Genomic DNA, 72,089 nt, shown 5'->3' with positions numbered 1-72,089 from the left:
GCCCCTGCTATAGATATGCATATTTTCGTAGAATTTTGGCAAAAAAACTCTCGAGACAAAAGAAACTCAGATCAGACCAATGAGAGAAGTTGATCAATATGTCATGACTCAAGAAGTGAGATATCCAATAAAAAAAATTAAAATCATACGAAAGGAACGGCACCTAATACCTTATTACTTATTACTTACGATCGATCGATTGTTGGAATACTTTTAACTTTATAGCTTGGGACTTCGGTTGTTAATTACATGTCGGCATGTAGTTGTTTTCATCACCCTAGGCCCAATGTGATCTTATTGTTGTATTATTTTTTAATTCAATGTATAAATTATATTTTACACATACTTATTGTCTTGGTACGGTTTGTTATGTTTTTGATTTATTTTTATAAAACTAAAAATATAAATTATTATTCGACAGAATTATAAATTTATGTAAAATTTATGATTTTATTTTTAAAAATCTAATAATTATTTCGGTTGGTTAAATTGATATTTTCTAAACCAATTGACACCCCTTCAAATTGCTCCAAGATTATCACTGGTTTTGCTAGCTAGGTCCCTCCTAAGGGCTCAAATTGTTGAAATTTTAGGCTCTTTGTTCTTAAGTAAAGGTCCCCCTCAATTAGAATAATGCATTAATCACTCATATCTCAATTATTAAGTTCATTTAATTTCTAAATATTAATTTTAGTTATTCAGATATTAATTATAATTAGAAACGATGATTTTCCTTGCTTTCGTCAATGGTCAACTAAAAATATTAGGGAATAATGTTGTTTAATTGCCTATCAAAAATAATAGTTAGGAATGTATAATTCTTTTTGTATATTATTGTATGATATACATAACATATACATTTTATATGATCTAGTGTATATTTTACTAGCAAATATTACTAGTTTGACCATCTTGCCAAATATATAACTTGCCCAAAAAATAAAGTAAAAAGTACAGAAATTTCAACAATTTCGACGCTAATTACATCATATCCTGAAAGCTTTCCAAATTACAATAATCCCGAGTTTTTCAGAACTCGTAGATACATTGCTCATTCGTTTTATACATAACTTATATATCAAATACATAGTTGTATATCAAATACATAACTAAACCAGATTCATATTGATTTAAGCTTGAAATAATTGGGGTTATGTATCAACAATAACATTTGTACCAGATACATTGTACAAAAATAAAGTTGTAATGTATTCGATAGAGGTAGAATGATGTATCCAGATGTTAAGAAAGAGAGAGAAGGAAAAGAGGGGTTTTTGTAATTAATTCAGATGGTAGAGATTTTTACAGATTATGTTATCTTAAGTCGTGTAATTACGTAATTTTCCCAATAATAAATAGTGTTGGGCCTTCACATCTTTGGTCTATCAAGGCCCAAATGATCATTTTCTCAACTCCAAAATGGATTGGGCTGAGAGTGCACTATAGATTGCAGTAAGAGCATGGGCTAGTCATTTTTGGTCATGTAATTGAAATATATGGATCAAGTGGTTATTTGAGTATTTGACCTTTTCTAGAGGTCTTTTTGTTTTAAGGGGCTTTGCAAATATTTTAAATTTTATGATCCTTGTGGGATCTATATATTCAAAGCCAACATTTGTTTTGCCTTGCAAAAAAAAAAACTTTCATGGTGTGAAAAATAAATGATTTGCAAAAGATTCTTGTTTTGAGTTGATAGATTTTTGGGTAAGTAGTATTATCTTTCAAGTTTTGCTTTGTGATTATTTTGTGGGTGAGATTGAGCAAAAGAGGAAATAGTTGTTGATACATAAATTGATTGGGCCAAATGACTAATGATGTCTACTCCAAAAATTGAAGTGATACAGAGAATGGATTCTGAAATTTAGAAGAAACCCCAATTAATGCATTAAAATGGGGCAATCAAAGTCCCCTTAAATAAAAATAATAATAAAATCAACTTATTAGTTTCTTTATTTTTTTTGGGAAAATAAATAAATCAACTTATTAAATTTTGTTTTAATAAGTTGGGAAAAATCTTGAATGTGCTATTAGTAATGAATGGAAGAATGTGAAGATATTCTGTGACGCTAAAAATGTTGTTGATATGATCCAGAAACGAGTTGGTTGTGTCATGGGAGATAAAAGTGATGTGTGAAGATATTTGAATGCTCTCAAGTCTCAACCATGTTTGATCATGTCGATTTATATATATATTCCTAGATGTTTGAACAAAATAACTCACAAGTTAGCTAGATCTTTTCTTTGCTAGCTACCCGCTAAAGGTGATACTATCTACAACTCCTGAAAGAAGGCCAAATAATGCTCATCCGACATTCCCTCTCTCAGGAATGCTTATTCAAACCATTTGTGGGAATTCGAGAAGTTTCTTCTTTATCTTTTTCTCCTTTTTTTGCTGAATAAGATCTCTCGAATGAAGTTTTTCCCAAGCTAAATTATACATGAGGCCAAGGATACATTTGAATTATATAGTTTCTTAATACAATAACATTGAGGGGTCGTTTGGTACAAAGATCAATCATGCAAGGATTAATAATGCAGGGATTGGTAATGCATGGATTAGTAATGCAGGGATTATTTTTATCAAGTGTTTGGTTCATTGTTTCTTACCTAGTTTTATGTATGATTTAAAACTCTACAAAAAAAAATTATTTCCAATTATACCCTTGAGTTATTATGGGATTTTCAATTTCATGTAATTGGGTCAAGGTAGATAATTGACGGACAATATTATTTTTTTATAGCATTTTAACTAGCTAGGAGAATAAAATTTTTATTGTCATGTTCACTATTTTCTCATTTAAATTATTTGAGAGTAAATAATTGTCATCTTAATAAATTGGAGTTGATATCTCAAAAGGTCACACAACTATAATAATTTATAGAGAAAATTTATTGACCTTAGTTTTGTATCAATAAATAAATAAAAAATATAGCAAAATAAATTAAACTATTTTTATACTCGAGATGTTTTATATATATATGCTCTTGTATTAGACTACTTGTGTAATGTTTAATGGACTTTCGTTAAGAGGCAATATTTGACTTATGAATTGTTCTTAAATTCATACATCAACATTAGCATATTAGTCGGATTATAATATTTTATATTAATAATAAATAGATTAAATAACTCATATTTTAGAAACAAAAAATTATATCTAAATAATAAAATTTGTAAGCTAATTTATTTAAATAAATTTATTAATATAAATATAAAACATAAAAACAAGAAAATAAACAAAATGATTAAAAGGATTTGAGGGGGTATTTTTGTCTTTACCTAGATTAGTCCCATGGTATTAGAACTAATATCACCAAGTGGAAGGTATTAGTTATACACCCTATAATACCATATAGGGTGTATAACTAATCCATAGATTGATTATACATAGACCCAAAATTCCTACCAAACATAGTACTAAATAATACCACATATAATACTTAGACTATTTCTCCTAATACTCCCTACCAAACGGCCCCTAAATGGTTAGTTCTGATTGAAAGATAAGAAACAAGAAGTGTGAAAGAGACAAGAATTTCAAAGAAGAAAAACACAAGTTTGTTGACTTTCCTAATATATACTCCCCGTGTCCCTAATTACTTGTCCACTTTTTAATTGACGCACCTATTAAGAAAATAATTATTGACATAGTGAGTTTACTATTTTACCCCTATTAATTATGAAGTAGATGCATTAAAAACTTACGATTTTTAACAAGTTCTACCTTTTTCAAAGTAATTAATTGAGAATATAATAGGTAAAAAAAAGTTATTTTTTCTTGATTTGTCAAAATGGACAAGTAATTAAGGACAACTAAATAAAAACTGAACAAATAATTAGGGACATAGGGAGTAGGTAGGATGGAAGAAAACATTTTGGCTTCAACTTTGACCTCTCACTATAATACACCCAACCCCAATATTTTAGAATATTTTTATAAATGATAGTTTATGTATAAATTAAAGAACATAAGTGAGCACTTGATTTCTTATAGATTCTAGATGAGAAGATTGGTGAGAGATCGAGGAATATAATGTTTGAAAAATTATGTTGTTTAAAATAAGCTTTTTAAGGGGAAAAAAAGTCCACAAATGATGTGTTTGATTCAATTTTTCAATATTGAGGCACAAATGACATATATACTTAATTTATGGTATGCATCTTTTTGTTAGCAAAGTATTCATTTGACATGAGGGATAAATGATAACTAATTCTGAAATTAATTATATAATGAATTTATTTTATATTTGATTAGAATAAATTATAAATCTTATTTAGAAATTAATTATTCAAGAATTATAATATTATTTTTATCCCATAATGAAAGTGAAATAACTTATTCCTCGACCAAACAAGCCAAACTGAATCACATGATTTGAATCCCTATTAGTCACATCAAGGCTAAAACAAGAAAAAGAAGACAAGTTATCCACATTAACCAATCATGCTTTTATATCTCTAACCAAACACATTCACCACCATAAAATATTGTTATACTAGGACAGTTTTGGAATATAGTATTACTTGGATTATTCCACAATAGTTATAAAATAGAAACTATATTTCAAAAAGAATAATGGGCCAAATTACAAGGGACATGAAGTATATTCGATATTTTTATGTGTATTTCATTGTCCACATTGTTAGATTTTGATTTCTTCCTTCATGCATTTTTTTTGATCCATTGATCGATTTCCTATAGCTAGAGCATTGTGAGGGAAAATTTGTGCCCCTTAAGTATATTTTTTCAATTAATTATTTCTTTGTTTATCTTTAATACTTTCGATGTGTCAAAAAATGTTTATGTTGCTATCTTTTATAAGATTTTAAGCAATCTTCATCCATGAATTAGTTTTAGAGTTCATATTATGTCTAAATTTCAATTTCTTCTCATGATATATATGTTAATATAGTCGAACCATCATTTTTGTTCTTAATATCCAACATAATCCTGAGCGTAGAGATTGCCATATTGTCTCATATGAATTGAATTATATATTTCTTTATATAATCCTAGACTATACACGATACTAATTATATCATACAAATTTACTTTTAATAAGATTGAGTATGCTCAACATACACTAGAATTGACTAATGTTGGTTTAGAGGCAAGTGAAAACATTAGTCGTGATCTTGATACGGAATTAGAACGGGTAGCTAGGATAAATGAACTAGAATAAGAATTGGTATGAAACACTTCTTAAGTTATTTTAAACTTAATTTAAGTCATTTTTTATTTTGCCAAAGACTTCTTAACTTATTTGAAGTTATTGTTTATATTTGTCAAACATTTCCAGAAGTAAAAATCTGATTAAAAGTAGATTTGACCTACTTTTATGCCGATCAAAACAACCCCTGAATCACATGATTTGAATACCTAGTAGTCACATCAAGGGGACTAAAACAATAAAAAGAATACAAGAAAACAAGAAAAAGAAGACAAGTTATCCTCATTAACCAATCATGCATTTACCTCTTTAACCAAACACATTCACCACCATAAAAATATTATACTGGTACAATTTTGGACTATAGTATTACTTGTATTATGTCACAATAGTTATAAAATAGAAACTACATTTCAAAAAGAATAATGCACCAAAATACAAGGAACATGTAGTATTATACTTTTATATGTATTACATTGTTCACAACGATGGAGCTACTATAATTTTTATTAAGAAATGTCAAAATATAAGGAAGTACTAAATTCACTAAGAAGTTAAGGGGTATCAGTATACATGTAATATATAAAATAAAAAAGATATCTTTACCTAACTACACAATATAATTTTTCAACAAAAGAATAATCGATTGACACCCCTCAAGTACACGTGGCTCCGCCACTAATTGTCCACATTGTTAGATATTGATTTCTTCATGCATTTTTTTTAATCCATAGATAAGTTTTCCAGTAGATAGACTACTAGAGAGGAAATTGGTGTCGCTTAAAGTATACCCTTCCGATGAATTGTTCCTTTATTTGTTTTTACTGTCCAATACCTTCAATGTGTTATTGTCTTCTAATAAGATTTTAAACAATCTTCATCTTATGAATTAGTTAGTTCGAGAGTTTAATTAGGTTCGAATTTCAATTTCTTCACATGATATATATATTAATACTTAATAGAGTTGGACCATCCGTTTTATTCTAAATACCAAACCTTGAACATAGCAATTGTCATAACGTCTCACTTGAATTGAATTATTGATTCATAGAGTATGCTCAATATATATTTCTTAATATTGTCAAATCGAACTTCAGCTTCAATTATAAAATAAAGCTTACATAATTATTCATAAACTACTTGAAGTTAATACAAAATAATTTTTTAAATAGCTATTGGCCCACAAAAGCTGGACCATGACTTGTCCAATGTGAATATAATGTACTAATGTAGTAAGGACCACCTAACACTTGCCACATAATCATTAGAAGTTGAGAGAGAAAATGACAAAAATGGTCCTTATCTTTGGTAATAAATTTAAAATGGTCCCTTTAAATATCATCTGAGTTATTTTAGTCCTTTTAAGTTTTTATAAATGAGCACTTTTGATTTGACTATGTAATTACCTTGTGCAATCAAACATTACATTTGTAATTATATTTAATATCGATATATCAATCATTTATCATACCGACATTTCATTATAACAGAACGATTTTCTCCAGAGCCAATTTTTTATATGTCATTTGATGAACGGATGTCAATGGTTGTTGTAAGAAAAATAAAAATAATACTCTAATTATGAGGCCAATAAGGCTAAGCACACAACCTTAAGTAACTTTAACATCTTCTTAATTACTAGATTAAACATTTCACTTGTGTCAAGAAGTGTCAATACTTTTATATATATTTATTAAATCAAAATTTAACTTCTATATACAATGTAATTTTTCGGCAAAGAGGTGTAGGGTGGGTCTACCTATATAACAATGACATTCTTTGCAGTCGTACATTATTTATAAGATGGTCCCTCTACATAACTGTACTCAAATATTGTGTAATAATACTTAATATTTTGTAAGAAATATACCATGTATAAAATAAAATATTTGAATATGTATGATAATCATCATTAATGTCATGCACATAATAAATTTTAAATACAAATATCTAAAAAAATGTATTTGAATGATTTCCATCAGTTATGGTCATAATTTCACGAAGAAACACTATGACATAATACATAATCATGACCATTAACTTGGCTTCAGCGGACAATTGTGTCCTCTAACTTTGAGTATGCACAAGTAGACACTTAAACTTGTATAAAATTGAATAAGTAGACACACGTATCCTACATGGCATAATACATGTAGGACGCCATGTAGGACACAAAATTTCCATGTAGGGTGCCAATGTGACATATAGGACGGATGTGTCTATTTGTTCAATTTTATACAAGTTTAAGTGTCTACTTGTGCACATTCAAAGTTAAAGGTCATAGTTGCCAGCTGACGTCAAGTTAAGAGTCATGTTTATGTATTATGTCAAACACTATTGAAGTTTATCTTTTTTATATTCATACTCTTCTTAATTTTGCATATTTTTGTTTATAACAACTTAATATGATATCTAATCGTCAAATGTCAATATATATATATAGAAAGATTTGCCTATATATATATATTACTATAATTATATTATAATAAACAAACCGGCCTTGGTAATTACCATAGTAGTAATTAAAATAAGTTCATTACAAGTCTAATAAATAAAAAAGAGAGCTCAAAATGCATTAAAATTGGACAATGATAATCTGAACAAGAACCAGAATTGAGCCGACCCGAATAAGAATGTTGGAAGATCCATTTCAATCAGCAATTGTCCAAGTCATATCATTTTCAAAGATCCAATGACAAACCTCAATCTTTCCGGGTCCCGACCCGAGTTCCATGAAAGCTCCATGATTCGCTCCCCATGTCGACGTATCCACATGACAAATGGCAACACCATGATTAATCTTAGCCTGGGAATTCGGATCCAATATATCCGCTTCATAAACCCGAACCTTTGGAACCGAATGACAATAATAAACTAAATACGGAAACAAACTTTGATGACAAGATACCGATTTCGTTACTTTCCCACCGTTGATTCCTTTGACTGATCCAATCAAAATATCTCCCTTTGACCCTTTTATATTCTCAGTTGTCCGAACGATGATATTTTGACCTAACACCGAGGTAGAAAAGTCAATCATGTCCTCAATTGAGCTGACACACCTCTTTGTTTCACCAGCACTCGGGGATCTTTCACACTCGACCAATGCATCGTCGATCATCTTCCCCATTTGAGAATCATTTCCCGCGTGGAAAATTTTCTTTAAATTACCAATTTTCGAAGTAGAAAATGGTAATTTCGATGCGATCACTCTAGGCAAAAAAGATCTTTTTGGCATTTTGTCTTGAATATCAGGCATTGGCATTATAGTTCCAATTTTCAACATTTTTTCTCTAAAAAATTTGCCTGGCTCAACCATCCATTTGTTATTTTTACCCATCAAAAAAGATGAAATCTGATTAATTGTTTTATTTTTGTAATCAGTAAATGTTGGAATTGATTTTCCATACTCATTAAAAGTTGAGTTGACACCATAAGTCTCAAATCCAATAGTTTGTGCATCAGTAATTTTAGAACCATATTTACTAAATCCATCGGATCCTTCACCAAATGACTGACCATAATTCTGAAAATGTGCTCTACCACTATTCGGATCATCGACGTACGATACAAAATTATCTTCTCCAACGTTAGATTTATCTCGATAATTTATAAACGTTTCGAAAGGAGCATTACCTGATAAACCATAACTCTTGAAGGTATTTTTCGGGACATTTGCATTAGATCCATACGAATTGAACGTGTTACCTCCACCATTTTCTGATTCACCATAGTTGGTAAATGTTGAGCCTATTACGTTGGAGTTATTAGCGTAACTGGTGAAGTCGTTGACTGCTCCGTTAGCATTTCTTGCGTAGCTTGTGAAAGATTGGCTCCCTGAATTTGTATCTTTCGAGTAGCCCGTAAAAGATTGCTTTCTACCAACTCCCTCGGTTGAGTAAGTTGTGAATCGTAGATTAGGTACGTTGACGTTGGGCCCATAGATCTTGAACTGGCCAATGCCAAAAGCAGCTAGGCCTGCGAAGCAAAGATGGATTCAGAATTTGAAATTTATAAGTTAGAGACATTTCGAATTAAAAAAAAATACTAAAAAGAACTACATGGTGAGTGGTGACCAAAGGGATTTGAACCCTTCCCAAGAGTCCTTTTAAGCCATTGGACCAATAACATACTAATGAATCCGCTTATTTATTAGTTTAGTCTATCATATATTAAGTTGATATGTAATTCAAATATTCTTATAAAAAATCTTATGAAAATATTTGAAAAGGATAGTATTTTTTATTCGACACATTATGAAAGAATAATTTTATTAGATACTTATAAAGTTAACATAAAATAATTAAACTTAATAATAATAAGGCATAATACATATATTGGACCTTAAACTTGGCTTCAAATTTTAATTTTGACCTCCAACTTTCAAAGTGCACAAATAGACACTTTAACTATCCAACCTTTTAGTAAATAAACATGCGTGTCTTACCTGGCAAAATGCGTGATGTGCATGCATTTTGCGCGAGTGAGAAGTAATTTTTGAGGCACACAACAGTGAAAAAAATGCTGAAATAACAACTCTACCCTTAATTAATTTTATTTTTTTTTAGTTCTAAAATGGATGTGTAAAGTGTTTAATTAGTTGGCAGTCATTGAGTGGCTCACTAATACACGTGGCAGCGTTTGCATTTTACGCTCTTGGCTCCAAAAATCGCGTGTTTATTTATTAGAAGGTTGGATAGTTAAAGTGCTTGTTTGTGCACTATGAAAGTTGAATGTCAAAGTTAAAATTTGAAGCCAAGTTTAAGGTCAAATATATGTATTATCCCTAATAATAATTATGCAATTGGCTTATGACACTTTTGGTTATATCAATAACCATCCATTTATTAACTCATTTGACCCGTCCAAATTTGTTCTAACTCGCTTATCTGACACCATAATCACGCAAATAACAATAATATATAAAGATTAAACCCGTCAAATTTAAATTTCTAACTCTGACTGACCTGTGCCATAAGTGTTGAAGCTTTGATCAATCACATTCCCGTTCGGTGCGTAAGTAGAAAATATATCATCATGGCCAGCGCCACCGCGGCTATATTGCCGGAAAGAATTCACAGGAAGGTTATCATTTTCAGCATATATTTTGAAACTATCAAAACCACCAGGCAATTTGTTGCCATAATTGATGAAATTCTTGCTCATATATGAAGAAAATTGCGTATCTTGGCCATGTTTGTCTAAACTTGTTGAAATATCAGGAAAACAGAGCAGATTTGCAGAGGAGCAAAATGATTGAATTTCATTTGACAGAGATTTTTGATCCCCTGTTGCTAGCTTTGAGTATTTTGCAAATTGTGCAGCATTTAATGGTGAAGCTTTGTTTAGAAGAAACCAAGGTTTGGGTAATTTATTTGAAATTCGTTTCTTCCAGTAACGAATTGAATAAGCTTTTGGTGTAAAAGGGTTTACAGCGTCGCCGGAGTTTTCTCTGTTTCCGGCCACAATCACCTGAATAAAATACAAATATGTTAAAAGGGTATTGTAATTTATAAATACAAAAGAAGTATTAAAAATACTCTTAAATTTGAAACAAATTATTAGTTTCATTCATGAATTATTAACGGCTTTAAAAACTTTTCTTTACTTCACTGACTGAACATAAATATATTTTCGATCTTGCAACATAAATGAAATACATCCATGAATTCTTACTAAGTTTAGTGATATTATCAATATTTTTCTCGACTTTTTAGTAAGAGGTTCATGTTATTACAAGAGTTTGAAACTATTTGCTATGTCATGTGGAAGATCGAGGGTATATTTAAGTTAGTTAGTCATGTGTATGAGTATTTTTAAGCCCGTTAATAATTCGAGTACCTAACTAATAATTTGTGTCAAGTTCAGAAATGTTTTAAATATATAAAAAAAAATCAATCTTATGAAACATTCTCTATGTTTTTAAATAAGTGATGTTTTTAAGTTCTGTGTACTTCTTAAGAAAACTACTCATTCTAAAAAATAAAGAGCATTTTGGTCGTTTGGTAGAGTGTATAAGAATAATGCAAAATATAGTGTATTAGTAATGCTTGCATTAGTAACGTTTGTATTTATACTGTTTGCATTAGTTATGATAAGATTTTTTTTATGCAATGTTTGGTTTGGTGTACTAAAAATATTATGCATTACATAGTTTTTTTTTAAAAAAATATTTGTTTACAAAAATACCCTCAACAAATATAATGGAAAGGATGTAAAAAAAGTTTTTGAGGGCAATTATGTCTTTAACAATGTTAATGCATGCATTAGAACCCATTGGATTACTAATGCATAGAAATAGATGATGTTAGTAATACACTCTTCAATACACAATAGAATGTATTACTAATACAAGTATTAGTTATGCATAAGTTAGAAAAATGTACCAAACAAGATACTAATAATACATCAAGCTAATGCAAACATTATTTTCTCCAATACACTCTATCTTGATAAAGATGCAACTATTAGGTAGTTTCCTCATTATGCAAAACTTTCTTTATTTAAAGAAAAGTAAAATTAATAGAACACTATTAATGTCTTCGTGATTATTTAAGACAATACTTATTTAAGACTAAATAAAAAGGCTAAACTATCACATACTTAAAAATAGAGTGAGTAATAAAAAAATAAGTAACTTTAGTTTATAAAGAAATGAGTAGTAATCTAACTTGGGAAAGTGAAAAGACAAAAAATAACTTAAACTAATATGACAACTTACACTGAAAAGTAGGAAAATAGAGAGAAGCAAAGTGTTTGTATGCATTTCTTTTGTGAAGATTTTTAATATTTCTTTTTTGAGAACGTTTGGTTTGTGGGATATAATTTCTTGTTGGAAGTATATAGATATATAGTGCATAAAATAGTATAGTATAATATAGTATAGTATAGTAGTAGATATGATAATAATGATGATGATAAATGATAATGGAGGTACTGATGGAAATTGGCATTGTCATGCCATACAGCTAATAGAATGACCTACTATTCACACACTTATGTTGACTAGTTCTAGAATTGTTTACTTGAATATCTAAATGACGTAATGTGATATATAAATGTATTTTTTAACTTGAATTTAATTAATATTTATATCATTTAATATATATAAATACTTAAATTTGTATAAAGCTGAACAAGTTAAAACGAAGAGAGTATTTGTTTTTGTCACATGGATAATTTTAGTTTGGATCCCTTCTTCTAAGAGTTATGTGCCATTTAGAATTTAGACCCATCCTATTCTATGACAAGGTGCCTTGATCGACCAATAAAAGATCGTCATGGTAGAATAGTAAATACTCTTTCATTTTTAGTTAGAATTTTTAGTTTTGAGTCTCTTTGGATATGAAATCACCTTTTTTAGAAAGTGATTTTACCCCCAATATGAGACTTTTCAGCGCGAATCTAATTTAGTCGGACTCTAATATAAGTATCAAAGACCGAATAAGAAATAAAATAAAAAATTTCCGTACCATGAGATTTTAAATTTGCTCAAAGGAATTTTTAATTATAATTTTAAGGTCTCGAAGTTGCAACAAATTGAAATTAAATAATGGGCGAAAATTTCACTAATAAATGTTTCTTTTATTTTCAGCTAATTATGGGAGATGAATTTGGTGAGTACAATTCTGCTTTCTTTGATTGGGAAACAGGCAGGCATTTTATTGACGCGCTTTATGAAGTGGAGGACGGCTCGTTTGGTTCCGAAACAAATTATCACGAGATTAATTTTAATATGATATCATCTTATTTTTAACGCGGAATAAAGATAAATTATTTCATAATTTTTATGATACTCTAGTTAAATATAAAATAAAATTATTTTAAAATTAGTTATTCATTTATCTCTCGTATCAAACGAATCCGCATAATAATGTTTGGATATACATCAGTTGTCTACTTAAGTTTGCTTATTTTTGACAACTCACTCGCATTTCGCTTTCAGTAGCATTCATTCTTCCCATCCTTTTCTCATTAGTGCAGTCATACATAGAAAGGCAGCAGGCCCTGCAACTGAGGGCTGGGAGATTTTTCTTCCTATGGATGTTAGAAGGGGCGGAAATTGAACGGGTCAAGATGAATTGAGTTAATAAATCGACGAGTTAAAAAATGGATCATAAGTTAATGATCCGTTAGGCATGGTTTTACTGGTTGATTTGGGCTATGACAGATGAAAATGGATTGTTGCCCAAATTAGCTCATATGAAAATCATTTGGGAATTTTACTTAATAGCTAATTATGTTCTATTGCTATTCTTTTTAAAATTACAAAATTTCTTAAATTTGGTGGAATTCGGATACATCCCAAAACGTTTTGATACATCGCGTTTCGATTTCATATACATCCCTCAACGTCTCGATACATTGCGTCTTCGGTTTCAAATACATCACTTAACGTTCCGATACATGGTGTAAGTAATGTATTCAACCGATATATCGCGTAAAGTGATGTATCCTAGAATAGGAGACATTAGAATTTTTTGTAATTTTTTTAAATGGTAGAAAATTTTAGAGAATATAATAAAATAAATCGTATATTTAGGTCATTTTTACCATCATTTAATGCCCTACCTATTAAAAGTTGGGTGGGTCATACATAGTTTGTCAAGCGTTTCACCATGAAATTTTTTCACTTTAAATTAATAAGAATAAGTTAAATAAAATAACTCTAAAGATTTACAAATATTATTTTTCACTTTGAAAAAAAAATATTTTACAATTTTTTTAATCATAAAATTGTAGTTTCTCTAGCCTAATTTATGTGATATAGTTTGACTGATTACAAAATTTAAGAAATATGAAAGAACTTCGCAACATTTCAAAACTACCCTTAGAAAGAGTATATGGACTTTTTTGTCAAATAAACCAAACCCAACGTAACTAATATATTGATAATGTCATTAAATATCGATAAAATTAAGAAAATATATCGTTCTTTTTTAAATGAAATAAAAAGTAAAGTTATAATACTAAATCTCCTAATAAGAAGGTGGCTAAGATTTTGTTATTTTCATCTTCTTTGATTCTATGGATTTGATTTATTAGTCTGCACATTTAGTAGAAGGTAGTTGTGTGTTCAATTTTTCTTTTATTGGATGTAATGAATATTGTGCAGGCAGTCATACCTCTTACACTGGTTAATTTAATGTTGAAATTGACCATACTCTTTTTTACCATATGGTATATCAAAAATTACTTTTTAAAAATATGTTTTTTAAGGAAGTTATTTTCTGATATTTAGTTATTATAAATGTTTTCTTTGAAAACTTAACTTTCATCACAAGCGTATAAAATTACTCCCTATCCATATATTAGGGAATCATTTTTCGTAAAAAGCGAGACTCCACACACTTCACCATGAATTTGATGAATCGAACTCAGAAATATGTTAATTTAAGATTAAAAAAATCATGGTTAGAATAAAGTTTTTATACCACAATAATGAAAGCTAAAATCCCTAGAAAACGGATTTGGAAAAGCTTGACGATTTTAAATTAGTACTTCTTAGGGCTAGTTAGATAAACCTATAGAATAACAATTTTACATCCAAATGACGGAAGTTATAAGTTACTATTATAGGAAGAAAATTAGAGGACAAAGAATTAGTTAACCAAAAGAAAGAGAGAAAAAAAAGCAGGCAAAACGAGGCATATTACATTTCTGTCACAAAGTGAACTTGTTTTTTTTTACCTACTTTATACTTTTATAGATGACAAGAATGTACCTTTTGAGACGCAACAAAATCAATTGTCTCGAGTTCAAGTCATGTTCAACATAGATTTGTTTGTTTTAAAGAGCGTTTTAGCCCTAATGTGCATATTGTTAATCTATTTTTCTCTTTTGTATGAGTAAATAAAAGCACAAATCATCTAGCAATAACTACATTACTTTGCCCAAATATGAGACAACAATAAAATGATTACATGACAAATAATGTAAATTGATAGCCATTCAAACTTAATGAAGGCAAAGTGGAACTTACACGAAAATTACATAAAATAAAAATTAAGACTATGATAATTAATGATTAATAATAATAATTACTATAAAAGTCAAACCAGTGGTACCTTTTTTCTTCTTCTTGTAACACACCCGGTTCAACCCGAATTAGAAATTTTGCATATTTATTCAATTCCTTTTTTTCTCTCTTGGTTCTCACTCAATCAGCAATTGCCCAAGTCATATCATTCTCAAAGATCCAATGGCAAACCTCTATTTTCCCGGGTCCCAACCCGAGTGCAACGAACGCTCCATGAGTCGGTCCCCATGAAGAAGTATCCACGTGGCAAATCGCAACACCATGATTGATCTTAGCCTTTGAATTCGGGTCTAAAATATCCGCTTCGTAGACCCGGACTTTAGGAACCGAATGACAGTAATACAGTAAGTAAGGATACAACGTCTGATGACAAGATACTGATTTGGTAACTTTTCCACCGTTGATTCCTTTAACTGATCCTATCATGATATTTCCATTTGACCCTTTTGTATTCTCAGTCGTTCGAACCACGACGTTTCGACCCAACACTGATGTTGCGAAATCAATCATATCTTCAGCTGAGTTAACACATTGTTTCGTCTCACCGGCGCTCGGTGCTCTTTCACACTCGCTCAATGCATCACCGATCATCTTCTCCACCTGAGAATCATCTCCGGCGTGGAAGATTTTCTTCAGCTCAGCAATTTTTGAAGTAGAAAAGGGTAATTTCGCAGCAATCACCCGGGGCAAAAAGGACCTTTTAGGCATCTTATCCTTAATATCTGGCATAGGCATGATTGTACCACTCTTCAACATCTTCTCCCGGAAAAACTTTCCGGGCTCAACCCACCGGTTATTCACCTTTTTACCACCGTTGACCTCGGTCAACGATGCTAAAACTTGGGAAGTTTTGTTGTGGTAATTGGAAAATGTGGCAGTATCTTTGACATAATCTTTGAAAGTGTTGTTAACTCCGTAAGTTTTGAAATTAATATGTGGGTCATTACCCCCTTTACCGTAAGTAGTGAATACATCAGTACCTTCATTGAATGATTGACCATAGTTGGTGAAATTGGCTTCACCGCCATTTGCATCCTTAACATAGGTAGTGAACGTGTCATCTCCAACATTCGATTGATCTCTGTAGCTAGTAAAAGTCTCAGACGGACCATTACCTCCAACGCCATAGTTGGTGAAATGATTTTCAGGAACATTGCCATTGAAACCATAAGATGTGAACTTTTGGTCTCCCCCATTTGCTGTCTGACCATAATTTGTAAATGTTGAGCCAAGAACATTCGTGTCATTTCCATAGCTGACGAATTCACCATTAGCACCATTCCCATTTTTGCCGTAGCTTTTGAAATATTGGTCACCAGCATTTGCTTGTTGTGAGTATGTTGTGAATTTCTGTTCACCTCCTGTTCCTTGATCGGAATAGGAAGTGAAATGCAGATTGGGGACATTGGTATTCGCGGCGTAATTTGTGAATTGGCCAGAACCCCCTGCAGTGCTTGTGCTATAGGAATTGAAACTTTGGTCAATTACATTGCCATCAGGGGCATAATTGTCAAATTTATTATCACGGGGAGAACCTCTACCGTATCGCCTGAAAGAATTTACAGGGATGTTTTCTCCATCAGAGTAGTTCTTGAAGGTGTTAACTCCAATTCCAGGTTCATTGGTTCCGTAATTGGTGAAGTTTTTGTCACTGTAAGTCGCAAAATGGATTTCTCCACTGTGTTTTTCAAGACTTGGTGACAGATCTGGTGCACACATGAGATTTGCTGAAGAGCAGAAGGTGTGAAGGTGTGTGGTGAGTGCATTTTGATCAGCAACAAGTTTAGTGTAAGTTGCATATTGTGCAGCATTCAATGGAGATGCCTTGTTCAGAAGGAACCATGGCTTTGGTAAGTCATTTGAGATTTGTTTCTTCCAGTACCTAATCAGATAACCTTTGGGTGTAAATGGGTTACCAGATTCACCATCTCCAGCTACAACAACCTGCATTGACACCAAAACCCCATCAATACATAAAGTTACAATCTTTATGACAAAATCAAGATTTACTTCATTTGACACCTAACTCCATGAGTACATAAAAATACAATCTTTAGACAACATCAAGATTACTTCATTTGACACTTAGTGAGGTACATAAAGCTACAATTATTATGACAAAAATCAAGATTACTTAATTGACACATAGTGGGTACATATAAAGGTACAATCTTTGTGACAAATCAAGATTAGTTCAAGAAGTTGAAATAGATGAGTTGAAGATTGTTACTTACATTGAAGGATGGTAGTGAGAACAAAAGAAGTAGTAAGATGCAAGAAGGAAGAAGAATCTTAGTGTGCATTTCTTTGGTGTGTAACAGATAGAAAGAGAGAGAAGGTGAAGAGTAGAATGTTGGTGGGGAGGTTTGGTTGGAGGCACATAATTTATAGTAGAAGGTTCTAAAAGAGTATAGTAGAAAATAGAGAGGATGATGGAGTGTGGGGTTAGTTCTTGCCCCTTTGTAGTTTAAACACTATTTATCACCACTTACTTTTTTGTTTTTTTGTTTTCCACTCTTTATCCAAAATTCATATTGAACCTTCTCTTAAATTTAAATCACGTACTGTAAAACCCATTCGGAAGTAGCACTCTCAACAAAATTAGCGCTCGAACATAAGATATTTGATTAAGGTGAAACAATCACTATTTTCTATTTCAATAGATGTTTCAAGAGAGATTTTTATTCTTTCTATATTATTCTTGATATTAAATAATTATGTAACGTCGTGTAATAATTAAATTTAGTATTTCAAATTATTAATAATAAAATAATTAATTATTTTTTAAAGGATGTATTAGGTCAACAAGGGTCAAGTGATATGAAACGAGGGAGTAGTACAATATGTAGTAGAGGGTTTTGGTTTCTTGAGTAATCACATAGTTTTGAGAAGGATTTTTGTTACACATTTTAGTAAACAAAGAGCTTTTGCTTTGTTTATATCTGCTTCCTGATGTGGACCACTCATATCTTTTTAAAAAAATTACTCCAAGTTGTTTGTTTTGTAATTTGCCTTGACATTTTAGCCCTTCAAAGTAAAGATTTCAAATTTCAATTTATATTTTCACATTTATTTATAAGAGAAATCTCTAGGAATGAGTAATATTAAAAATGAGTTGGACAAGAAAGTTTTGAAGAGAGGACATTAGCATTTTGGGAACTCCAAAACATTAATGAACCTCTTTGAGAGTATTCATTGAGACAAGCAAAGGCTTAAAAAGAGGACTACCCTAAACATTAGGGCATTACAACATTGGGAACCCACCCCACACCAAGAACCAACCCCCTTACCTTGCAGTAAAAGCATGGTTACTTTTTTTTTTTTCAAGTTATTCGTTCGATTCACTTTTACTTATTTACTTAGATTTTGTATGACTTTTAAGAAATAATAATTAATATCCATATTTTGATAATTTAAAAGTTATAAGTAAATATAAAAATATATTTTTAAAATATTTGACAAATAAAAATGAATAAAGAAAATTATAATATGAATTTTTTCTATGTTATTAGATTATCAAAAAATGTATGCTTGTGAGTCTCCTTAAAATGTGGAATATGTAGGGTTTGTTTGGTACGTAGTACTTTTTCAATTTTTTCTATATTTGATTGGTCAAATTCTCTTTTTTTAAAAAAAAAAAAAACAAAGAAATGATCTTTGTATTGAAAAATAAGTTTCATAAGCGACATTTCAAACTTATTATTTCCTCCCACCACCAATTCCCCCACCCCCACCCTCATTATTTTTTACTTACTTATCAAACCTCACAAGAAAGTCAAAGAAAACATATTTTTCAAGAAAATGGGTGACCGCGAAACTTGGTGAATGAATCTTGTACCAAATACACCTCTAATTTTAAAAAAATATAACATGTTACGTGTTATAACAATAATATAATCGCGTAAAACTTTTTTATACCAACGATAATACATAACTTAAACACACGTTAAGTTCTTATTTTGAGGGTGGGGGCTTTTGAAGCTAAATTTAGTAACAGATAAGGCACAGAAGCCGCGTAAAAATATGCACATTGATGGTACCTTTTTTTGGTTTCAAATGAATTGTGAACAACGCGTTATTTATTTTGTTTTTGTTTTATGTAATAAATTTTTTCTGCAACTTTTTGTGACACTCAACTCTTCAAAATAGTAATACTCTCATGTGTGCCATTATTTTAATTATTCCTTCCTTTTTATCTCTCCTATAAAAACTTTTTTATTATTTTTTATTTTAATTTAAGAGAAAGATGATAAAACTTTCACTTGTACCTCATAGTCAGAGACAAAAGCCCGTGACAGTGGCAAAATCTGTAATTAATTTCTCTTTAAGGAGTTTATTGGAACACTTTTTTCACTTATCTTTCTTGTGGCCACTAAATTCTTGAAACAAGATTGGTTTTTGGTTTTGGTTTTTTTACATTCCTTTGTATAATTTGTTTAACGTATTTTAACTTGATATAAATTGAAGTTTTAAAAACTAAATAATTTTTTTAAATTTTGGGGGTGGTCATCCACATAGGTATCCCGAGATTAATCTCCCTTCTTGCCTGATTAGTCGAGTCTGTCGCATAGAACTTGTTTAGGTTTACATTTCCTAGGTTTGCAGGCTATTACGATTTACGGTTTACTCAGTGAACATAAAGTGTTTACCCGAAAGACAGACGCTATGACAGAGGTTGTAGCAGCTGCAAGTTATTTTGGATTTCAAAAAAAATAAAAATAAATTAAGGATATGGAGTATTAAATATACCAAAATGCTTTTAATTTTTTGAAATTAAATATATCGTGGAAAGTTAAAATTTAAAAATTACTAAAATAATATGCTTTTTAATGAATTAAAAAAATTAAGTCAAACAAATTGAACGAAGGAAGTAACTATTTCGAAAAATTGTGTAGTGTATGTGTTAATTATTAGGAATAATACATGTGGACCTTTTTTTTCCCAGCGAGGATAATAATTGATACTATATACTCGTATATACTAATTTAATTTAGTTTCTGCTAGTACGTCATCTAATGAAATGTTGATGTTTTTGTGACTTAAGAGCTCACTGAGAAATGGGGCCTCCCCTTTATACATTTCTTCTTACTTTATTATTTTATTAAAATTAATTGTGATTGAGGGATTAATTAGAAAATTAAGAGTATAGTGCTATCTCAACGGTGTTCAAACTTTTTTTTTAATGAATCTCTCTCTCTCTTGTTTTTGGAGTGTTAGAAAATTAATCTTGTACAATTATTCACTAATATAATGCCTCTAAAGAGATATCAACAACAAAAAGACAATTAACAATGCTCATTCTTAATTATGATAATGTTGTTTATAAGCAACTAATTATTGCATGACAATGTTATAAAATTAACATTTGAAAATAATTGATTTAATTAGGATGATGATGCAAAAGATATATTGAATTATTCTCAGGATAATTTATACCCAAGATCCTCATTGCAAGGATCAAGGGGTTTAAAAGAAAAAATAATGGAAATATTGTTACGAATTTTACGCAATCAATCGGTCGGATTTGTTAATTATTATTTTTATAGAAGTTATATATAGATTACATCGATTATATATGTATTATCGATTAAATTATACATATATTATATCTACTAAAGATTTGACGCATTCATGTCCTCGCGGTTATAATTTTAACAAAGTACATGTAAGGTTTTCTATTTAGTTGATTACGTTTGACTACTTCATAGCTTAGTGATTTGTATAATCAACTTTATTAAAAAATATCTTATGCAAGACCGTTATTTTTGCATACCGTTATTTTTAAGAAGTTAAATGAGAAAAGATCAATCAATCGAGTTTTTAGTAATTATGATAATATAAAGTTTATAGCACTGCATTGCATCCTTAATTAAGTAAGAGTTTAAATTAAGTAAAACAACTTTTTTACGACAAGGTCACAATCTTATCTATATGATTTTAAGTTATTATATCAAATATTATTGAACTTTAGACTAGACATAATACACACGTAGCTCATTGAGAATATAAATTTTGGTAAAAAAATATGAAGGGAATTAGGTCAATATATTTTAACAATTCACTCAATTTGGACTAAAGGTAGTAGGGTGAGTATTTATCGTGGTATTTATTATTGTCGTTGTTGTTTCTTTCTTCATTGTTTTTGCCTCTCCGTATGACTATTGACTTCTTTGTTACTTCCTCTATTTCATATTAATTAAATTGTTGAGGTGTTTCACACTCTTTAAGAAAAGAATATTAAGACATAAATTAGGCTTAACTTTCCATTTTTACCCTTATTAATTATTATCAAAATTATGATTAAAATAACTAAACATTAATTAATAACTAATTCCAATACTAACTAATGAAGGGTATAATTGGAAAAACATTCTAAAAATAGTCTTGAAAATTGAACATCTAAGTTAATTTGAAAAATAAAAAATATTTCAACAACTCAATTAATATGAAATGGAGGGAGTACTATACTTGTTTTTCATACTTGATTTTGCTTTATGTAATTCAGAGGTTTTTAAAAAATATTCTCTCTACTTTCACAAGATAGGTAAGACTGCATACACAATATCCTCTTCGGGCTTCACTTTTGATTTATAAAATTACACTGAATATTATTATTATTGTATTATCAAATTTTAGTAAAGCGCAAATATCATACAGAGAGAAATTAGGTTTTAGTTTTATAGTGAACATTTTAAATAATTAGGTTTCTAGTTTTATTAAGAATTACTGTCAGCTTCTAATAATGACTAAAAAAAAGTCGTCAATTATTTTTTTATTTTTTTTCTTAAATCTCTGCATTTTATGCTTTTTTGTGCTTAATTATCAATCTTCCTTTATTTTTCACCCTGTCCTGTCTTTATGTAATTTAATTTTTTTTACTGTATTCACTTTTCCTTTTCCAAAACTTTTTCTTTTTTATTTCTTCTATCCAATAGTAGGAAAATCGAATAAAGAGTTAAATGTCAGGCATTATTCTATCTTTACCACCTTTTTTTTCTTCTTTCGTTTTTGCTTTTTAAATATATTAACAGCTCCAATTACGTGGGTGTAATTTTTCCTCAATTAGACAATATTTTTACAAAATATATAGTTTTTATACTAAGTGAATTCGAACATTAAATAACGCTATTTAGTAACATGCAATGAATAATCGTCTGGTTGTATGTAAAAAACAAGTTTTACCAACTGCTAAATCTACAAACTTCCTAGCTAGTAAAAGCCATTTTTTAAAAAATAAATAAATTACATCTTAAATAAATATTTTGTTTGTATTAAGAGTTGGGACAAAAACTAGATAGTATAGATAGGAATGACCTCAAAATACTGTTGAGACACCATAGGTTTGTCAACTTCTTCTGATGAGTTAATTGTTTTCTTTCTACTTGCCGCTAGGATGTTTTATGCGGAACTGCTCTTTCATTGTTACGTTATATTATATGTTTTTTATAATAATATTTGTTATAGCTATCAAATTTTTTTAGACAAATGACATCATTACAAGAGGTTTGATTGCATTAGTTTTTTTGATAAAACTATTATTCTATCTATTTTAATTTATTTATCCTATTTTTCTGTTTAGTCTATTTAATTTTTTTTTCCCTTTTTAGCGATTCTTTAATTTCAACTATATTTACTAGCCAACTGCTAGCATGTTTTATGTAGAACCGCTCTTGCATGTCGCCTTATATTATATGTTCTTTATCATAATATTTTATTATAATAATTAAAACAATATCTAAATAAATTACATTGTTATAAAATGGTTTGATAGTATTAATTTTTCTTTAGTAAAACTAGTACTCTTTTTGATTCAATCCAAGAAAAAATGTTTCTCTTCCTTTTTAGTAATTCTTTAATTACAATTATACTCATGACTTGTTTGATAAAAAGACAATTTGACATATTTTAACTTAAAGACCAACAAGATTTAACAATTTTCTTTAATTACTTTCTAATAAACTTTGTAATCGAGTCAAAAATTCAAAATAGGATAAATAAATTAAAACGGACAGAATACTGTATTAAACTTTTTCGTCTTCAATCCTTAAAATGGTACCAATACTTTAGTCTTTACCACTTTAATTGGTTTGTTTTCTAACAAGTCCACTTTTTCTTTCCACTATTGTTACCTGTTAAGTGCAGAAAACTCCTTTGAATATTTCACTAAATATACAAAATAAATTGAGAGTTCTTTTTAGTGTTAAAATTTGGCTTTCTTTTTTATGCAGTTCTGTCTATCACAGAGAGCCAAAAAAGTACCAATAATTGTTATTTTTGTGTTATTTAATTTGTAGCCATATATATTGCCTCCATCACTTCTGCGAAGTTTGCAAATTTGCACATGCTAACTGTGAAATATTATTTGTAAAAATATTAATACATAGATCATCAATTTCAAGAACAGTGGGGGTGATCATGATGATTTCAGAATTGGTACAAATGTGGGGATCTTATCTAATTTTTTAGATGATAGTAATAATTCGAGGTTGTTATAGGAAATAATAAACTTTAATGGTATGTCTGGTACGAAGGAATATGTTTTTCATGATAAATATTATTGGAAAATAAATGATTTTTTTTACGTATTTTCTAATGTTCAGTAAGTTATACGTACGAAAATAACATCCCAAAAACATTTATTTATTAAGCTAACAAGTTATAATTGAAATAACACATGAAATATACTTTAGTACAAAAATGGAAATAGATAATTACTTGTGGAATTGCTTTAATGATGATTGGTTTATTTTTTATAATAAAATAATAGATTTAAAAGCTGGCTACAAATATCATGTTACTACTATTAAAACTAGAGAAAAGACATAAAGTCACCACTGAAGTTGTTCCGAATTTTCAAAAAGACATTTTAACTTTGCGGGCGTTCTATTACCCAACAAAAGTATTGAATATCTTTGTAAAAAGACCATTTTGACTCATTTTCTCACTATGTTTGTGACCACGCACATGACATGCGTGAAGGTCCTTTTTTGCTGTCAAAAACCAATTGAAAAGTGCCACATTTCAATTATTGTCTTTATTAATTATTTACCTAATCATTTTTTATTTTATTTTAGTTAAAACAGGACCAAAGGTCACTTTATTTCAACTGGAAACGGGACCAATTTGACTTATTTTGAAAAAAACTCATAAAAATTCATGTATTAATTTTTTTTTACCTTTATTAGGAATATTTTTATTTTTTCAAATTTTTTTTCTCATCTTCTCTACCATCATTAGCCTATACATATTTCTTGGGGAATTCATGTCTTCCTTCATTTTTTTTCCTTTTTTTCTTTTTCGTTTTATGGTCATTGTTTTTTTTTAAAAAAAACTAATGTTGTTGTGTTCATTCTTATTTTTTTTGAATAACAAATTAGTTTAGTAATTTTTTCCTCCTACAAATTAAGATTGGGATTTTGGAGCAATGAAACTATGGAACACTTAATTTGGGAGTACGGAGTTGGAGAAGGTGGTGATTTAAATTTTAGATTTTGACTTGGTGATATTTTGAGTATTTGGATTTTGATTATTTGACGGTGTTTATTTTCATAAATAAATTAATTGGTGGTAGTTTAACAAATAATTGATAGTGCTACTGTGAAATCAGTCCCGCCACAGCGGGATTGATGATTGTTGCAGGCTTGCAGTGATGATGAAGGAATGGCTACTTGAAGAACACAAGTTGAGGCGAAGAAGAAAGAGAAAAAGAAAAAAGAAAAAAGAAAAAAAAAAGAAAAGCAAAGAACTCAAATAAAAATAATTAAAAATTACTTTTAACACGTGTCAAGTGACTTAGTGCGTGACTTACAAATATTTTGGTATAAGTGGTATTGGGTGAAAAATGGGATATACATATTATTTTGAAGTTGTTCAATGGGGTAATAGGACACCCGCAAAGTTAAAGTGTTTTTTTGAAAATTCGAAACAACTTTAATGGTTACTTTATGTCTTTTCTCTTAAAACTATTATATATCCAAATTACAATAAAGACAACAGAAAAATCTTTCCCTTTAATGTTGATACATAATATACATACTCAATATTTTAATTTTTTTTCATCTGACGTTCAATACCTATTTTGAAATCCAAATAGTTTGGATATATATTGAAAAAATTCATTGTTAGGGTAAAATGTTAGTTCACAAAATTAATTCTATATTGAAGCTTTGAATTTAAAACCTTAAATTAAAAAATAATTATTTATCATTCTGCTACAATATAAACTTGTATAAAGTTTTTTGTATATGTGATATATCTTTTATATGATTTCTTGTGTGGGAATTTCTACAAGTCTCTATCTATCCGTGAGGAAAAATCAACGATCCTTGCCTACCACACACAAGTTTCACATATTTATTATATTAGATGAACTCATAGCTTATTCACTAAATCCGCTCCTATTCGAGGGATAATATAAACATATGAGTACTATTTTAATTAACGAGGGATGATTAATATATTATAATTTAGAAATCAACAACTTCATTGATCATGATTGACACAATTTGTTTAACTACTCAATCATTTTATTTTGGGGGCATAAGTTGGTCACGACTACCACCTCTTCCTAGGTCTAGTCCATGACTTCGAGTCACAAATCAAGCGTTGATTGGCATATTCTTATATCAATCTAAAGACTAGCTTATTAGGTGAGAAAAACCCTCCGATATAGAGATTGATTACTATTTTTCATTTTAATCATTAATGATTAACATCTATTCATAATTGATTGTTCATTTAGGAATCAATGACTTTATTGATCACGACTGACACTATTTCTTTAACATCTTCTTCTTTTTAAAGCTTGATCGGCTATTACTAGTACCTCTCATTGGTCCAAGTCACGATTTCAAATCGTGATCTCAAACATCGACCAACCTTTTTAGTACTATTTACAAGAGACTAAACAAAAATCATGTGGACTACAAATAGTGATGATGAAAATACAAAACCCCTAACTTTAGATTTAAAAAAGTTTGAAAATGATTCATCTCCACATGTTTAAAATTAAAAGGCTTAATATGTATATATATTTTTAATATTTATCTCCCGAAATATCTGGAAGAAATACAGCTAGAATAAACAGATGAACTAATAATTATTCATCCACGTATTGATTTGTAAATAGTTTTTTTCTCTTCATATTATTGAAGCCGACAAAAGTCAAAACATTAGATATTGAAAATACAATTTTGTCATGATACTCCACGTGAATAATGGATTAATTAATTACTATAATACACAAGTTACATTTATTAATATGTTAAAAAAATGTTTAATCTAAAATCTTTGTCAGGTTTATCTATGAGCTTGACACCAAATGAACGACATATGTTGTAGCGTATTGGTGAGACCGTTCTACCCTTAATCAGAAGTCTCAAGTTTGAGTTTTGGGTATAAAAAAAATTATGTTGAAAGTGTCATCTTCGTTTGATCCCTGCATCGCCCAATTTAAATTGGGGCTCTAATGCGGACTCTGAACATCATAGAAAAAAAAGATAGCTTAATCAACGGTTCATGACAAACAAGAAGCATCTTTTGTTTTGCTTACGTAATAGAGTACTTTAAATTAATAATTGTAGTAAAAACTTTTTCCATATTTTGATTTGAGGAAATATTTTGATTTGAGGAATAAAAGAATTATAATTTTAAAATTAGCTAATTATTTTATGTTTATTAGGATTTTTTATTTTATTTTTGAGACTAGTAATTTCAGAATTATTTAAATAACTATATGGTGTTATTTTTATCTCACACATCACGGTAGGACAATAATATAATCATGTGATCAAATACCAAAATGTCACATTTATTCTTCTCCAAAGCTATACTTCCAAAAATCCTCTATATATGCATATCTAAGATTAAAATTGAAAATGATTTACTTTTCCTACTTTATCTAGTTTAAACTCAAATACAAATTTCATATTATATTTCTTTTTTAGTCCAATCAATCAAATATATATAAATATAAATGTATCCACTAAATAATTTTGTCAATATTAATTCTAATATTATAATACCATCATTATTAATTTTGAAATAATTGTTCTCAACCAAACGATGCTGACAAATTAATGTACACACTAGCATCTGATTCTTGATACACATGGTTAGCAGACACCAAAAAAATAAAGGTGGTCCATTTACAAAAAGGCAAAAGGTTAAAAAGCCACCCTTCTAAAAGTGTCATTTTGTAAAATTTGATTCTACATGAAATGAATATTATATTTGGTGGATCCAAATTTTAAAAAATCATAGCCCCATACTTCTTAAGTTGGGTTTGGTAATTACTGTAATTACTAGACAGAAATCTTTAATTAATTTTATGTTGCAGGAATCTTGATGATTCACCTATTTTTTAATAGACAATTAATAATACATAAATCAATGTGAGGCACTTGATGACTTAATGAGAGTGAATCTTTTAAAAAAAAATATTTGAGGTGTGGAGGCTCAATGGAGAATGTATAGTATAAACTAAATCCATAGGAATCAATAACTTTTGTATAAATATAATATATTAAAAAATATTAAATATTTATAAATATCTTATTATGAATCATGGTAGTTTATATTATTACGAAATGCAATAGAAAGTCATAATTACAAATTTTGAATAAGTCTTTAAGTTAGCTAGCTTATGGACAAGGGAAGGAGAAATATAAACAAATTGTATAGTTTAAAAAATAATTATAAGTAATTACTCATATTAATTAGAAATAGTTACGAGTTACCTCCAAAATAAAGTAAACAGCCTGCTACGATATGTTAAATTAAATGAAATTAAAATCCTTTTGCCCAACTTTCAAATTTTCAAATTTAAATATGTGAAACTTGTGTGTGGTGGGCAAAGACTTGATTTTTCCTTATGGCCAAATAGTTCTTAAAAATTGAATGCAGACTAATTTAACAGGAATAAATTAAATACGCTGACTTGGCTAGATAGAGACTTGTTGATAAAAAATATTGTGATCGAGTGATAAATATTCAATTATTTTTATTTAAATATTATATTCGTATTAATCGAACTTCTAATATAAGTGAATATCGAACATTTCGAAAAGTAAAAAAACAAAAAGGTTTCTGTTGCAATTATTTCAACTTGGATAATGTTGCCTTTATTTTAATTTGGATAATGTTTTAAATAGTAGTAACATATTATTTGTGGCCAGATTTTGAATCTATCAGTATATCAAAAATAAACCAACATAATTAATGCACCCCAATAAGTTGTTATCCATTTCCAACTAAATATTTCCTGTGTTATCCAATTATTATTTTATCGTGGCAAAAATTGGACAAACTGATGTAACGAGAAACCAAACGAATGATATAATTTTTAAAATATATTTTATTCGTTCACTTTTATTAATTATATTTGGATTGACATAGAAAATATTGATTGACATGGCTACTTTTATCATAAATTTCCCCTATTAATTAATGTTTAATATTAAGTTTTAAGAATAAGTAATTAATGTTACGAGTAAAACGTGAAAAGAAAAATTGTTGTTCTATGTTATGTAATAATAACTAGTGAGTGAAAATCTATTTTTGAAACAGTAGACAAATAAAGTGAATCGAGATAGTAGTATAGTTTCTTGATTTAAAGAGGTGAACCGATTTTTATAATTTTCATCCGATGTCTGATATCCACATTGAAGTTCAACTAAATCTGGATTAACTCGCGCCCATATTGGGAAGAAAACGCTTTCTAACAAAGGCGACCTCTTACCCAAGAGACTCGAACCTGAAACCTTTGGATAAGAATAAATGAGTACTTATCACTCTACCACAACTATTATTGATAAGTAGGAGGATTAGAACCGCCAAAATGCACACGTTAAAAGAGATTGTGTATGAGTTTGACCTAAAAATTATGTTCTCTTTTAACCATTTAAATAAAAGATGGTCTTTTATTTCAAAAATATATAACATAAAATTATATGTTCCTTATATATATAACCATTTAAATAAAAGATGGTCTTTTATTTCAAAAAAATATAACATAAAATTATATGTTCCTTATATATATATAAGAATGACCACTTTTCACAAAGTATAAAAATTGGAAAGATCCCCACATAATTTGTACCAATATATTCTGAAATCATCATGATCACATTCACCTCCAGTGTTCTTGAAATTAATGATCCATGTTAAGTTTTACCAAATTTGAAAACTTTTCAGTAGTGATATAAATGGCTACAAATTAAAAGATACAAAGAGCCATTATTATTTGGTACCTACTTCTTTTGCTCCCTGTTCTACTGCATCCAAAGAAAGACAATTTTGAACACTAAAACAACTCTCAATTTTTATTTTTTATTTTTTAATTTTGTATATATTTGATGAAAAATACAAAAGAGTTTTCTGCACATAACAGGTAACAATAGTGGAAAGAAAAAGTAGACTACTTGTTAGAAAACAAATAAATTAAAGTGGTAAAGACTAAAGCAACTAAAGCATTGATACCATCTTAATAGTCTTTGTTATAGTGAAATATAATTATAGAAAATATATAATATAACATAACATGAAAGAATGATTCCACAGAAAACATCCTAAGAGCTTTGCAGATTTAGTAGTTAGTTAAACTTGTTTTTACGGGCAACAAGACGATTAAAATAATGCTATTTAAAATGTTGGAAATATGTGAGTCATTTTTGTGATGACAGGGGTATATGTGAATTATTTGTACAACGATAAAGATATATGTGACCACTTTTATAACGAGGATACTTCAGTTCTAAATGACAGATATATCAAACAATTATCCCTTAAAATTATTATAACTACTTATCATTCTAGTTCAAGGCTAAAGACGTGGATTATACCTTCGATAGAATCCTCTATTTTGACTATATATTCCCTTTTAATTTCTTGATACCTTTATATTAAAGTTGAAAATCAATTAACTTTATGAATTAAAATAATAGCACATAGTGGCCGGCTTTTATATTTTTCTCTTCTGAGATTTAGGTTATAACTAGCTTTTCATTCTGCGACTTGAATAAATAATTTGCAATATAATTAAATAATATGATAAATATAAAAAGCAAAAAAAGAAATGCAGAGATTTAAGGAAAAATAAAATAAAAGTTGTCGACTTTTCTTTTTCTAGTTAAAAGAAGCTGACAGTATCACAAAAAAAAATTTCGTTAATAAGATTTAAAAAAGGACCGCATTCCATTAAAATATGAGATAAACAATCTATTCTAATATAAATATTTGTAACTGTTACTTAATAACAAATATATCAGATAATTGTGGATTGTTTTTACTAGCTTATGACCTTGTTGTTAATTATGTTCCCTTCACCTGAATCATGACTATACCAAAAATAATTTTGAGCAGCAATCTGTTGATGATAATAACTTAAGTGTTGTCAAATATATTTTTAGAGACAATTAACAATTTTTTATAAATATTTCTAAAGCCTATAGCAACATCAAATATAATGATATATTAACTAATGTCGATAAATATTTTAACACTCTTTGTTGATGTGTATATATATATATGTATATATATATATATATATATATTTATTTATTTATTTTTACCCTCCCTAGGAGCTCCCACCCCTTATGCTCCCTTGGTGACTCGAACTTGCAACCTTCGGATTGGAAGTGAGGGGTGCTTACCATTCGAGCAACTCCCTCTCGTCATTGATGTGTATTTTTATTATTGCTAAAAAATGTTTTTATTGTAGTTGATGAATATACTAGCCTCTTGTTGCTTCCACTAATAACTTAAAAGCAATTAGATAAGATAAATTGTATTGTTACACTTGCTGCCATCAAGATAAGTAAATTAGACGGGATTAGATGAAATAATATTTTGAATTTAAACTCATAAAATTTAACCTTGGATATTCCACATCTTGTATTAAATTTAGATGGGTAGTTTTTGCATATATCCACTCAAAAATAGCTTAATTATTCTCCATAACTATAGTTTGCTAATTACGATTCGTAGCTACATGTTATAGGGATGAGAGTGGTGAGCAAGATTGGGAGAGGGAGGAGAGAGGCGAGCGAGAGAGGGTATAGAGTGGGAGTGATGTGAATTGTATATGTATATCGATTGATAATTGTATATATGTAACTGGTATACATATGTATTTGTATATCTGGCGAGCGAGATTGGGAGAGGGAGGAGAGAGGCGAGCGAGGACAATAATTTATATAATTCACATCTCATTTGTATAATTCGTGGGTACGTTTGTATAATTCACATGTTTGTGTATAATTGAGCAATACAAAGTCTGAAATTATACAAATATGATAAAACTTGAAATAACAAATTGATATAAACATAAACATATGAACTTTAAATAATTATACAAATTATATTATACAAATCCAAAAACTACACGTTTATACAAACTTTAAAAAGTTATACAAAAAAAGATTGAATGTATATGGTGATAAAACTGAAAAACCAACATCGTCAATACAAATACAAGCTATCGTATACAAATACAAATCAAACAACGAATTGTTAGTTGCGAATTATACAAATGTGGCAAATTAAACAAACGTGGCTACTTGTACAAACTCGAAGTCAACCCACGCAATTAATGATTAATATTAGTCATGAGTGATAATTATAGCAAACTATAACTATGATAATTAATTAAGTAGTATAAGTTCTCATAACATCGTAATTTTCCCAATTTAGATTGACATAAGTATTTTCCTCTTTATTTATTGTCACCCCAAAATTTTACTCCAAGATATGCCTTTCAATAGGAGAAAAGAGAGAGTGTCGGTGGAATTTGATCGAATCCAATACTTTTGGCTTACTATGTATTTATCTTACTCTGAAATTCATAAATTTCAAATCCTAATATCGTCTCCACTTTTAATAAAAAATCAGCACATGGATTTTAAGAACTTTTTTTAGTAAGAACTCAAAAACATATTGCATTTAATAATTATATGTGGAATGAAGAAAAGTATGGGGGTCCAAAAACTGACATGAATCCACCAACACAAAATTAAATTATGTCAATTTTTGTGTATATATATCATTTAAGTATATATTCACCCACTTTGTACAAATGATGATTCCAGCAATGAAAGCAAAAATGAACCACCAACAAACATTTTACAGACATTAATCATCTTTGGCGCAATAACTCCCATCTCGTACGCAGTACTAATTATATACTATTATTTCTTTAGGTCTTATTGGAGAAATGATGCATTTATTGAAAATTTTGGTTGTATTGGTTAAAATTGGTCAATTAAGAATGAGTAGATCTATCGAACAACTTATGATTTTAAATGAAACAATCACACACTTTATCACAGTATAAGAATAGATAAAAAATTACTAGTTCAAGTCTTGACCGCCTAATGAGAAAGAAAAATATTTGAGAAGTTTAAAGTGTTGGCCTACGTGTGTCTAGTCGTAATCCTTTGTAGTGGTTGCTAAATCGATATTACAAGAAAATTGTATCATGGTTTCGAAATCTATTTTATCCGAAGTGAAGCGGGCGAACAAAATTATGTGAGAGCGGTGTTAGTGTATACAATGTGTAACGAGTGTATACTAAAGTCTAAATGCATACCTGATTATATATAAATTATATAGTGATTATACTGACTAATTTCTATTAAAGGAAAAAATATCTTATTAGAGATAAATGCATACCATATATATTAATTCTACCTATACTTTTAAATACATACGTATCTTATCACTAATTAAGAGTTTTCTACCGTATATTGAAAAAGATACACATAGATACTTATATTTTTGATACCAGATATACTAAAATAGGGAAAGAGGTGAGCGAAATAAGGAGGAAGATGAACGAGATGGGGAGGAAGATGGTTATATATCTCAAATATATGGGAATCACACTAGATACACACTATTTGTATGTATTTGGTGTGATTCAAGTGTATCTGTATGTATCTAGTGTCATTCACATGTATCTGTGACACCAGATACGTAGGAGAGTGGCGAGCGAGATGGGAGAGAACAGAACGAGATTTGTCTATGTATACCAGATACATGTGAATTTAATTGGATACATTGCATGTAGAACAAATTACAATCAATTTTGACCCATTACTCCAAGATTGATATATGTATCTGGACATATCTGGTAGCACCAAAATCTGATGAGATTTATAATATTGCAAACTAGAGTGTATCTAAATAATTAGCCCCGGAACTATGAGATTTATGTAAGTTTTCCTAATTTTTTTTAAAGAGTTAAGATTATTTCTCAAATGGGCCTATGAAAAATAGACTTAACGTGATCAGGAGCGTGTTGAGAGTTGATACATATTGGAATAATATGTTTGAGCCAATGAATTGAATGTGTGATTTCTCTATCTTTTAGATGGAGATAGCCACATTGGTCGTTGAGTCTAACACAAAGAAGGATCGATAACAATCGTCAAAGATTATGGTGGGATGGATAGAATTTCTCCATTCTTAATTAAAGATTTCTAATTTAAACTTTGAACATGATAAAATGTATTCCCCTTTGAATGAGCGATACACGGTGTCATTTATCAAATTAATCAAAATTCTAATACAAATATCGAGGATTGAATTAGTTTTGTTTTTTTTCCCCAAAAAGAGAGAGTACCGATAGAGTTGAGACCATCCATAATGGTTAGACATAAATGGGAGTGACAGCAATATTTAATTTGAAAGACATATCAATTGTAATCCAAATCATATATATATATATATATATATATATAAAGCTAAATAAAAAAAAAGTGACGTGGCACCTCTCAATGGCCAAAAATTTTATTTATCTTTTTTGTGATTTTTTTTGACATTTTTCTCAATTATTTTATTTTATAAAATTATCTTCTAAATTCATATATATAATATATATTCCAAATTTAATGGACAAAATCTATTTAAAAATAACAACTACTATAGTACTAGAGCAACGCACATGAATTATTTTCTTTGGGATCTATAGCTCTCTCTTACCATTATTTTTCATGTGCATATACCTAATATTCAAAGACAAATGAACATGATATTTTCCTTTTATTCCCATAGCTAGTTATAAAAGTTACAATTAAAGTCTACTCTTATAATACATAGTGGAAAACGAAGTGTCTACTAACTATATATTAGGAATATGTCTCATCTAGCCAAGGTGGTCACATGCTAGCTACTCATAGACTTAAGTGATCAACTGTACTTTTCATAACAAAACTTTTCATTTAAATTAATGTTTCAAGTTGAACAATAAGTAGTTAGCCATTTAAATTGAAATTTCCTTAAACGTGAAACTCAACATCATAAAAGACAAATCATTATATTGTATGATGTGTATCTCTTCATATAATCGAGTTGCGAATATTGAACACTGGATTGGAAACTAAAATAAATAAATGTGGCAAGAAAAAATAACTCTAGTTGTTATATCCTTTAAGTCAAGCGAGAACATGACATCTATCTACTAATTTGATATATTTTAAGTCGAGCGAGAACATGACATCTATCTACTTTGATATATACTCTATCCGTCTTAAGTTTGTTGTTCATATTGCTTTTCTCGAGAGTCCATTTTATTAATCTTCAAAATTAAGTTAGATTAGATTAACTCAATATTTTGTAATTATAATTTGAATGTTCAAAAACTATACGAAAAATACAACAATTGTTGCAAGTTTCTCATGCCAATTTGACAAATAATACATTTTAAATATTGGTCAAAGCCAAAAGTGGAGCAAGAATGTGAAGCTTATGGATTCATGATTATAGTTCTTTTAAGTTATTGGGTTCTAAACTAAATATTTTGTACATATTTAATGAACTTGTTAACAAAAATACAAAGTTTAAACTAAAGCTTTTGGGTTTGACTGACCCTTCAAACTCTACATACACTAACTCTGTTATGAGAATCAAAGTTTACATAGTTTGACCCTTGAGAAACGAATCATGCACAACAACTTATTTGAGACGAAGAGGTATATTATGTCGTAACATGTGTGTAACACCCCGACTTCTCAAAACGTCTAAATTAACTCGTATCTCCATGGAAAGACAAGGAGGGTGGGTAATAAATTAAGAATGATGTGATATGTCCTATTTTAAGTGTTCAAGTGTTGCATCTCAAGTTTTGAAGTTAGGTAAGTGGCAAAATAAAAGTTGGCGGAAGTTATCGTAAGTTCCTTCTTAAAGATTTCTTTGAAATTTGGGTCAAATGTCTTGGAGGTTTTCTCCCAATATATAAAGAGTTATGGGGCCCACAAACTATTGAATCGAAGGTCTACGAGTCTAGTTTCCAACGCATCAAACCGTTCATTCATACGACTTCAGAATAGAGAGATATTCTCATTTTCGTGGGACTGCGCAAGCAGGCACGTGAGGTGGGGCCCTAGGTCGGTGGAAAGTTGTATATATCTTCTTCTTCGAGTTTTTTCTTCATTTTAAGCTAAATATACAGAGAAAACATAGAAACCCATTTTTAGGATCAAGTAAAATATCGATTTTCTCGACGTAAGTTCTTGACGAAAGTTGTTCTACGCGTTGGGCTCATCATCGTGGTATAATTTGTTTTATCGATTGCGTAGCATATCACATTTAATTTTAATGTTGGGACAGCAGGGGTTTGAATATATTTAAAGGTTTTGAGGTGAATTACGAATCTAAGATCGAGGTAAGACCCTTCTTTCATCGACTCTAGGTTTTATAAGCACCAAATAGCAATTTGCGACGGAAACACATATCTTTTATTGTATTGTCATGGTATCTTTTATTTTGTGTGTTGATTACTGTCCTACCTTGTTGTAGTATCGAGGGAGTTACGGGTTAAAGTCTTTAGGCGACGTGAATTTAGCGAAAAAGGTATGTTAAGACTATTCTCTTCCTATGGCATGTTCCTTAAAGCTTAGGAGCAATGTAATTGAGATGTTATCGTTGTTATACTTGTAGCCATTATTGTTGATTGTTGGCTGCTCGAGTGCGTATAATCCTCTCTTATCGGGATTCTTATTCAGTAGTAACATTCGTATGTTGGACACGACTTAGAGGCTAATTGTATAAGTTGCCTATAACTAAATTGCTCACTTTTAGCTGTTGGATTGTTATTGTTGCCTTTGGGCTATTGTTGTTAGCTGCAGGAATGTGATCTATGCCTAGCAGGGTTATGTTCTGCCTACAGGGCTGTATGGATGCCTAAAAGGGCTATGAGTTGCCGACGGGGCTATATTGATGCCTAGAAGGGCTATGAGTTGCCTACGGGGCTATATTGATGCCTAGAAGGGCTATGAGTTGCCTACAGGGATATATATTGATGCCTAAGAAGGTTATGTGCTTCCTACAGGGCCATGTTGTTGCCTAAGAGGGCTATGAGATGTCTATAAGCTATGTTGATTCCTAAGAGGGCTATGTGACTGCCTGCGGGGCTAGGAGACTACCGATAGGGGTATACAGGCTGATTGGCACCTTCCGGGCTTATGGGGGCCTGAGTAGGTGGTCTTGTGTGCTGTTTGTACCTACTGAGCTTATAGGGGCTTGGTTAGGTTGTTGTTTTATTATTTTTGATAAATTTAGATTTAGAAGCAGGTCAGTACAATTATCTTATCCTTAATTTATTTATCAGATTATTCCAGTATATCAGGATACCTCTTCATAGTCTATTGCCTTTCATACTCTGTACATTATTTTGTACTGACGCCCCATTGCTTTGGGGTGCTGCATTCATGTATGCAGGTCCTGACAGACGACCGAGTAGACCTCCTTATCAGCAGGATTGACTTTTATCCGGTAGGTCAGCCCCTTTCCTCCGGAGCTGCCAGAGTTGGGAGGTTTGTTAACTTTTGTTGTATATATTCTCATGGGTAGGCTGGGGCCCTGTCCCACCAATCTTTACTACTCTTAGAGGCTTGCAGACTAGTGTGTGGGGTTTATAACTACGGTATAGCCATGCTGGCCTAGTTTTGTTGGTTTGCTGAAGCTTGCTGGTTGTGTGATGCGTTGTCTTGTTATATGCATACTTTCAGTTTTGGTATAGAGATCATGGTGGCCTTGACGGCCCAATCAGGACTTCTGTGCTAGTTGACAATTTCTTTATATGAATTCTTGGGAGTAGTTGTTTCTTTTGTAGATCTGTTGACAGGGGCCTTGCCGGCCGAGGGCTTAGTTTTAAGCCGAGATATACTTGTTTGTTTTCTTAATTGCATGTGATTGCCATGCGTTGATAGCAAATGGTTCAGCAGGATCGGCTCGGGTCTGGGTTTTGACATTAGGAGTCAGTTGCGCCCCCTTGAGTTAGGGGTGTGACAATGTGACCAACTCATTCAAAAAAAATGATGCATATACAGTGTATATATTCAATTGCCCTCATGTGGAATATTTTCCTTTGTATTTGCTAATCCCTACGTGGTACTATCATTTTCATCATTTTTGTGCTTATTTTTCTATTTTCCCTTTTCTATAACTATTGTATATCATTTATGATTTGCGGAGATAAGTGACACAATTCTTGAGATAATCGAATTGACAACTACTTCGTTAGTGCAAATGAAACAAAAAAAAAAATCGATTGCTTTTGTATCTCAACTTGTATCGAAAAGGAAAAACAAAGAAAGAGGGCAAGAATATGGGGAAATTCTAAAAAGGAAAGGAGATAAAATAATATAGCGATGAAAATTAAATGTGTTTATAGTGATTATAATATATGACCTTGATGGCGGTTAGTTCAAAGGTCTATTTTTATAGTATTGTTTCTTTCCATTAATCAATTTTTATGATTAGCTTAGATAATTGATCATTGTTTCGTGATAAGTGCAACAAAAAAAAAAAAGAAAAAAAAAGATTTTTTTTTTTGTTTTTGTGCATCAACTTGTATGAAAAGAAAAAAAAATAAAGGAAGTGTAAGAATATGAGCAAATGCTAAAAAGGAAAGAAGATTAAGAAATACTACCTCCGTCCACTTATATTTGTCATAGTTTCCTTTTTTAAAGTCAAACTATAAAAATTTTAATTAACATTTTATGATGTATTTTTTTTTTTATCATATTGATATGCAAAAAAATGCAATTTATAATACTTTTCGTATAGTTTTTGAATATCTAATTTTTTTGTTTAAAATATCGAATTAAGATAATCTAATTTAACTTTGAAAAGTAGTCAAATTGACTTTCAAAAAGCGTAACATGACAAATAAAAGTGGACGGAGGGAGTAACATTCAAGATTAAATGATTTGTTAGTGATTAAAACATTATGACCTTGATGGTGGTTAGTTCAAAGGTCTATTTTTATACTCTCTATCCCTAATAATTTGTTCATTTTTGAATTGACACACCTATTAAGAAAACAATAATTGACATAGTGAGTTTACCATTTTACTCCTATTAATTATAAAGTGGATGAATTAAAAACTTAAGATTTTCAAGAAGTTTTACAATTTTTAAAGTAATTAATTGAGGGTATAATAGGTAAAAAATATTTGTCCTTTCTTAATTTGTCAAAATGGACAAGTAATTAGAAATAATTAAAAAAGAAAAAATGGACAAGTAATTAGGAATAGAGGGAGTAGTATTGTTTCTTTCAATTAATCAATTTGTATGATTAGATTTGATAATTGATCATTACTTCGTTATAGGGAAAACGTCTGAAAAATACTCTAACTTTGACCGAAATTGTTGTTACGATATCAAACTTTATGGAGGACCTTTCTACCCCCGCACTATTTAATAGTGTATTTTAAAGGTATATATGTGCCACGTGGACATCATAAATATTACATCATTATAAATAGTAACATGCACGTGTGAGCACATATATACCTTTCAAATACACTATTAAATAGTCCATGGGGGGTAAAAGGTCCTCCATAAAGTGGTATTGTAACAGAAATTTCGGCCAAAGTTGAAGTATTTTTCAATCCTTTTTCCCTTCGTTATAAGTACAAAAGAAACAACAATAAAGAAATATTTTACTCCATTTGTCCCCCTAATTACTTGTCCACTTTTCTTTTTTTAGTTGTCCCTAATTACTTGTTCATTTTGACAAATCAAGAATGACAAATTATTTTTACCTATTATATCCTCAATTAATTACTTAAAAAAATGTAGAACTTCTTGAAAATCTTAAGTTTTTAATTCATCCACTTCATAATTAATAGGGATAAAAATGATAAACTCACTATATCAATAATTATTTTCTTAATAGGTGTATCAATTTAAAAGTAGACAAGTAATTAGGGACCGAGGGATTATTGTCTTTGTGTTTCAACTTGAATGAAAAGGAAAAATAAAGAAAGAGCGTAAGAATATGAAACAATACTAAAAACGAATGGAGATTAAGAAATAACGATGAAAATTAAATGATTTTATAGCAATCAAAACATTATGAACTTGATGGTGGTTGGTTCAAATGTCTATTTTGATTTTTGTTTTTTTTTGAGTACTTTCCTTTCCATTAATCAATTATTATCTGGTTTAGCCAGCTTTGATGATTAATCATTACTCTTTCCATTCCATATTAATTGAATTTTTGAGGTGTTTCACACCCTTTAAGAAAAGTAAATTAAGACATAAATTAAAAGTAGTTTACCATTTTTACCCTTATTAATTATTGTCAAATTTATTAAAGTCATCACCTTGAAAATTCAAATGAATGGTAAAATTGGAAGAACACTCTAAAAGTAATCTTGAAAACTGAACAATTAAATTAATTTGAAAATAAAAAAATGCCTCAAAAATTCAATTAATATGAAATGGAGGGTGTACTTCGTTAGTGCAAAAGAAATAATGGAAATCAAAGTGTGTTTATCGAGTGACGAAATGTGTCAACTTATTTGTTCTTTCATATTTCTATTTCAAAATATAATAAATTCTTGTATTTTCTTTGAATTTAAGATGGTGTATTATCAGTAATTTTTAACGTTAACCGAAAGTGTAGTGTATTTTTTTAGCTCCGACTTGAACGCACTGATCTTATATATTTTGTTGTTCATAATTTGACATTATTGGAATTAAAACACCAATTTTAAATTTTTCTTAAATTTAGTAAATAAAGGTATGTTAACGAAAAGGATAATATGCACCGTTTGTAATACAACAGAGATATATATATGCACCATCTTTTAAATGAGGAATCACAAAATTGAGGGATATATTTGACCTTTCTCCAAAAAATCAGCTTTAGAATTTTTTAAATTCAGTCTGCAAACGAAAAAAATAAATTTATATTATTTATTAGACAACAAGAGTATATATATGCATCATTTGTTATACGAAAATGATATATTTTTACTACTTTTTAAACGTGATTATGTGAGGGGTATATTAGTCTATGTTTCCTTGTCAGTGTTAATTATGAGATCAATCATCTCATAAGCTACTATTCTATTCTCAACATGCACCCCCTCATGTTTGTCTAATTCTTTTTTATTCATGGGCCAAAATCACATGAATGTAATTTACACAAATATTATAGTGTTAAGAGCTAATTATATTATTTTTCTATTCTTTTTTAAATTACAAAAAATTCTTAAAATTCTTAAAATTTATGGATTACGAATACATCATTAAACTTTCGGATACATCTGAATACATAGGGAAGGAATGTATCAGAGGGAAGGGACGTATCAGAGAGAGGATAGGACATCCGGATACGTAGGGGAGGGATGTATCCGAGAGAGGAGGGATGTATCAGAAGGGGGGAGGGATGTATTTGAGAGGGGGATAGGGATGTATCAACGAGAGGAGAGTGATGTATCCGAGATGAGATTTTTGATTTTTTTTTAAATAGTAGAAAATTTTAGAGATTATGGTAAAATAAAATGTGTATTTAGGTAATTTTATATATATATATATATATATATATATATATATATATATATAATAAGTGGATGTAAGAATCAAACTTAGAGTCGTTACTATGAGCTAGGCTCATTAGGCCGGTTTGGCCTAATTCATAATTTGATAGTGTTGAACTAAGATTTTTTAAGCCAATTTTAGAATAGATTTTTGGAAAAACTACATAACATAGCTAACATTAATAAGTATTTAGTGTCTATAGCTACATTTTAAAATAATTATTACATATGAATAAATTTTAATATTGATTAGCAAAGAGAAACTTGAATGCGAGCATATTCTTTGCAGGCGCATTTCTCGATCACAACTCCTTATGATATTCTCAATATAATCTCTCTCTTTCAAGAACAAAATAATTTGCACGATTTCTGCATCTAATTTGTTATTTTTATTTTTCAGATATCGATTTTTTTTCTTGTTCTATTTTTTCATTGTATTTGTGTAAGAGTATCTCTATTTTCAAATTTATAGAGTTTTAGTTTAACCTTTTATTTTCTCCATTATAATGAAGAAAATTAGTACTTTGAAGAAGGTTACACAAGGTATAACATTATCAAATATTTTTTTAATTAAAGTACCATCTTTAAATTTGTGTATCACTCGAGAGCAAACCAAAATTACAGTCTCTACTAATACAGTGGTAAACGAGACGTGTACAAACAATCGCAATGGCCTCACATCAATGCAACAACTTAATCAAAAAACAAGGGGAAAACTCCCTCAACAGAAATGATGATATTCAAGCCTCAAAATCTATATAAAAAAAAAGGAATGTTAAAAAGAAGCAAAAAATTTGGTATACTTTTTCATGCTATGTATTATTAATGTTTATACACTTTATTATGTATTGAAGAATGTATTACTAATACAATGAATTTCTAGGCATTAATAACCTCAGAAGTCCTTTTACATATTTTCCACCATAATTGTGTAGGATATTTTTGTAAATAAATATTTTTATACAATACATGCTGTTTTTAATACATCAAACCAAACAATGCATAAGAAATAATCTAGGCACAACTAATATAAGCATAACTAAAACAAGCATTACTAATGCAAACATTATTAATACACTCTATATATTGGACATTATTTCTATACACACTATACCAAATGACCCAGTAGTTTTCTTATTAATATCTCTATTTATTTTGAGTGGTATCATGTCAAAAGTTATTTAGTTTCATAGAAATTTTATGTCTATAAAAATCATTTTTTTGTACGGTTGTAGATTTTTATTAACATTTTGAATTTTAAATTAAAATTTTAAAAAATATTAAAAAGTGAGCTGGCCAGACGTGACCCCTAACCCATAAAGTGATGGGCTGAACCTGATGTTTTCTGATCCACCAAAAATATGAACTAGCTTGGCTTGGCCCGTCAAATTACATAGCCCGTGTGGACTAGTTTGAATGGATTGAACTGTCCCATATAAATAGCTCCACTGAGTCAAATTCATCCAATCTATTGCAAATATATTAACGTTATGATTCTATATCCTAATATTAAATTATGTTGCTTTCTATCAAGAACACATCAAGCTATTCTAATACTAGGTTGAAGATATGTGATAAATAAAACATTAATAATAAACATGGAGCACACCATGCAACATATATATTGTACTAATACAGTAGGAACTAGATTCCATCCAACTAAAAATATGAATGATGCTTATATCAATTAATAATAATGTACAAAATAAGAAATATGAAAAATTGCTTTATCTTCAATGAAATAGAAAAAAATAAATATAATGGCGCTTCTCCACATTATTTTTATCGGATTTTTTCCTAAAGAAACTCTAGATTTCCTTTTTCTTTTGGTGGTGGTGATAGTGAAATAACTGTATATCAGGTGTATAACGGATGTAATTCACTGTATTCATGTGTATCATTATACAAATTAACATATATACATGAAATACAAGTGACATACCAGTAATATATCCTTGTATATTATGTGTATATAGATCTTGTATCTCTTGCTTAAGTTATTTGTATATCATGTGTGTATCATCATAATATGACATACATGTGATACATCTTGTGTATGTTTGATCTGTGTTTACTTTACGTCATGTGTATGCACAAGCTAGGTATGTATGTATCCATAATTTTTATTTATTTTTAAATAAAAATAAAATTTGGCGAGCATTTGAAAACTAAGTAATCTTTGTTCTAATCTATAATAGCGCTATTTATGATAATTTTCCTTTTAATTTTTTTTTAATTTGGAAGTGAATTTCTGTTTATTTAGAAAAATCATTTTCCACCAATTAAGTTCAGAAAAACAAGTTTCTTTCATAAAATATTTTCCCAAGATTTTTCTGGTGCAGTAGAAAATAGAAAAACATTTTCCTCCAGAAATGCAATTATTTTTTAATTCAATCATACATTTAACGATCTTTTACTTTTTCTTAATTTCCATAATTCCATTTGCCTTTGTTGATAATAATTGAACTAGGAATATATTATGGTAAGTTTCTTTACTATATAGAGATGTAATAATAAAGGTGAAGTCACCATCAACATATTGGAGGATCCAACTAAAAGTGTGAAGGGTCCTAAGATCATTTATTGATGTTCGTAACAAACAACATGAAATTAGAAATATGAAAAAAAAAATACTTTTTTCTTTAACGGAAGGGAAAACGAAAGAAAGGGTAATTAAGAAGGTGGAGAAACGTTAAAAGGAAAATGAAAGCAACAAATTAACAACTACGTGCACTATATTTATTTGTGTGGTATCGAATCAAATTAACAACAAAAAAATTTCCTCTCCCGCTTACCTCTCGTCTCTCTCACTCCACCTTCTCTCTCGCGTCCCTCTCCCTCTTAATTTATGTGTATTTATGTTTCACATTTTAATTTTAAGTACTATACATGTGTCATGCACGACCCTGTAGTCATGTTTCACATTTTAATTTTAAGTAAAGTAACATACATGTATATGATACATAAGTACATTTGTGTATCTATGTTTTATACTCTTTTTATACCAACGCGTGATCTATTTCATAGCATATATATGCATCAATTTTTCTAGTACTATACATGTATTAGATGCACATGTACATCTATGTGTATATGTTTTGGTTGATAATTGATACATATGTGTATATGTCTATCGGTATTTCAATCTAACAAGAAATATTGCGAGAGAGCGAGAAGGGAGGCGAAATAGAGTTTTTCTATAAAAATTTAAAATGTTAATTTTTTGAAAGTATCAATAAGTTGTATAGATATAACACGTAGCTATGTTTTCCTAGATATGTAAATTTTCCTTTTCAGTGGAAAAGGATCCGCAATAAGCATAACTTATATCATCGATCACTGTGAATTCTTACAAAGTAGATGAGTTTTCTTTGTCCAAAGTCGAGATATGCTCATCATAATAAGATGCAATTTTTTTTCTTTATAGTTAAACACCTTGTCGTCATATTATGATGGAAACAAACTATGTTTCCCAGCACCCATAAATCATAATGGTTTATTTCTACGTTATAAATAAGATTTAGGTGTTTGACCCCATAACAGATGCTCCTATTGGTTAGTTCCCAAGCACTTAAGGTAAGTATTTTAGATTCGAGTTCTAGGAAGAAAAAAAAATCATTAGTAGGGTAAATACAGAGTATTTTTTTCCCCTTTAAACCTAGTCGATATAGTGATTCCCTATATTTTAATTATTATTTCATGTGTCTCTATTTACTTGTCCGCTTTTGAATTAATACATCTATTAAGAAAATAATGATTAATATAATAAATTTACTATTTTACCCCTATTAATTATTAAGTGGATGAATTAAAAACTTATGATTTTCAAGAAGTTTACCTTTTTTAAATGGCAAAAGTATTCATTACCCCCCTGAACTTGAAGCTTTTTATACGGTGTACACCTAAACTAAATTTCGTTTTAATTACCCCCGAACTTGTTTATTCCTCCGTTGCGTACATCTTTATTATCCACCTGGCGTAGAAATTGACAACACACTCTACTAGGCGCGTGAGGAAGTGATTTTTTGCCACATCATAACGCTACAGCGGTAAAAAAAAACGTAAAATCTTCATTTTTCTTTAATATTTGGCATATTTTAAACGAAAAATAGGGCAAAATGTAAATGAAAAATAAAGGAAACAAAGATTAACACTTACTTGGTAAGAATTTCAAACAAATTTGAAATTTAATCGACCAACTTCACGTCTAGAAAAATTCAAATCCAAAAATAACTTTTAAACAATGAATAAATTTAAGAAGAACTATCCAATGAATAAATATTATTCCCAACAATAAAAGTCTTGTGCTGGCATTTAATTTGAGTTCTCCGGTACTAAATATTAATTTCTTGAAGATTTTCGGGTTTAGTCCGAAAGTTTTAATGAGAAGTTTAGTCCGAAAGTTTTAGGTGAGAAGGTTTGATATTTATTTTTGCCATATTAATTTATCTAGGTGGCTATTATTTATCCAGGTGGAAATCCACGTCACTACTTTTGCCAGCTGTCGTGCGCGTGTAGTCACAATAGGAGCAGGTGGACAATAAAGGTGTACGCGACGGAAGAATAAACAAGTTCGGGAGGTAATTAAAACGAAATTTAGTTTAGGTGTACACAGTATAAAAAGCTTCAAGTTCAAGGGGGTAGTGAGTACTTTTGCCTTTTTATATTAATTAATTAAGGTTATAATAGGTAAATATTTTTTATCCTTTCTTGATGTCAAAATGAACAAATAATTAAGGATAACTAAGAAAAGAAAAATGCACAAGTAATTAGGTAGAGAGTATCAACAAAGCAAAAGCTATAATCGATCTTCCAGTTACCGAAAACTTTGCAACAACAAATCATCTCAAGAGCATGTGATTAATCAAGAAACCAAAAGTAGTGGTACTACTTCTTCCGTCTTAATTTGTGTTACTGTTTTTTAAAAAAATGACCTAGTTTAACTTGATACGGAGTTTTATTAAAAAAATAAATAAAACTTTTTAATCTTGTGTTTCTAAATCAAAATTATGTTACTTGTACCAAAATGTCCTTTAATTTTGTGACGTTAAATATGTCATGTAAAAAAACTGAAATTAAGGTGTTATAAAAAAAAGGACAGGAGTCATTCTCTTTTACATTACACTAAAAAAGAAAAACATGTCATTCATTTTAAAAGAGAGAGAATATCACTTTTTCATTATTAAAAATAACTTATCTTTAAAATTCTCCATTTAACCTTGATAAACTGATTTATAGTGACAAATCTTCAAAAGTTTTAGAACATAAGTTTCAAAAGTGGTTTTTAAATTAGAACATAACTAACACACCACTCCATCATCTTCTCTACCTTGTACTATAAATTGTGTGCCTCCAACCAAACATCCACACCAACCTTTTACTATTCACCTCATCTCTCTTTGTTTCGCACAAAAGAAATGCATAACAAAAATCTTGTTTCTTCCTACATCTTACTTGTTCTTTTGTTCTCACTACCATCTTTCAATGTAAGTAACAATCTTTAACTTTTATGCTCATCATTTAAGTTTCTTCAAGTAATCCTGATTTTGTCATAAGTAGTCTAAAAACTTTATATATATATACTCATGGGGTGTCAAATGATGGCTCATCGGGTGTCAAATGAAGTAATCCTGATTTGTCATATACTTTTTTCGTCACTTTACTTATTTACTATACTAAAAATAAAATTTTCACTACATTAATTACTTATTCTCCAAGTTGATTGAGATTATACACCAATGAATATAGATATTATGTTACAAATATGCAGTTTATTTATTATTTCTTTAAGAGAATACAATGTTCATTATAGACAAATAAAAATAAACGATAGGAGTAGATTCTTGTAACTTGATGTAACCCCATGGGGTGTCAATGAAGTAATCCTAATTAATTAAGGTGTTAATCGAAAATCGACGAAGAAAAACCAACATTTATTTGGTTTGGATTTGATTTTAAATTTTATAAGTCGATAAATTTTATTTGGATTAATTTTAGATTTATGTTTTACTCATATGATTTCGAATGAATTTAAGAACATATATATTCAAAAAAATTCTAAAGCTTGGTTGAATTTGTTTGTGGGTTCCGAACAACTATATCAGCTGAACCTAATAAGATAGCAATTATAATTTAAAAAGTAATAAGTTTTGTAATAGTAGATTACTTGATTTTTACATTTATAAGACCATAAAAGATATTATCCCATAAAACTCAGCTATGTAAAAGCCTCTCGGAGACCGACTTTTCTTTCTCTTTTCCGTGATCTGATAGGTCGAGCTCTCGTTGTTAATATCTAGATGCTAATAATTCAGTAGTAGATTAATGGCTATAAAATGAAATAAGAAAGTTATCTCTACGATAGATCAAAGGAGCACAAAATGAGATCCTTAAACCCTTTTTAATTTTTTGCAAGGAAAAGCACTCATTGAATACTGCGTACGTTTCTTGAATTTTTTTTTATATATAACTTGATTATATATTATATTGCTCGAATTTTTCAAAAATAGTCGATGAGTGCATGATGGATTCTTTAAAATTAGTGCATTTTTGGAGGATCTAACAAGGATGCGCGCAACAGGGCGTTGTTTTGAAGATTCTGTGCAACATAGATTACAAAAAATAGTTTCGCGATTATTTTTTTTCGTAAATTGAGGGTATATAACAAAAGGGGAAATGAGGGAGAATTGTATCTTCACCGATAAGATAAAAATTCAGATAGTCAACCAACTAAGCTATTAAAATTTCTGTTTGTAGATTGTTGTAGCTGGAGATGGAGAAAATTCTGGTGATGCTGGTAACCCATTTACACCAAAAGGTTATCTAATTAGATACTGGAAAAAACATGTCTCAAATGAATTACCAAAGCCATGGTTCCTTCTCAACAAAGCATCTCCATTGAATGCTGCACAATATGCAACTTATACTAAACTTGTTGCTGATCAAAATGCACTCACTACACACCTCCAATCCTTTTGCTCTTCAGCAAATCTCATGTGCGCACCAGATTTGTCACCAAGTCTCGTAAAACACACCGGAAATATCCACTTTACCACTTACGGCAACAAAAATTTCACCAATTACGGAACCAACGAACCTGGAATCGGAGTTAACTCCTTCAAAAACTATTCCGAGGATGCATCTGTAAATTCTTTCAGACGTTACGGTAGAGGTTCTCCCCGTGATAATAAATTTGACAATTATGCCCCTGATGGCAATGTAATTGAACAAAGTTTCAATTCCTATAGCACAAATACTCCAGGGGGTTCTGGCCAATTCACTAATTACGCCCCAAATACCAATGTCCCCGATCTGCGGTTCACTGCCTATTCCGATCAAGGAACAGGCGGGGAACAAGAATTCAAAACTTATTTAGAACAAGGGAATTCTGGTGGCCAATCTTTCAAAAGCTATGGCAAAAATGGGAATGGTGCAGATAGTAAATTCACCAGCTATGGAAACGAAACTAATGTTGCAGCCTCAACATTTACAAACTATGGTCAAAATGCAAATGGAGAAAATCAAAATTTCACTTCTTATGCTACTAACGGCAATAATCCTCAAAACAATTTCAACAACTATGGCGTTGGAGGTAATGGTCCATCCGAGACTTTCACTCACTACAGAGATCAATCAAATGTTGGTGATGACAAGTTCATTAACTATGTCAAGGATGCAAATGCTGGTGAAGCGAATTTCACCAACTATGGTCAATCATTCAATGAAGGTACTGATGTATTCACTACTTACGGCAAAGGGGGTAATGATCCGCATATTAATTTTAAGACTTACGGAGTTAACAACACTTTCAAAGATTATGTCAAAGATACTGCTACATTTTCCAATTACCAAAACGAAACTTCCCAGGATTTAGCTTCGTCGAGTGAGGTTGACGGTGGGAAAAAGGTGAACAATAACCGGTGGGTTGAGCCAGGAAAGTTTTTCCGGGAGAAGATGTTGAAGAGTGGTATAATCATGCCTATGCCAGATATAAAGGATAAGATGCCTAAAAGGTCATTTTTGCCCCGGGTGATTGCTTCGAAATTACCCTTTTCATACTCAAAAATTGATGAGCTGAAGAAAATTTTCCATGCCGCCAATGATTCTCAGGTGGCAAAGATGATCGGAAATGCCTTGAGCGAGTGTGAAAGAGAACCGAGCACTGGCGAGATGAAACAGTGTGTTAACTCAGCTGAAGATATGATTGATTTCGCAACATCAGTGTTGGGTCGAAATGTTGTGGTTCAAACAACTGAAAATACAAAAGGGTCAAATGGGAATATCATGATAGGATCTGTCAACGGAATCAATGGTGGAAAAGTTACCAGATCAGTATCCTGTCATCAAACCTTGTACCCTTCCTTACTATATTACTGTCACTCGGTTCCTAAAGTCCGTGTCTACCAAGCGGATATTTTGGACTCAAATTCAAAGGCTAAGATCAACCATGGTGTTGCCATTTGCCATGTGGATACTTCTTCATGGGGACCTAGTCATGGAGCCTTCATTGCACTCGGGTCAAGACCCGGGAAAATTGAGGTTTGCCACTGGATCTTTGAAAACGATATGACTTGGACAATCGCTGATTAAGCCCGGGGTAAAACAGGATTTTAATAAATATTTAAATTTTCTTGTTTGGGTTTAACCAAATGTATTAGAACTGTCAATTGACATTTGTTATGTGATCATTCTAATGTAATCTCTCTATATTTGGGCAAAAGTAATGTTATCCCCAGTTCACTTTTATTTGTCCATAAAGGATTTTGCACTTTATATAAGAAATAATAAATAAAATAAATAACATGCATATTTTATTATAATACACATATTAATTGGTGTATATAAAGTCTAAACCAACACAAATATACATTTAATTTGATGTGATATTATCCATTTAATCAAGCTTATATGATTTTTTTAAAAATAGCTCACACCATGACACCATGATGTTAATGTATATAATTATTGTACGTCCGTATAATCAGGAACAAGAGAATATTTCTTGATTAAGAATAATAATTTTAGTCATTTTTCTCACATAACACGTGAAATCAATTGCATTGGCAGTCATTTTCATGACATTCAGAAAAGTGTGAGTTTTGAACAGAGCGAGTAAAAATTAGTGGCAAGAACTAACCCCACACTCCCACCATCTTCAGTACTATAAATTTTGTGCATCAAACCAAATATACACACCAACATTCTACTCTTCACACTAAAGCAATGCATACCAAAACTTTTCTTTCTTCATGCATCTCACTTGTTCTTTTGTTCTCACTTTCATCTTTCAATGTAAGTAACTCTTATGCTCCTCTCTGTTTCAGTTTCTTGAAGTAATCTTCATTAGGTTTGGTACAAAATTTGATTTGATTTTGGTTTTAACCAAAAACATAATAAAAAAAATCGGATCGCACTAATTCAGTATAATACATATACATGTTATTTAACTTGGTTTCATATTATATATATCTACGCCTTCCAACTTTGTGTGTGCACAAATATACACTTAAATTTATATACAGTTGAACAAGTAGACACACACATTCTCCTTCACGTCCTTCCTACGTGTATTATGCCACGTAGGGTATGTCTACTTGTGCATACTCAAAGTTGAAGGTCATAAATGTTAGGTGAATCTAAATTAAACAGCATATTTATGTATTATGGTGACTAATTATTTCTTTTTCTGGCACAATCTTTAATCTCTTGTCTATTTGGGAAGGTTTTGCCGAATCCCATATTCCCAAATCACCTTTCAATCTTTACTCTCGTTTCTAGAGCAAAATAGTTGCATCAACATTGTTAACTGAGACAATTTCTTTTAACACTTTTATCAATGACAATTATTGTGAATTAAAAAACTGGAGCATGAAAAACTGACCCAATTGATTCGATTTTCTTTTAGAAGGAAATTGACTCAAATCTAACCACGAACACCCCTATTGTAACATTATGTACTCATGGTACGGTGCCAATGCAGGTTGTTGTGGCTAGAAATGGAGACAAATCCGGGAACCCATTTACGCCAAAAGGTTATCTGATTAGATACTGGAGTAAGCATGTGTCAAATGACTTACCAAAGCCATGGTTTCTTCTCAACAAGGCATCTCCATTGAATGCTGCACAATATGCAACTTACACTAAACTTGTTGCTGATCAAAATGCACTCACCACACACCTCCAATCCTTTTGCTCTTCAGCAAATCTCATGTGTGCACCAGATTTGTTACCAAATCTTGAAAAACACAAAGGAGATGTCCATTTTGTCTCTTACGGTGACAAGAACTTTACCAATTACGGCACCAAAGAATCTGGTGTCGGATTCAACTCCTTCAAGAACTATTCTGATCAAGGAAATTTCCCTGTGAATTCTTTCAGGCGCTACAGTAGAGATTCTCCCCATGATAATCAATTTGACAACTATGCCCCTGATGGCAATGTACCTGACCAAAGTTTCAACAGCTATAGCACAAATACTCCAGGGGGATCTGGCCAATTCAATAATTACGACCCAAATAGCAATGTTGCCAATATGGGGTTCAATTCCTATGCTGACAATGGAGCTGGTTCGGTCCAAAAATTCACAAATTACGCCCCAAGTGATTCTAATATCCCTAACATGCACTTTACTTCTTATTCTGACCACGGAACGGGAGGGGAAGAAGAATTCAAATCCTACTCAGACGATGCAAATGGTGGAGTCCAATCTTTCAAAAACTATGGAAAAGATGGGAATGGTCCTAATGGTAAATTCATCGAGTATGGAAACAAAGCCAATGATCCTCAAAATAATTTCAACAACTATGGCATTGAAGGTACTGGTCTATCTGAGACTTTTACTAACTACAGAGATCAATCAACTCTTGGTGATGACAAGTTCACCGTCTATGTTAAGGACGCAAATGGTGGTGAAGCAAATTTCACCAACTATGGTCAATCTACTGATGAATTTGATAACGGTACTGATGAATTCACTACCTATGGCGAAGGGGGTAATGACCCACATATTAATTTCAAAACTTACGGAGTTAACAACAACTTCAAAGGTTATGTCAAAGACACTGCCACATTTTCCAATTACCGAAACAAAACTTCCCAAGTTTCGGCTTCATTAACCGGTGGCAAAAAGGTGAATAACCGGTGGGTTGAGCCCGGAAAGTTTTTCCGGGAGAAGATGTTGAAGAGTGGTACAATCATGCCTATGCCAGATATTAAGGATAAGATGCCTAAAAGGTCATTTTTGCCCCGGGTGATTGCTGCGAAATTACCCTTTTCTACCTCAAAGATTGATGAGCTGAAGAAAATCTTCCATGCCGCCAATGATTCTCAGGTGGCAAAGATGATCGGCGATGCTCTCAGTGAATGTGAAAGAGCACCGAGCGCCGGTGAGACGAAATGGTGTGCTAACTCAGCCGAAGATATGATTGATTTCGCAATATCAGTGTTGGGTCGAAATGTGGTGGTTCGAACGACTGAGAATACAAAAGGATCAAAGGGGAATATCATGATAGGAGCAGTCAAAGGAATCAACGGTGGAAAAGTTACACAATCAGTATCATGTCACCAGACCTTGTTCCCTTACTTATTGTATTACTGTCATTCGGTTCCTAAAGTCCGGGTCTATGAAGCGGATATTTTGGACCCGAACTCAAAGGCTAAGATCAATCATGGTGTTGCCATTTGCCATGTGGATACTTCTTTATGGGGACCCAAGCACGGAGCCTTCATTGCACTTGGGTCAGGACCCGGGAAAATTGAGGTTTGTCACTGGATCTTTGAGAATGACATGACTTGGGCTGCTGCTGATTGAGCCAAGGAGTAAAACTTGGTTTTAATAAATATTCAAAGTTTCTATTGTTCTCTCTATATTTGGGCAAAGTAATGTATCCCCTATGTTCACTTTTATTCATCCGTAAAGGATTTTGCACTCTTTGTAAGAAATAAATAAAGTAAATAAGATGCATATTTTAATTATTATAATATACATAATCGAGGGTCCCTCTTATAGTAATGTTGTTGATTCTCAAAATCCTAATGATGTTAATGCTACTCCTGAGTATGATAATTGATTATTCTTATGCTTTCTGATGATGCCATGCTTGATGAAACACTCCTTCACCATGGAAGTGAATGAGGATTTCCCTGGCAACAATATGTAGTTGTGAAAATTAATCTAAAGTATTTTGTCGTGATTTTGACTTCAAAATTTTCACATTATACAAAAAGTCAAAATCTAAAGTAAGAACCCTATTCCTTTCCATTTTCTCTCTATTTCCTCTTAATTTTCTCTCTATATTGCACTTATATAGTTCTTTTCATGTTAGTTATTAGTATTTGTTTTATAAGCATTTTCTTATTGATTAAAATAACCGAAAACTGAACCATTAATTGAACATTTGAACTGCTTAATTAATTAAAATTCTTGGAGTACTATGACATAATACGTGGAATTAGAGTCCAACGAATATGGAAATAGATTGTCTTTGTATAAGCAAAGATGCAAAGTATCGTTATCGAATTCATCAAAACCATTACTTTTTTATGTGATACATATACTTATGTAAAAAAATCACAAAATTACAATAAATAGTAGATATATATACACTCTACTTAAAATATAATAAATTCAATGCTAAAAACTTTAAGTTTTTAATATTAAACGCATTTATATAACTTAAATCCTGAATCTACCCATAGCATGTTGTATCGAAATGGAAAAATCAAGAAAGTGCAAAAATAATACTCCTAATAAAAAGGAAATAAATAATGATGGAGACCCTTAAATGCCAAAGAGAAATAAACACTTCACTTCCTATTCCGACCACGGAACGGGTGGGGAACAAGAATTCAAATCCTACTCAGACGATGCAAATGAAGCTAATCAATCTTTCATAAACTATGGCAAAGATGGGAATGGTGCTAATAGTAAATTCAACAGCTATGGAAACAAAGGCACTGCTATAAACAAATTCAAAAACTATGGCGTTGAAGGTAATGGTATATCTGAGACTTTTACTAACTACAGAGAACAATCAAGTTTTGGTAATGACAGGTTCACTAGCTATGTTAAGGACGCAAATGGCGGTGAAGCAAATTTCACCAACTATGATCAATCATTCAATGAAGGTACTGATGAATTCATTACCTATGGCAAAGGAGGTAATGACCCACATATTAATTTCAAGTCTTACGGCCAGAGGTAAAAACAACTTCAAAGGTTATGTCAAAGACACTGCCACATTTTCCAATTACCGAAACAAAACTCCATCATTGACCGGTGGCATAAAGGTGAATAACCGGTGGGTTGAGCCCGGAAAGTTTTTCCGGGAGAAGATGTTGAAGAGTGTACAATCATGCCTATGCCAGATATTAAGGATAAGATGCCTAAAAGGTCCTTTTTGCCCCGGGTGATTGCTGCGAAATTACCCTTTTCTACCTCAAAAATTGGTGAGCTGAAGAATTTTCCATGCCGCCAATGATTCTCAGGTGGCAAAGATGATCGGCGATGCATTGAGTGAGTGTGAAAGAGCACCGAGCGCCGGTTAGACGAAACGGTGTGCTAACTCAGCTGAAGATATGATTGAATTCGCAATATTAGTGTTGAATTGAAATGTGGTGGTTCGAACGACTGAGAATACAAAAGGATCAAACGGTAATATCATGATAGGATCGGTCAAAGGAATCAACGGTGGAAAAGTCACCAAATCAGTATCATGTCATCAGACCTTGTACCCCTTACCTACTGTATTACTGTCATTCGGTTCCTAAAGTTCGAGTCTATGAAGCGGATATTTTGGACCCGAATTCAAAGGCTAAGATCAATCATGGTGTTGCCATTTGCCATGTGGATACTTCTTTATGGGGACCCAAGCACGGAGCCTTCATTGCACTCGGGTCAGGACCCGGGAAAATAGAGGTTTGTCACTAGATCTTTGAGAATGACATGACTTGGGCAATTGCTGATTGAGCTCTACGTGTGTTTAAAGTATGTGGAAAATTAAGTTTGAATGGCTATTAGTTTATGTATTTGTCTATTGTTGCCTCTGTATGCGGGGAAAAGTAATGTACTCCTTATGTTCACTTTTATTTGTTGCACTTTTGTTAAGAAATAATAAATAAAACGCATGTTTTATTAAAATATTTACATTAATTTTTGTATAGTTTCAATGAACTTGGGAAATAATTTGAAAATGAATAAATAGTTAATGTTAAGGATAATGGAGAAGAAAAATACATATTTTTTCATATACTAAAGAGTACTCTGAGGTTACAAAATTTTAATCGCTCTAAGTTTCAAACCTCTAAGAATGCAAAAGAATAATCTATGCCAGAAGAGAATTATGGGCAAACCTTGAAAATCAAACCAAAAGAGAAAGATGCATAAACCATTAAAAGCTTAAACAAAAAATTGATTAGTTGTATGTTTATGCCAGAAGACTAGTCTGCCCATATAATTTAAAAATTGAAAAAAGAAAAGGTTCGAAAAGTCTCTAACATATCAAGTATGGTTTAAAATTTGTCCTTCTAATTGTTGGATCCTAATTGATGGAGTACTGTTACAAAGAACCCCATTGCTAATTTTATTATTCATGCTTTCCCCCAATAATTTGTTTGGAGATATGGAGAGCGAGATGCTCTACAAAATTTGATGCTTTTAAGCCTTCTGTATACAGAACTAAAGCTAACATTCTTTTTACCATTGTGCAAATTTTCAAGAATAAATTTGGCAAAGCTAGCATTGTAAAGTCTTGGAGAAATATATTATATACATTACATTCTGGATACCGAAATTCATCACAGAACCAGTACCACAATTAAATAGATAAAACCTCCTAATATGTCTGTAAAACTCAACAGTGATGGTAGTTTCATTCAAGGCTGTTGTGGTGGAGGTGGTCTGATTAGAAACTCATTTGGGAACCTCTTGTTTTCTTACTGCATCAACTTGGGACCTGGTATGAGCAACATTGCGAAAATGGTTGTTCTTCTTTTTGGCCTTAAATGGTGTGCTAATAGAGGCTTCTCTAAAGTCTGGGTTGAAACAAACTCCATGCTGTTAGCCAAATGTATTAACAAAGATTGGGACACGCAGTGAATGATTAATGATATGATTCAAGATGCTAGAAAATTAATCGAAGAGCATGGTTACCATATTAGTCATTGCTTTAGGGAGGCTAATAAACCCGCTGACAAGCTTGCCACCTTAAGTCGTGGTATTAAAGGGCTTCATCTCTTCAACTCTTTTTCGGTCCTTCCTAAGCAAGTTTGAGGTCTTTACAATATGGATAGATTGGATTTCCTAGCTTTAGAACTAAACCAATGAGCCCTGTTAATATTATTTATGAGCCCTTAAAATTGTATGTTTTGAGCTAATCTGGACCCCCCCTCCCCCTTTTTTGGTGATACTTAGTAGAACAGTTTTACATTGTTACTATCGCTTTATCATGTCAAAGTTTGGGATGTCAAAATCAAAGTCATACTTTTGCCCAAATCAATGATCAAAGTTGATTATTTTTTTTTTTATAAAAAAAATAGGTTAAAAATTGTTAAGAAGTCCCACATCGGTAGAGGGATGGAAAATTAATCTCCTTATATGAACTTGGACAAACCTTCTCTTATGAGCTAGCTTTTGGGGTTGAGTTAGGCCTATGTGTCATATCTTCGCATGGTATCAGAGTCAGGTTCGTCCCAATTTGTTGTTCACCGATGTTGGACCCTCATTTAGAAGTGTTCACGCTCCAGTTGAGGTCTAGGCGTGCGGGGAGTGTTAAGAAGTCACACATCGGTATATGGATGGGGAATTGGTCTCCTTATATGGACTTGGACAAACCTCCCTCATGAGCTAGCTTTTGAGGTTGAGTTAGGCCAAGGTGTCATATCTTTACAAAAAATTTCCCTCCTTTTATCTATTGAATCTCAATTCCCTTGATGTTTATTTTTGACTTAAAAACATTCCTCCTTCAAATGATATTATGAAATGACAGATATCATACTTTAATTAAATAGGTAGCGATTTGTCACGTCCCGCCACATCACAATTAAATTTGGCGTCCGGATAGGGGCGGAAGGGTCTAGAGTTGTGGAGAGGTTTCCGGAAGACTCTAGAACCCTTTAGATTATTCAAGAAGGCTAGAGAATTCCCTAGAATTCTCTAGAATAACTTAGAAGGCAATAGAAGGTCCTAGATAGTTTCCAAGAAAGCCTTAGGATTCTCTAGAATGTATAGAGAATTCTAGAAGAGGGACTAGATATTTTCTTGGAAAGCTTTAGAATTTCCTAGAATTAGTAGAAGATTCTAGNGAAAGCCTTAGGATTCTCTACAATGTATAGAGAATTCTAGAAGAGGGACTAGATATTTTCTTGGAAAGCTTTAGAATTTCCTAGAATTAGTAGAAGATTCTAGGGAGGGACCAAAGTGTAATTATTAGAAGGACTTGTAAAGTAATTTTTATTTGCACTTAGGCCCTTAGGAAGTTGTATAAATAGAAGGGGCCTCTCATTTGTAATCATCCAACCAAGAATCTAATTACTCAAGTGTAAAGCATTCTCCAAGCAATATAAAGCCTTCTTCCAAAATTCTCTAAGTCTTTCCTTAAGCATTCTCTTAGCGATCTTAGTTTCAAAGGGCTTACTTGAGCTTACAAGATCGTGAAAAATTTGTGAGTAAGTTGTCAAGTGCCGCACGGAGCATTAGTAAGACTCTAAGTCCGTGACAACGTGGTATCAGAGCGAAGGTTTGCACTAAGGGAATGGCAACCGAAGGGGACGTAAACGCCGCTAGCACTACCAACATCCGTCCGGATGGTGGAAAGAAGTCCCGAAAGGGAAAGAAGCACCAAAAGAGTAATGAGGAAATGCTGCTGGATCCCACACCAAGTGAGGCGCTAACATCTCATCCACCTTCGACCATCGAAGCAAGTGACGATGAATGTGGCGAGGAGCCTATTGACGTCACCGCTGGAGAAGAATGGGTCGCAAGGGTTGAAGTGGCGAGGCAGGCCGTGGAGATATTAGGCCGGCGTTTGAACGTGGCTGATGGCAAGTTCAAGACTCTTGAGGACTTCACCCTTGAAGAGACCGAAAACATTCGTAAGGAGTTGGAGGGACGTCAGCGGGCCGAGTTTGAGATGAAGGAGGCTATCACTTCCTTGGAGTGTCGGCTCATGGAGGCGTTGAGCACGATTGAGACCATGAAGGCCGAGATGAAAGCACTCAAGGAAGGTGGGGCAGCTGGAGGATCATCGTCGCTTGACCGAGATAGGGAGGCCAGGGTCGAGGCTCCCAAGCCACCTATGTTCAAAGGCGTCCGTGACGCGCAAGAGGTGGAGAATTTCCTTTGGCATTTGGAGAATTACTTCAAGTGCAACGGGCTGAAGAGCGACGAGAGTAAGATCAACACCGCTGTGTTGTATCTTTCGGAGATGGCCATGCTATGGTGGAGGCGCAAGGAGGCCAAGATAGGGAAGGGGACGTGCACCATCAATACCTGGGAGCAATTCCAGGATGAGTTCAAGAAAGCCTTCTTCCCTAACAACGTCATCTATGAGGCGAAGCGCAAGTTTAGGGAGCTGAAGCAAACGGGTAGCATCCGCGCATATGTGCAGGAGTTCACTACCCTCACACTTCAAATTCCTAACCTCACAGATGATGATATGTTGTTCCACTTCATGGATGGGCTACAAAATTGGGCCAGGACGGAGTTAGAACGTCGGCAAGTCAGGACCATAGATGAAGCCATCACGCAGGCCGAAGCTTTGACAGACTTCAAGCATGAGAAGCCCGAGAGAGCCAGAGGAGAGGAGATAAGAGGTAGTCATGACCATGGTGGGGGAGACCGTGGCAAAGGCGAGGAGCAGCGGCCACATCCCAAGAATCATGATACCTATAAGTCCGATGGCAAGAAGTCTGAACGTCATGGCAACAAGGAGAGGAAGATAGAGGTTGCCAACAAAGGTGGCTGCTACATATGCGGCGGGCCGCATGGTTATGCAAGGTGCCCTGAACTGAAGAGCCTTGGTGCTATCCTGCGAGAGCGGAAGGAGAAAGACGCCCAAGAGCAAGGACAAGGCGATGGGACAACGCAGTTGGGCTTGATAGGACTATGCGGAGCCATCACGAAGCAGCCAGAGAAGCCAAGAGGATACGGCGCGCAGTATGTCGATCTTAAGATCAATGGAAAGCCCGCTTGTGCTTTGGTCGACACGGGTGCAGAGGTCAACCTCATGACCAAAAAGGCAGCAACAAGGTTGGGGCTAAGTTACAAGCCAAGTAACGCCCAACTCAGGACGGTCAATGCACCCCCAACTCCTGTGAGCGGAGTTGCGCATGGAGTGAGCATCACGCTAGGCGAGTGGCAAGGTAAGGCTAACTTCACTGTCGCTCCTTTAGATCTCTTTGACATAATTCTTGGGCAGGAGTTCTTCCAGCAGTGCCACGCAGTGATCGACCCTTACCTCCAACGACTTCTAGTCATGGAGCAAGGAGGATCATGTATGGTGCCCATGGTCAAGGTGCCAAAGACGGAAGGACAAGTCCGCCTAACGGCCATGCAGCTCGAGAAAAATCCTAAGAAGAAGGAGTCGACGCATACGACCACCATTGTGAGTTCGAAAGACAATGGTGCAAAAGGGTCCCTGCCGCCACACTCGAAGAAGGTTCCAAGAGGGAACAATGCTGTGATGCCAAAGAAGCTGCCGAGGCGCGCACATCCTAAGAAGCAGATGATCCAGAAGACCGAGCTAGAAACAATATGGAAGATGTTGAAGGCGTTGCGCAAGGGCCTTAATCGAGTCAATGGACTATTGGTCGCGCACGCACAAGGCTCGGATGACGATGTTGCAGCAATGCGACGCGGTCGTCGCATCAATAGGTGGGGGAGACTGTCACGTCCCGCCACTTCGCAGTCGAATTTTGCGTCCGGATNGTGTAATTATTAGAGGGACTTGTAAAGTAATTTTTATTTGCACTTAGGCCCTTAAGAAGTTGTATAAATAGAAGGGGCCTCTCATTTGTAATCATCCAACCAAGAATCCAATTACTCAAGTGTAAAGCATTCTCCAAGCAATATAAAGCCTTCTTCCAAAATTCTCTAAGTCTTTCCTTAAGCATTCTCTTAGCGATCTTAGTTTCAAAGGGCTTACTTGAGCTTACAAGATCGTGAAAGATTCGTGAGTAAGTTGTCAAGTGCCGCACGGAGCATTAGTAAGACTCTAAGTCCGTGACAGATTACTCTATTAGTACACATACGTGACCCCAATCAGTAATAACCCAAGTGGCCATCTTGATTAAACCAAAACATTTAGATATTATAGTCGAAAGAGCAATATGATCTGAATGTTATGACCTTGATAATTGTTAGTTTTAAGTGTCTACTTTTAGTACTATCCTTTCAATTAATCAGGATGGATTAACCAGCTTTGATAATTGACGTATTACCTATACCAAAAAAAATAAAATATACCATTGCTTCATTAGTGCAAAGGAAAATTTGGATTTTAAGCATTTTAATATTATTTTAAAGTGCATAGTTCATAATTGTGAAATGCCAAATGTGTTGCACGTTTGTGGCATTTGTTGTGCAACATTTGCTTTGTTCCTTGATGACATTATATGCCTCCATTATTCATATATTAATTGTTGTAGAGTGTGGTCATTAGTTGTTAGCAACTTTTGTAACCTCTTGTTATATATCCATTATTCTAACTAATTATTCTTGTAACCTATGTAACCTTTAGACAATTCAATTATCATATTTATAGTTATCTCATAATCTTCCTATTCATTGCAAGGAAGAATTCATCAGCTATAAATAGTGATGATTTTACTTTGTTTTGAGGATATGAAATGTACAAGAAAATAGAGTGAAAAAGATGAGGAGTACTATATTGGTGTTAGTGTAGTGAAAATGTCACGACCCAAAAAATGAACGTGATGACACTTGTCTAATCCCACCAAGACAAGTCAACCTCAAATCCAACAAAATGAAAGAAATGTGGAAGTAAAAAAATAGTAGCATAAGAGCGGAAAACTTAGCCAATTTCATAGAACACCCCAAAATCTGGTTGTCACGTGTACAAGTCTCGAATGTATAAAAACAGAATTGAAAGATAATACAAGTCTCAAAGTCTTTGATTCTCAAATAGAATAAAACATAATGTAAGGAACAAGAGGGCTCGCCGGGATGACAAGCATGCAACTACCTTTCAATGTATCCTCAGAAAACCTCAGAGAAAGATGAAGGAAAAAAGATCACATGAGCTCGGGCTCGGAACCTACACAAGTGTAGAAGCAGGGGTGAGTACTAAACAACACGGTACTCAACAAGCAACCTACTAAACAACGCAAAACTAAGCTAGAATATGAGCACTCATTTCATCTCAACCGAACCACCTCAACTACAACATGCATAGAAATCAACCCAACATAGTAGTTTTACAATGCACTACTCACATGACTTAACAATTATAGTCCAACAATCACAGTTCAACAACCAACAATATCAAGTATGTCAATCACAAGTATCAAGTAGATCAATCACAATTATCAAATTGATCAATTACAAGTTTCAAGTAGATTAATCTCAAGTATCAAGTTCATCAAATCACAATTGTCAAATACGTGTCATAACCCTTTCCCATCGACACAATATCACTAGCCAGAATCATTTTCCATCGGTTTTATATAGTATCACATGCCGGAATCAATTCTCTTCGGCACAATATCACTAGTCGGAACCATTCACCTTCGGCTTTATATAATATCACTTACCGAAACCATTTTCCTTCGACACAATATCACTAGACGGAACCATTTCCTTTCAGCTTAATCATCACATGTCTCATCACGATGCACATAAATCAATGCAAATAAGTAATTTCACGCCATAAGAAAGAGACAATAACTCAAGCAAGGCAAATCCACAATAATGTCATCAAAGCATTTCATCAATCAACAAATTAGGGCGATCCACAACAAGGTAATACACAAAGCACAACTATCAACACATTGTCTTTTTCATTAATTCCATTTTTTTATTCATTAAGATCGATCAAGTGGGATAATCGAACCCATCAGCTCATTCTCATTATTCTCCAACACTAGTGGCGGCAAATGGGCGGGTTGGGTCAAATTTGGGCGGGTTGAAAATGGGTCAACATAAAATGGGTAATAATTCAACTCGCCCATAGTTGATATGGGTAAAAATGGATTGGGTAACAAATGTGTTGGGTAAAATACTAGTTTACCCATATTTGTCCATATTTTCATGAGCAAATAGTACTTTACTTAAGAATTCAACATGGAGAAAACATTTTAGTCTTTTTTTAGATGAAAATTGTTGAAAACGCTTCATTTGTATCATAAAAGTAAATAAAAAAACCCTATAACTTTTCAATATAAAATAAATTTATGTAATGACAAGGGGAAAATATTTTTAATTTCAAAGTAAATGAATATTTGCATTTTAGGACTAAAACATGCTTAATGCACTTTAAGCAATGTCAATACTAATACATGATTTGCTTATTTTACACTATTATTTATTATTCAATATAAAATTAATTAAATAAAAAAATATAATTATAATTAACAAAAGAAATGTACATTTAAATATATATATTTTTGGAGGGCTAAAGACTTCACCTTTTCAATTATAGAGAAAAATAATTAGTTCTATACAAGAACATAAAAAGGAAGAGAAGTTACAATATTTTTAGTGATATTATGAATTTTGAGTGAATAAAAGTTAGAAGCATAACTCATTTGGCTAATTCATATTTTACCCATATTTTAATGGGTTGATACCCATATTTTACCCATGTAAAAAGTCAGTCACCCAATCCATTAAAATATGGACGGGTTATCAAAATATGGGCTCATTTTGCCGGCACTACGCAACACACACAACGAAGGGAAATACAAGATTCTACAAAGTTTACAAGATTTAGAAGCTCACTTCTTTTCTATTAAATTAAAAGTCAATCTGAGACTTCAATTTTTCCTTTTCGAACAATGTCCAAAGCCACACAATCTAATACGGCAAGTAGTCACAATAAGATTTCGGTAATAACAACACATATATCATACACTTTAAAAAATTGGTTCTAAAAATGAGATTTGAAATCGAAAGTCTTTACTTGAAAACGTTATCCAAGTCATTTGTAACACATTGGTGAAAACCATTTTTTAAACGGAAAATGACCTAAAATACCCTTAAACTATGACTTTTGGTACAATAATACCCTCCGTTAAACTTTCAGGCCAAAAATATCCCCGACGTCAACCTTTCGGCTCTAAATTACCCTTAGTTTAAACAGTTCTATCTGAAAATATAATTACAAAATTCATTTATTATGTGGCAGAATACTATTGGTTGATTTTAAAATAAACTAATTAATTAAATTTCCAACCCACAATCTGAATCTACTTAATAAGGTTGACGTCAGGGCATTTTTGGCCTGAAAGGTTAACGAAGGGTGTTATTGTACCAAAAGTCATAGGCCCTTTTCCATTTTTTTTTTAAAAAAAGAGTCACAATCATTACACAATCATCATTTTATCAAGTTCTTAGGTTCTTGAAGAAATCCCAAATTATCATTCCAAAAACATTAATTTGAATGCTTAAATTCAGTAATAACAATGAGTAAATGAAGATTTAAGGCTAAGAATTGTTACCCAGATATTTGTTCTCAAAAACCGTGTTCAAATCGCCACACAAAAGCACCCCAAACTCCAAAAATGGTGAAATAGGGTCAAAACCCCAATTTTGAAAACCATTTTCCCCAGGTATAAAATGCTCATTGCGATTACGATAATCAAAAGCTCGTGATCGCGTTGAGTCAAAAAGGTCAATTCACTTACGCTGACAATCGTGATTGCGACTGAGCTTTAATTGTAATGCACACAGAAAATGCTCTACGTGATTGCAAGAGAAGACCAAGCGATCGCGATGAACAAAATGCAATGCACCTGACAACAAAAACCTGCAATTCATACAAGTCACAAAAGTTTTCAAAATGAACTTCGAGATTCGTTCAGAATCTCATTTTGCAACACCCCGAAAAATGATAGGTTAAACTAGAGCCTAAATGTAAGGTTAAAAGTCATAAAATGACTCTCCAAATTTTAATAAGTCATTTAAGGTTGAAAAAAGGTTATTTGAGTCAAGACCAAGGGACAAGTGCCAAGGCGAAGGGGCCAAGCCAAGGCTGCCCCTAGCTAGGAGCACACTGCCCCACCTTCACGAGAGGGACCACATATCATGGTCTACTCCATGACTTGTGGAGGTGGTTGTGAAGTTCCCTTGGCCTTGGAAAAGTGGCCACCCAAAACCTTAGCCACTGCCTCAACTTCATGGAAGGGACCACGACTCGTGGATCCCTTTGTGAAGGAGACTTGTGCATGAGGGCTTGGGGGAATGAGGTTGGCTAGATACTACCTCACCTCTCATGAGCAGAACCACGGGTCGTGGTCCACTTCATGGCTTGTGAAGGGGCTCGTGAGGATGTCTTGGACAAATGAGCCTTGTGCTCCAAGAACATGGCCACTGTCTCACCTTCACGGGCAGGACCACGGGTCGTGGTCCACACCACGGCTCGTGAAGGTGGCCCGTGGCCCCTGACGAAATGAGTTAAATGAGGGTTAGTTGGGTCATTTCCCTTTTAGTCCAATTAAAGTGGGGTTGTTTTGGGTATTTTTCGGGGAAGTATATAAGGTTTTTTTAAGTCAAATTTCACAAGACTAAGTCATTATTCACAAACACCCAATTGAAATAAAAAAAAACTTCCTCCTCTCTCAATATTTTTCTCTCTAGACACAAAGAAGAAGAAATGAGCCATTGAAGCTAGGGTTTGTGGATTTTCAAGGTTCTTCCCCAAATTTCTTGGAGTTTTTTAGTCAATGTATGGATGTTTTTCATCATTGGGTAGCTATCACCCAAAGAGCCCCTTCAAACTATGTTTTCAAGATTTCACATCCCCCAAACATAGGGTTTTCAATCTATTATCATGGGTCTTCTTTCAAAACATTATCCATTGTTTGATTATGGTTTATTATGATTGATTATGATGATTTATGATTGGAATGTTGGATTATTGTTGAATTATGATTAAAAGCTCTCTTGGACCCATGATTTCCCCTTCTTCATAAATTGTAAACTATGGTATGACTTGATTGATGATAAGAGCTTGACAATTGATTATGTTTACATTGATTAAGTTGTTGAATTATGATTTCCCTCTATCTAATATGGTAATTCTATAAGTTAAGGTTGATCTTGATTCATAGCCTTGAAGGGTAACTTGTTAGGGTTTATACATGTTGATGATGATTGTGTATGAACTTGTGATTCACTTAGATAGTGATGATCCTCCGACTATTATGTAATTGTGGTATTGATGCAAGATCCTTCTTCCCTATACCCTTACACTTGATTATGCTTGAAGTATGTATGTATGTTTATGATAAACTTGTTGTGTTGATTGAAAGACCATTCTTATGAACACACTATGAATGTGATGTGAAAGGTTTACTCAAATGTTGATGATTCTAAGGTTGAAAGGACATCCTCACCTAATGAATCTATGAGCTATTATGATGTAAGTTGGTTTGAGTGTCTAGTGCATTCTCTCATGAACATGAATTTAAGTAAAAACTTAATATGACTAAAGGGAATTAGGCTTAGAACCGAGTGGATATGAAAATGAGATGGAAGCTTTTACATTAGAAAGTCCAGCTTCCCAATGTAAGTTATATCATAAGATGGAACCTTTTACATTACAAAGTCCGGGTTTCTAGTAGCAATCTTCTTATCCCATAACTATGTGCCCACATAGGTCTTTAGCTAATGGATCCACCTAAAAGCTATTATGTAAGTTCTACCCTAGGCAAGTAGGACATCTTTTTTCGATGTGGAGTAAGACACCGGATTCCATATAGCTCACATGGTCTATGTCGGTTACTGTTATTTTCCCTATATGATACGAATATGAACTATGATAAGAACACGAATCCTGCTGCTGAGGAGGTCTGCTCGATCGTCTGTCGGGACCTGCATGCATGAATGCAGCGCCCCCAGGCAATGGGGGGTCAGTACAAAATAATGTACAAAGTATGAAATGCAATAAACTATAAGCACGTATCCTAATATACTGGAATAATCCGATAAATAAATCAAGGATAAAATAATTGTACTGACCTGCTCCTAAATCTAAACTTATCAAAAATAATAAAACAACAACCTAACCAAGCCCCCATAAGCTCGGTAGGTACAAACAACAGACAAGACCCCCTACTCAGGCCCCTATAAACCCGGAAGGTGCCAATCAGTTTATATACCCCTATCGGTAGTCCCCTTGCCCCGTACACTGTCACATAGCCCTCTTAGGCATTAATATAACCCCGTAGGCAACACATAGCTCTCTTAGGCATCAATATAGCTTATAGACAACTCATAGCCCTCTTAGGCAACAACATAGTCATGTAGGAAGCACATAGCCTTCTTAGGCGTCAATATAGCCCTGTAGGCAACTCATAGCCCTTCCAGGCATCAATATAGCCCCGTAGGCAGAACATAGCCCTTCTAGGCATAGATCACATTCTTGCAGCTAACCACAATAGCCCCAAGAGAAACAATAACAATCCAATCGCTAAAAGCGAGTCATCTAGTTATAAGTAACTTGTACAAATAGCCTCTAAGTCGTGTCCAACATAGGGACGCTACTAACTGAATAAGAATCCCGACATGAAAGGATTATATCAACTCTAGCAGCCAATAATCAACAATAACGACTATAAGTATATCAAGGATAACAACCCAATTACATTGCTCCTAAGCTTTAAGGAAACATGTCGTAAGTAGGGATTAGCCTTAACATACCTTTTTTTGCTGAATTCACGTGACCTAACGACTTTTACTCATAACCCCCTCGATACTACAACAAGGCAGGACCATAATCAACACACGAAAATAGAAGATACCATGACAATTCGATAAAAGATATGTATTTCCGTCGCAAATTGCTATTTGCTGCTTACAAAAGCTAGAGTCGATGAAAGAAGAGTCTTACCTCGATCTTAAGTTCGTAATATGCCTCAAAACCTTCAAATATGTTCAAACCCTTGCTGTCCCAACACTAAAGGGTGATATGCTTCAAAATCGATAAAACAAATTATACCACGATGATGATCCCAACGCGTAGAACAACTTTCGTCAAGGACTTAAGTCTAGAAAATCTATACTTTAGTTTATCCTAGAATGGGTTTCTCTAATTTTTCAAGTTCTTAGCTAAAAAATGAAGAAAAGGTCGAAGAAAAAGATGTATATAAAGTTCCACCGACCTAAGGCCCCACCTTATGTGCCTGCTTGCGCAGTCCCACAAAAATGTGAATACCTCTCTATTTTGAAGTCGTATGAGCAAAATGTTTGATGTGTTGGAAACTAGACTCGTAGACCTTCGATTTCATAGGTCGTAGACCCCATAACTCTTTACATATTGGGAGAAAACCTTCGAGATATTTGACCCAAATTTTAGAGAAATCTTTTAAAAGAAACTTACAGTAACTTTTGCCAACTTTCATTTTGCCACTTACCTAACTTCCAAACTTCAGATACAACCCTTGAACACTTAAAATATGACATACCACTTAATTCTTAATTTATTACCTAGTCTCCTAGTCTTTCCGTGAAGATACGAGTAATTTCATACGTTTCAAAAAGGCGAGGTGTTATAGTACCGATGGGTTTGTGGTATATTGTGATGCTTCTCGAGTGGGTTTGGGATGTGTCTTTATGCAACATGGTAAATTAATTGCCTATGCTTCAAGGCAACTCAAGATACATGAAAGGAATTATCTAACTCATGATATCAAATTAGCGGCGGTGGTATTTGCCTTGAAAATATGGAGGCACTACCTATATGGGGTCCTTATATCTTAAGAGTCTTCAATATGTGTTTACCCAAAAGGACTTGAATCTTCGACAAAGAAGGTGGTTAGAGCTTTTAAAGGATTATGACATGAGTGTGCTTTACTACCCCATCAAAGCCAATGTAGTTGTGGATGCCCTAAGTCGAATGTCCATGGGTAGTGTGGCTCATGTAGTAGATGAGAATAAGGAATTGATTCATGATGTGCATAAGTTAGCTCGATTAGGTTTCCAACTAGTGGATTCCACCAAGGGTGGTGTCATGGTCCATCATAGTTCCGAATCATCTTTTGTTGTAGATTAAAAGTCTAAGCAACATCTTTATCCTATCTTGATGGAGTTGAAAAAATCGGTACTCCACAAGTCCGTTGAGGCTTTCTCCCAAGGGGGGAGATGGGTTGCTTAGGTACCAAGGTAGATTATGTGTTCCGGATGTTGATGGATTAAGAGAGCAAATTTTAGAAGAGGCCCATGGTTCGTGGTATTCTATTTATCCGGGAGCCACCAAGATGTACCATGAGCTACGGGAAGTCTATTGATGGAATGGTATGAAGAAGGATATAGCGGATTTTGTAACCAAGTGTCCGAATTGCCAATAAGTTAAGGCCGAGCATCAAAGGCCCGAAAGGTTGTCCCAAAATATAGATATCCCCACTTGGAAGTGGGAGGATTTGAATATGTATTTTATTGTGGGTTTGCCTTGTACTCGAAGGCAACACGATTCTATTTGGGTAATTGTTGATAGAATGACAAAGTTTGCCCACTTTATTCCCGTCAAGACTTCATTTTCGGCGAAGGACTATGCCAAGTTGTACATCAATGATATAGTGAAGTTGCATGGGGTTCTCGTATATTCATTACGCCTATATTTTCATATTTTTCAGCCTGCAATTCTGACTTTTCACTTGTATTTTCACGTTCTGACCCGTATATCAGTGTATAAAGGCTGTGTTAAGCTGTTTTCAGCCTTTCAAAATCTGTAATTTTAATTTTTTCAGCCCATATTTATCATTTTTTAACCCTGTAAACCTGTTCGTCAACTTCCAATCGACAAGGTTGACTCGATAAAGAGATTTGAGCTTTCATGGCTCATCTTGGAAATGCAAAGAGAGAGTCCACAAGGATACGGACAGATTTCATAGCAAGCAAAAGAATGACAAAATCAAGTTAGCAAGGGAAAACCAATCTTAAATAATAACAAAGAAAACATAACTTAGAAGAAGAAAATCCAAGATAACTACACACAAATGAGAGAAAGCCAAAACACAATATATACGACCAAATTGAACAAAGATAAGCTCAATAGAAGAACACATACAAAAGGGTAGTTGATTGGCAAAGACCTAGCTAAAGTACTATATAAGTAATTAGAGGAAAAAATGATTAACTTTGACAAGAAAGCTACTGCCTCAAGGAAATCAAAGTCAAACCTCACATTGTATCTCACTAATGCCTATTCAAATCACAGTGAATGAACCAAATACATGACACAAGAGATCTAGAAATCATGCCAATGAGATAACTAACATTACTTAAATCGCAACTACTCATAGCAAATAGTCAAACCAATTAGAAAGCAAGCGGCAATTTATATCTCTTTTAGTTTTTATTGAAACATTAACTAATACAGAATCACCAAAACAATCATAAGATGAAAAAGGACAACAATTTTGAAAGAGCAAAGAAAGTAGAGATAAACAAAATCCAAGGTCTGGAGAGAAAAAGAGACAACAGATGGATAGAGAACTACAAGTATGAGGAGCCTTCGAGACATTAATCACGAAAAAGCAAATCATCAAATCAAACCAATTTCTATCGTCACATAATGAACATGATTATAACGCTTAAAGAGAGTAATATTGATATTCGGCTCATATCTAGGCACATTCCAAGAGACATGAACATTTTTCTAAACAACCAATGAAATCTTAAAATCTTAAAGTATGTGAGTACTAAGACGAGATCATATTAACATAAGAGACGAGTACAAATCGAGGTACTTGGAATTCATAATAGGAATGAGTACAACAGAAGTATTCACAGTAATCTAAAAAGTAGACATAATACAAGTTATTGGACTAACAAAATGACCGCATGGAAATCGCTAAAAAGAATAGTTACAACTAAATTCATTTTGCGAAAATGATCGGCAAGTTAAACTAAAGTAAATCGAGATTGGAATTTATTTTTTTACCTTTTTGAGGGTTGCGAGCTGAGGCAAGAACGAGCAGAGACCATGAGCTTCTACCACTGAAACAAAACCTTGAGAAATCCGATGAAGGAAACAAAAGCTAACCAGAAAATGGAGTAAGTAAAATCTGGATTTTTCAGCGTATTTCGAAACCTATTTCCTAAGTATTCATATATAATTGTATATGACTAGCTCTGTTTTCCTCTCTAATGCCGGCTCTTATCCAGCTTTTGTAAGTTATCCCCCACTTTCAATAATGAAGGGGATGCCCCTTCAAATAGAAGAAGATTGGGGCTGGTTTAAGGGGGGAAACGGGAACAAAATGGAAATTTCAAAATTCAAATTCGAATTCCTTTCAAAGGATCAGGAATATGCTTGATTCCAAATGGTTATACTCTCATTCTCAACAAATTCCAATGGAAGAATGAAGAGAACCGCTTGATTTCTAAGAGGAGTATGAACGAGGGAGAGGATTAAGACACCTGGACTGTTTCTTGGACGTTCTTGGTACAGTAAGGGATAAGGGAGAGAAAGAGCGATGCGAGTCGGGTTTGCTTTTGGGTTGGTACTCACTGGACTACTTTTCGCGTATGGATTCGGTGCGTTATTCTGGGTCTCATTCACACGAGTAAGAAGACACGGGTGGGGGTTGTTTTGGTACTGCCGTATGTATTTGCTGGAATGGTATTGATGTTGTTATTGAAAATAGTGGGCTGGATCAAATGGAAACAAAAGTGGGGCTGGAATTTGGTGTTGAAATTGGGTTGAAGAAATAGGCCCAAGTTTAGTCTATCACAAATGGGTTAGGGTGGGTAGAAGGGCTGGTTATGTTTTTAAATAAAAGGCTAGGTTTTGAATTGAGGATTTGGCAAAATAGATTGCAATTATGACCGATTGGATCTAAGAATTTAGCCAAATTGAGCTTAATTGGTGATTCAACTAAAACTAAATAAGACGAATTGATATAAATTAAATAACAAGCTTCTTACTCTTAACGAAATAAAATAATTAACTTAATTATAAACTAATCGATTTGATTAACTCAAAATTATAACTATAATTTACACTAAACTTAATTATAAAATATTTGACTAAAATGCAAAATCTTTTTGAGATGATTTTTGAATATTCATAAAGCGTACATAATTATATAAAAATATAGTTATTATCTAAAATTTATAAAAAGTGATGAAACTAATCAAAATAACTTGAAAAATATTTTGATTTTTATAAAGTCAATTATTTCAAATAGTTGGGAATTTAAGAAGTTCAAAAATTAATTTATATCGGGGATGGTCAAAATTGGGTGTCAACAAACATGAATTTAAGTAAAAACTTCATATGACTAAAGGGAATTAGGCTTAGCACCGAGTGGATATGAAAATGAGATGGAAGCTTTTACGTTAGAAAGTCCGGCTTCCCAATGTAAGTTATCTCATAAGATGGAAACCTTTTACATTACAAAGTCCGGGTTTCTAGTAGCAATCTTCTTATCCCATAATTATGTGCCCACATAGGTCTGTAGCTAATGGATCCACCTAAAATCTATTATGTAAGTTCTACCCTAGGCAAGTAGGACATCTTTTTTCGGTGTAGCGTAAGACACCGAATTCCATGTAGCTCACATGGTCTATGCCAGTTAATGTTATTTTCCCTATATGATACGAATATGAACTATGATAAGAACATGGATCTTGTTGCTAAGGAGGTCTACTCAGTCATCTGTCGGGAGCTGAATGCATGAATGCAGCGCCCCCAGGCAATGAAGGGTCAGTACAAAATAATGTACAGAGTATGAAAGACAATAGACTATGAGCAGGTATCCTAATATACTGTAATAATCTAATAAATAAATAAAGGATAAGATAATTGTATTGATCTGCTCCTAAATCTAAATTTATCAAAAATAATAAAACAATAACCTAACTAAGCCCCCAT

The 72,089-nt window shown here is 32.3% G+C and overlaps 4 protein-coding genes across 4 annotated transcripts; 2 read left to right on the top strand and 2 right to left on the bottom strand.

Moving 5' to 3' along the window:
* Positions 1 to 7,672: 7,672 nt before the first annotated feature.
* LOC125867589 (polygalacturonase-1 non-catalytic subunit beta-like) lies at positions 7,673 to 12,005 on the bottom strand. Its single transcript, XM_049548139.1, has 3 exons — positions 11,894 to 12,005; positions 10,140 to 10,644; positions 7,673 to 9,150 (listed from the first exon to the last, which is right to left on the bottom strand). The coding sequence occupies exons 1-3, from the start codon at positions 11,936 to 11,938 to the stop codon at positions 7,823 to 7,825; spliced, it is 1,878 nt and encodes a 625-aa protein (XP_049404096.1). The 5' UTR covers positions 11,939 to 12,005; the 3' UTR covers positions 7,673 to 7,822.
* Positions 12,006 to 15,042: 3,037 nt separating this feature from the next.
* On the bottom strand, positions 15,043 to 17,606 carry LOC125867587 (polygalacturonase-1 non-catalytic subunit beta). Its single transcript, XM_049548136.1, has 2 exons — positions 17,446 to 17,606; positions 15,043 to 17,155 (listed from the first exon to the last, which is right to left on the bottom strand). The coding sequence occupies exons 1-2, from the start codon at positions 17,512 to 17,514 to the stop codon at positions 15,332 to 15,334; spliced, it is 1,893 nt and encodes a 630-aa protein (XP_049404093.1). The 5' UTR covers positions 17,515 to 17,606; the 3' UTR covers positions 15,043 to 15,331.
* A 28,793-nt stretch (positions 17,607 to 46,399) lies between these two features.
* LOC125867583 (polygalacturonase non-catalytic subunit AroGP2) lies at positions 46,400 to 49,629 on the top strand. Its single transcript, XM_049548133.1, has 2 exons — positions 46,400 to 46,526; positions 47,797 to 49,629. Exons 1-2 carry the CDS (start codon positions 46,458 to 46,460, stop codon positions 49,627 to 49,629), a joined length of 1,902 nt encoding a protein of 633 aa, XP_049404090.1. The 5' UTR covers positions 46,400 to 46,457.
* Positions 49,630 to 50,239: 610 nt separating this feature from the next.
* Positions 50,240 to 53,015, top strand: LOC125867585 (polygalacturonase non-catalytic subunit AroGP3-like). Its single transcript, XM_049548134.1, has 2 exons — positions 50,240 to 50,331; positions 51,020 to 53,015. The coding sequence occupies exons 1-2, from the start codon at positions 50,263 to 50,265 to the stop codon at positions 52,847 to 52,849; spliced, it is 1,899 nt and encodes a 632-aa protein (XP_049404091.1). The 5' UTR covers positions 50,240 to 50,262; the 3' UTR covers positions 52,850 to 53,015.
* The last annotated feature ends 19,074 nt before the right edge of the window (positions 53,016 to 72,089 follow it).

This window comes from Solanum stenotomum, chromosome 6 (assembly GCF_019186545.1).
Source record: "Solanum stenotomum isolate F172 chromosome 6, ASM1918654v1, whole genome shotgun sequence".
NCBI classification, from domain to species: Eukaryota; Viridiplantae; Streptophyta; class Magnoliopsida; order Solanales; family Solanaceae; genus Solanum; species Solanum stenotomum.
This window is presented reverse-complemented; position numbering and strand designations above follow the sequence as displayed.

Excerpts from the sequence above, each read along its gene's own strand:
- LOC125867583 (XM_049548133.1), top strand. The coding sequence starts at position 46,458 with ATGCATAACAAAAATCTTGTTTCTTCCTACATCTTACTTGTTCTTTTG. Across the intron at positions 46,527-47,796 it reads TCTCACTACCATCTTTCAAT|ATTGTTGTAGCTGGAGATGG; the intron begins GTAAGTAACAAT and ends TTCTGTTTGTAG.
- LOC125867589 (XM_049548139.1), bottom strand. The coding sequence starts at position 11,938 with ATGCATACAAACACTTTGCTTCTCTCTATTTTCCTACTTTTCAGT. Across the intron at positions 10,645-11,893 it reads CTATTTTCCTACTTTTCAGT|GTGATTGTGGCCGGAAACAG; the intron begins GTAAGTTGTCAT and ends TATTTTATTCAG. Across the intron at positions 9,151-10,139 it reads CTTCAACACTTATGGCACAG|GCCTAGCTGCTTTTGGCATT; the intron begins GTCAGTCAGAGT and ends TTTGCTTCGCAG.
- LOC125867587 (XM_049548136.1), bottom strand. The coding sequence starts at position 17,514 with ATGCACACTAAGATTCTTCTTCCTTCTTGCATCTTACTACTTCTTTTG. Across the intron at positions 17,156-17,445 it reads TCTCACTACCATCCTTCAAT|GTTGTTGTAGCTGGAGATGG; the intron begins GTAAGTAACAAT and ends GTGTCAATGCAG.
- LOC125867585 (XM_049548134.1), top strand. The coding sequence starts at position 50,263 with ATGCATACCAAAACTTTTCTTTCTTCATGCATCTCACTTGTTCTTTTG. Across the intron at positions 50,332-51,019 it reads TCTCACTTTCATCTTTCAAT|GTTGTTGTGGCTAGAAATGG; the intron begins GTAAGTAACTCT and ends GTGCCAATGCAG.